The 72,089-nt window shown below is 33.3% G+C and overlaps 2 protein-coding genes across 2 annotated transcripts; both read right to left on the bottom strand.

The window, feature by feature from the left end:
* Positions 1 to 3,216: 3,216 nt before the first annotated feature.
* LOC133202657 (somatostatin receptor type 5-like) lies at positions 3,217 to 4,576 on the bottom strand. Its single transcript, XM_061338513.1, has 2 exons — positions 4,460 to 4,576; positions 3,217 to 4,338 (listed from the first exon to the last, which is right to left on the bottom strand). Exon 2 carries the CDS (start codon positions 4,285 to 4,287, stop codon positions 3,217 to 3,219), a length of 1,071 nt encoding a protein of 356 aa, XP_061194497.1. The 5' UTR covers positions 4,288 to 4,338; positions 4,460 to 4,576.
* A 30,333-nt stretch (positions 4,577 to 34,909) lies between these two features.
* Positions 34,910 to 64,848, bottom strand: LOC133202922 (uncharacterized). Its single transcript, XM_061338784.1, has 3 exons — positions 64,227 to 64,848; positions 56,477 to 59,292; positions 34,910 to 35,029 (listed from the first exon to the last, which is right to left on the bottom strand). The coding sequence occupies exons 1-3, from the start codon at positions 64,840 to 64,842 to the stop codon at positions 34,910 to 34,912; spliced, it is 3,552 nt and encodes a 1,183-aa protein (XP_061194768.1). The 5' UTR covers positions 64,843 to 64,848.
* Between the last annotated feature and the right edge of the window lie 7,241 nt (positions 64,849 to 72,089).

Here is a 72,089-nt window from a genome sequence, read left to right as displayed (position 1 = left end):
ATAGATTAAGGACAAATTAGGTTTTTCAATTTCAGTATAATACTGTGTTGTTAATTGACGCAGACCTTCCTCAATGTATTGTTTTTTGTCCATTATCACTACAGTGTTACTTTTGTCTGCTTTTTTGATAACGATGTCTTTATTGTTCAGTAGGTCATAAAGTGCCCTCCGTTCGGAAGGTGATATATTAGAAACATTTGATTTGATATGAATAGATGACAATTCTGATTGTGTTAGAGCAATATAGTTTTCCAGTGCTTGGCATGTATAGCTAGGTATAAAGCCTGCATTTTCTCGAAAAGGATGTAAACGTGCATTTTCATCTGTGCTAAAATGATATTTGCATTTCAGTTTTCTTGCAAATTCTAGAAAATCTCTCATGACTTTGTTTTTGACGTTTTTTGTTTTTGGAGTTGGAATATATTTTAATCCCTTTGATAATAGCAATGTTTCACTTTCTGTAAGTGAATGATTGGAGATGTTCAGTACATAGCTTTGAGCTTTTCTTACTTTGGCCGAAAGGAAGACTTACGAGAGGAAGACTTTCCTGTTCTTTTTTGTCTTTTTGCTATATTGGCGAGCTTATTAAAGCGTCGAGCCATGTTGCGTACAACAGAATAAATGACTTGGTGATTCATATGCGGCTTATAAACTAAAATACTACTTGGTTACACCCAAAAGGCATTTCATTGGTTAAAGAGATTTCTTACCAGTGTGTAAGGAAAGAAGGATAACTCCAGTTTGTGTAGCATAATTCAACGATTTAATTGCATAATAATATACCAATAATATGATTTTGGTACACTGCTGGTTCAAATAAAATTTCATAATCAAACAGTAGTTAGTAAGGTTTATAGTAACGACCTCTTCCCCTTGGAAAATTTCTTGTAACACCTCGACCACGTCTGTTCACATTGCGGATGTTTTTTGAAGAGGATTCTTTGATGAATTTCGTGAAATTTTCGATTTCAAGAAAACATTTACTTTTCTCTTCGTTAATGAATTGGTCGATTTCTTTTTTGGTTTCCGCCGCACTGCCCAGACTTTCAAATGCATATTTTCTGCAAGATTTCATTGAAGTTTCCTTGGCTTGCACTTCGGTATTAAGATATACCATTAACTGTGCAAGTAGATCACTAGTCATTGGTTTTGTTAGATTTCTCCACTGAGTTTGAAATTTTTCTTTGTCCATTGCATTGGTGAGTTTAGGAGTGCACTTTAAACTGATTGAGAGCCATGGCGGACTGCTACCCGACTGTAGATAGAGATTAAAGATTTCTTTTATCTTTGCTAATTCGTTTCTTTCTGTCATTAGAGTCTTGATTTCAACTTTGCAGGACTTAGCCACGTTTTGCTAGTGCATTAAGGCAACACCCATCAGCCACGCAATTCTCAATTTATAGGACCCGACACAGTGCTGCGACTTATCTTATTTCTATTTCATAATTTTCCCGCCCTAACACCAGAACCCCTGACCCAGGGGCCATGGCTTTCACAATTCTGGAAGAAGCCCACCTCCTCATCATAACTATGTACTTAGTTTATCACCTTAATGCCCAGGAGCAGAGGAGAAGATTTTCAAGGTATTAATGCATTTTCACTATATAGTTGATAGAGCCCCACCCTAACACCAGAACCCCTGACCCTGGGGCCATGAAATTCACAATTCTGGAAGAGGTACTCTTGCTTATCATAACTATGTACTTAGTTACTTTATTAAATATCCAGAAGCAGAGAAGAAGATTTTCAAAGAATTAATGCATTTTCACTATATAATCAATAGAGCCCCACCCTAACACCAGAACCCCTGACCCTGGGGCCATGAAATTCACAATTCTGGAAGAGGTACTCTTGCTTATCATAACTATGTACTTAGTTACTTTATTAAATATCCAGAAGCAGAGAAGAAGATTTTCAAAGGATTAATGCATTTTCACTATATAATCAATAGAGCCCCGCCCTAACCCCAGAACCCCTGACCCTGGGGCCATGAAATTTACAATTTTGATCAGGCACTTTTGCTCATCATAACTATGTACTTAGTTACTTTATTTAATACCCAGGAGCAAAGAAGAAGATTTTCAAAGAATTAATGCTTTTTCACTATATAATCTATAGAGACCCACCCTAACACCAGAACCCCTGACCCTGGGGCCATGAATTTCACAATTTTGGAAGAGGCAGTCTTGCTCATCATAACTATGTACTTAGTTCCTTTATTTAATACCCAGGAACAGAGAAGACGATTTTCAAAGAAATAATGCACTTTCACTATATGATCTATATAGCCCCACCCTGGGGCCAGAACCCCTGACCCTGGGGCCATGCATTTCACAATTTTGGTAGAGGGCTCAATGCTTATTACAATCATGCCAACAGTTTGACTGCTTGATGTCCAGGAGTAAAGAAGAAGATTTTTAAAGATTGCATTATTTTTGGTGGTTTTAGCCCCACCTCTCAGGCCCCAGGGGGGCAGGGACCATGAAATTCACAATTTTTGTTCCCCTTCACCCATAGATGCTATATACCAAATTTGGTTGAAATTGGTTGAACGGTTCTAGACAAGAAGTTAAAAATGTTCAAAAGTTAACGCACGACGGACGACGCACGACGACGGACAAAAACAGATAGCAATAGGTCACCTGAGTGACTCAGGTGACCTAAAAATGCTTATTTTTTCACCAATTTCAAAGGGTTTTATAACTAAAACATTGTATTTTATAAATAATATATGTTTAATTTCATATGCGTAAAACATAAGAAAAGATTTAAGAAACATTTATTCATATCCAAGAATATTTTAAAATGTGTCGATGCTTTAAAGCCCGATTTCATTAGAAAATATCGCATACACTCCTTATTTAAAGAGCTGGAATTAGGGGTAATTAACTATTTAACACTGGTATTAAAATTATCAGTCAATTACCATTGTACTGTTCTTTGCATTCAACAAAGATTTTATGGCCAAATTGCCATTAGTATTGAATTAAATGGGAGTAAAATGTAGGCGAGAAGCGAGAGTTAGCGTGCGTAGTTCTTATGGGAGATCCTATTTGTATAATACTTGCATGTAATTTTAAAGACACATTCATAATTGATTAAATTAAATTATGAATTCAATTCAAGAATATTAATCGTTAGCTTATTTCACATATGCATTACATGTACAATAACACCTTTTAATGTTCAAAGTACATTTGTATTTGTATTTTTGTTTTATTTTTTCTTGCATGAAACAATAAGTGAAGAAAAGAAATATATATATGGATTACAAGAATAATTAACTATCGCAAGAAATTGTTCAAAAGAACAAACTGCATTGTAAAATGAAATTGGGGTGTTATATATATATGATGTCGTTAAAATGATTATCCTTATTATAACTGTTAAATGATAAAACATAAAGACGAATAGAACTATTGTGACAACGAGGTTCATTCTCCTTCTGAAATGAGTGTTTACAGTTGAAGTTCTCAGTGCTCTTATTTTAAAGCAATGCAGTCTTATTACTATAAAAAGAGGAACCAAACCTGATACGGTCTCGACTACTAAATGAATTACAGCGTTCATTCGAATCATATACTGGAAATTATTTTCAATGTTAAGAGCTGACCTTTTTAAACAAATGACTGGAATCATCATTAAAAAGCTGTATATCCATGTCATTGCAGAAAAACTAATGACAATAGAAGAAGTTAAGTAATTTCTGCTCTGCAAAGGATGAACCGTCAATAAAAATCTAATGAGAGAAAGTAAAAGCAAGTGACCTATTGAACTCAAATACGTCATCAACTGTAAACCTGAATACAAGTCGGATGGAAGAAGAAACATGCTTTCCCACGCATAAAAATAAAGATAATCATAAATGTTTGTAAAGGTTACGAAATAGAAGAAAATAATACTGAGAAAGTCTGGAAGTGCCAGACATCCGATGACTGTGAATGTAGGCGTGTGAAGCTTCTTAGTGCACAGTATTTTGAACAATGTAAATGCATTACCTACTAAGCCAAACCCTCCAACTATCAAGATTAAATAGCACAACACGCTATGAAAAATAGGATAATCAAATATAGGCCAAACAAATGGTACGAAGTCAATAACAAATTGTTCATTGTTAGAGTTCTTGTAGTCACTGTATTCATAATAAGAGCTGAGATTTTCATCGTTGTTACCAAAAATGATTTCCCAATTCTTGTTTAAATAGATGCTTCCATTTGTAAGATTTATGAAACTTCGTTGGTAATTGGTTAGCAAATCGTCTTTTCCAGACAAATTAGAGATGATCATTTGTGTTTTCAGAATTCAAAGTCTTCTAGATTTGAAGGGATCTTATATGCTCTGTAAAAAAAATACACCTCAGAAATATATTAAATATCATAAGACGTGACTTTGAAAGTTAATTCAACTGAGAATTCATGTAATATTTATATTTCTTTAGAAGAATATACGCTACACTTACGTTTAAATGGATTTCAATATAACCAAACATAAAAAAGTACATTGCGCCATCTGAAATCACTTGCTTTCTTTGATCCCTACATAGCAATATAAAAGACAGCAGACAGCCTCGTAATCAAGCTTGTTCACGTTTGTAAAAGCATGGAAATGTTACTGTTATTTCTAACTAAAAATATCAAATAAATATGCTTTGTACATACAGGGGTTTTTGTTGCTTGTTTCCTTACTATAAGTGGGCTTATTATTTATTGTCAGTATAAAAAAGCTGTTCACAACAGCTCTATATGGCACAATTGTATATTAATATCACGTCCTGCGATGTAATAGGCATTGGTGTTATATAAAATTTGGAAGTAAAATAATGTTAAAGTAAAATAAAGAAGAGGCCCATGGCCACATCGCTCACCTGAGCACATTGGCTAGGAAGAAGCAGAAATCAGTTAAGTATTGAAGAGATTGGACAGGGGGCAAACTTAAATTTACACTACCTCAGGATGCTTCCATATCAATATTACTAATCATGGTTTCGCTGTTCTTAAACAGAAGGATTTTGAATATTTTCCCCTATGTATTCCTATGTAAAATTCTGATCGCTTATTGTGGCCCCACCCTACCCACTCTTAATTTGATCAAATTTGAATCTACACTACCTGGGGATGCTTCTATAATTATATGACTAATAATGGCTATGTGTTCTTGAGCAGAAGATGATTCCAATATAATCTGCAAAACTTTGACTCCCTGTTGTGCCCATAACCTCTCGGGAGTTATCATTTGATCAAACTTGATTCTACAATATCTAACGTTGCTTCTGTATAAATGTTACTAATAATGGCTAAATTGTTCTTAAGAAGAAGATTGTAAAGACATTCTCTATGTAACGTGTATAATCAAGCTCTTACAAGGGATATATATGTTTTCCTTTTACCCTGTCTGAGTAAATGATTGGAATGATTATTAAGAAAGCTCTGTCTGAGGGTATATCACACAGTACTCTTATCTAGAGACGGGGACTGGGTAATGTACTATTTGCACCGTGTTTCTCCCTTAGGTTCCCATTGATGAATAAAAACCGGGTATCTCAATCTTTTTCAGATTTACTACTCCCAGAACTTAACATTAATTTCCTAGGATACTTGCCCCTGGTGTTTATAACTTTTATTTTGATCTTACCGTTAAGGTTTTCCATTCTCAATCCTTCAATATCCGTCACATACATAATACTCTGATATTAAGTTAAAGCATTTTAAGTAGGAAAGGATTTACCAAGAGAAAGTTTCAAAAATGTAATTAACTGAGCAGTAATTAATTAACAAAGATTATATTGGAGTTTATGGGGACAAGCGATCTTTTTTAAAATAAAAATTCAAATAAGATCAATAAATACTGTAGTGGAAACATGCATTAAAACACATAAGAAATAGAATGATTGATTGATTGTATGTTGTTTAATGTCCCATTCGAGAATTTTTCACTCATATAGAGACCTCACCATATACCAGTGAAGGGCTTTTAGTTTTGACCTTTACTCGGCAATCGGGGCCATTGAGCAGTGAGGGATCTTTATCGTGCCAAAGCCTATCGTGACACGGGGCCTCGGTTTTTATGGTCTCATCCGAAAGACCCGCAACTTTTACTTCAAAGTGCCGAGCGCATGGCGAAGGAACAGCTGCTACCCATTTTTCATCGACTTAGGTCAGTCGCGGCCGAGATTCGAACTCACGACCTCCCGATCATGGAGCGAGCGCTCTACCGACTGAGCTACCGTGAATGGTAGAATTAGAATGAAAATTGAAAACTATTTTTTTTAACCAGGTATTTTTTTTTCAAATTGATTTTTTTATTAATTAAAAATAGGGAATAACTCTTACCAAAATTCAGGGTCATAAATTAGGACACATCCCACCCTTACATGCTTATTGTAATAAATCGGAATTATGTCTAAAATCACTGAGTATTCAACACCTACACATTTGTTGGGATGGAATACCTCTACTTCTTTATTGCTAATTCTAGCTACGTCCAACTTCTTCACTCTTCAGCTAGCCTCTGAATGCCTACCTTTCCCATATCTTTGCCTTATATACCCTTTGGCTTGTCCATTTCAAGAATTGTCAGGTCTATCTAGTATTTGAAGTCTTCAATGCGTTTTACTCAATGCCCCTTAACCATTACACTTATATTTTCCTATTCTAAACTTTTACCCACTGTTTTGGCCCCGCTCTACCCCAAGGGGTCATGATTAAGACAAACTTGAATCTTTACTATCTGAGGATACGTCTGTATTAAGGATTTACCCAACGTACCTCTCCTACTGATGATTTTTCAAGATATTTTTTATTTAAGATAATAGTGCCATCAGATGTTCGTAGACAAAAAAATCAGCATGCATTACCAGGGGTTTTAACTTGATATATCTTAAAAAGATATCAATTGATGAAAATTCTTGTATAATTCAAAGAAAAATATGCAAAAATTACTAAAATATATTTTAGACGTTTTGTTCATCCAAACTTGTTTTAGAAGAAGTGTACAACAGCATATATAGACATTAAAATGTAGTACACAGTACACAGTTTCTTTAAGTATCGGAAATCTTCAACTCCAGGGAAAAAGACAATAAAGATCAAACTACTTTGCGTATGTCCTTAATTTGACTAATAATGGCTTAGCTGTTTTCGAAGAGTTCTTTAAAGATATTTCCTATATATTCCTACGGTAAACTTTAACCCCTTTTGTGGCCCTGTCCTACCCCAAGGGGTCATAATGGGAACAAACTTGAATCTACACAACATGATGATACTTTTATAATAATATGACTAATCATACTATGCTTGCCTCGAGAAGAAGATTTTTAATGACTTTTCCAATATATTTCTATGTAAAACTTCGATCCCCTCTTGTAGCCCCGCCCTACCCCGGGGGCTATGATATGAACAAGCTTGAATCTAGAGTATGTTATAAAGCTTTCACATAAAACTCATCTTTTCTTTCCCTGTTGTTTTTGAAAAAAAAGAGATTTTTTAAAGATGCCTCCAAATATTCTCGAATTCTTAATTATCTCCCTTTGAAAGAGGGCGTGGCACTTCCTGTGATAAATTTAAATCCCCTTCACCTAATGATGCTTTATGGCGAAATTCAACATTATACAATATAACTGTTTTTGGGGTCAGTACGATGATTTAGCCACCTGATGGTACAATATTCATCCAGCCCGAAGGCTGAGTGCATATTGTACTTTGAGGGTGTCTGAATAATCATATTGACTAAAAACAACAATAATTATTTTATTATAAGATTGAATAATTAAATGATGCAAACTCCTTTAACAACCATGCCATCTTTCCTGTTTACATTTGCTGAAGTCGTAGCCAAATTAAGGCAGTGAAAGAAGCGGGGTTAAAATATACATAACCAATGAAATAAAGACTGCAAGAACACAGATATATTTATTTAATTGCTTGGTTTAGAAAATGGCAGAAGCCTGTGCAAAGACGAATAATGACCCCCCAGCCATAGAAAAAAAATGATTTTTTGTAGAAAAAGGGCCTAAAGTTGTGCGTCATATAAAAAATTGACACACGTTGAAAAATGACCCCCTTTTCATGTGCATGATACAAAATTTATAACAGGTGATTGATGCCAAGGTTTGAACCTCAATTGAACCTCAATGTTTAATATTCTTTTTTATGCCCTTTTTGAACAAAACTGGACGAACGCGCAATTAAAATGCAATAAAATAGCATTACATTTACATGCATATTTCTATCTTTTAAGCCTACATTTGTATTGGGTTCTCAGCATATATTGAAAATCGCAAAATGGCTACTATTCGTTATAACTCTTAACGTAATTTCCTTTGACTGTTTCATATTTGGATATTTGACTGATTATAGACATTCATAGCTAAATAACAGACAAGGGGATATTCTGGCTTTTCATTGGTAAACATGTCTCCCAAAGTAATCGCCATGCTTTGAGTAGGATCAACTTTCTTAAAAAAATGAAGGGAAAAAAAGGAATGATATGTTTTCGGAAAGTTATGCAATGTAGTATATAGGTATATTTTGAATGACATAAAAAGTCATTTTTCTACATTGCACCAAAACTAGATTTCAAATGCAAAATTAATACTGGTTATGCTTATGTTAACTCCGATTCTTTCACTTTGTTTGGCTAGGACTGGAACAAGTGTAAACAAGAAACTTGACATGTCTGCTTAATCAGTTTATATCAATTCAATCGTTGAATCATATAATAAAACAATTATTGTTGTTTTTTTTCTGTCAGGACGATCAATGATTTTCCACCATCGAAAAACAATAATTCCTCGCCCTTTGAGCTCGATAAAACTTTAATTCCTCTATATTCTGAATCATTGCATTGCCCTTAAAAACAGCAATAATTGTATAATGCAATGAGATCAACATATCATCGATTTATTCCAAATTTAGCTTAAGTGAGCATTTTGGCCAACAGGTCTCTTGATTTATTATTTTTATTTTTGCCCTTAAAAATTTCAACTTTATCCACTTTAATCCACAAGGGGTCAATATTCTACGGGAGTCATTTTTCTTCACGTGGGTATGCAGATTTTTAGGGTGATGACACTTTTTCTACGGACAAAAGGGTAATTTTTTGACGTCGAATAATGACCGGGGGTCATTTTTTCGCCGTTAAATAATGACAGGGGGTCATTATTCGACGGCGAAAAATGACCCCCGGTCATTATTCTATGGGGGTCATTACATTTCGTCCTTACACCGGCATGGAAAATGGAGACTCTTTTAGTTGATTATTGTATTCTTCAAGACAAAATCAAAGAGATTGAAGAAACAAATCCAAATTGAAGCACTGGCTGACTAACATGAAATAATTCTATTTGATTCATATATTCAAACGGTCCTTTGACGTTACAAGTTCTCTTTTTCTCGACTTTCCATTTGCAAATCAATCATTTTAAAGGTTTTAGAGCATTGGATAATCTGTAAATATATTTAGAATATATCGTAAGATATAATGGTAACATAATGTAAAAAAAAAATTCAATAGCTTAAAATTATAGTTTTATTATATGTGCCTGTTAATTTTGTCATTTATAAAAATATACGTTTTCTTAATCTATTTACCTTTTGTATTTGATCTTGAACGACAAATCATGAAATGATTAGCGTTTTCAGCATGTATACAAGTATGCATTATGTTGATCATTCTGTTGATCACATATAGCTTGAGAAGAAAAGGAGACATATTAGACATTACATAATGTAAAATCAAAACTTTTATCCGATATTGTTCTTGGTACATCGCGCACATAAATTGGCTTATCTCATTCTTTTAGATACAGTAAAATAATTTTTTAAGATTTAAAGGCCCTCAATATCGTTTACATGAAAATTAATGAATTGAATTTAGTAGATAGTTCAATGGGTTTTAATTGTTTTAATTTTTGATCGGCTGACATAATTGAAATTAACCAGTTCAATCAGATTTTTATTGTCAGAAATGTATCCTTATTTAGATGTGGATAGAGTTTTGTGAACAGAACGTTAACAGTCAAAAGGCATTATTTGTCCGAAGGAGGGTAGAAATTTCATCATGGATTCTCATTACAGTTAAGGTATATGTTTATTGAAATAGATTAGATAATCATTACAACAACCGGAAAAATTATTGTCATTGATCCTGAATGAAATAAATTTCGGAAAACATATACAAGTACAATTCCATGCTGTCAAAAGACAGCTGTAATATCCGCACGCATTTGCTTCTAAATATACTCTGTTTGTATTTGGTTATATATCGAAGAATCCACAATAGTTATTCAATAACATAAAATGCTCAGGTGAGCTAGTGGCCTTAGGCCTCTTATGTTATAATATCATAATATAAGTTCATATTTTCAGTCTCAAACTAAAGAATGAATGAAGCCAAAATTCTATTCAAAAAGGAGTTATGGAAAGAAGGTTTTTGTGGAAAAGCATTTTTAAAATTTCGGCCCCAAATTAGCCTCCTTGATGAATTAAACATTACACAGCTACAGGACACCCCTAATCACATTTCTTAAGATGGATTTTCTACTGCATAAAAGATAAGAGGAGTTACTAGAACATATTTTTTTTACAAAGAATTTTTTTTGGCCCGAGGAAAAAAAAAAGAAGATTCTGAAACCTTATACATCTATATGTACAGGACACCACCATGCGTTGGCGTTAGATTTTAAAAGACGTTCTGGGAACATGGTTTTGTAGTCTTTTTCCAATCCAAATTGCCTCCCAGGATGAAAATTAAAATTCCAGAACCTTATTGCACAAAAACAGGACACTACCAATTACTTTAAAAATCGATTTGCTACGATGTAAAATGTATTAGACGTTTAAGGAACATGTTTTTTGTACAAAAAGTCGTTTCTAAAGCCCCGATTACTCCCTGAACGAAAAAGAACTCGGAAACCTAATCACACATCTACAGAACACCACCAAAGGTATTCCAAAATAAGAATAATATACTGCTTAAAATGTAAGAAGAGTCTGGGGAAGAAGTTAATATGGCAATTGGGGGGAGGGAGGGAGGGAGGGACGGACGGACCATGATAACAATGATATACTCAAACTTTTTTTTTCAGAAAATTCGGCTATAATTAATCTTTCGTTATCTTCACCGTTTACGTGATCGGGAGGTCGTGAGTTCGAATCTCGGCCGCGACAGACCTAAGTCGATAAAAAAATAGGTAGCAACTGTTCCTTCGCCATGCGCTCGGCACTTTGAAGTGAAAGTTGCGGGTCCTTCGGATGAGACCTTAAAAACCGAGGCCCCGTGTCACGGCAGGCGTTGGCACGATAAAGATCCCTCACTGCTCAATGGCCCTGAGATCCGAGTAAAGGTCAAAATTTGAAGCCCTTCATCGGTATATGGTGACGTCTCTATATGAGTGAAAAATTCTCGAATGGGACGTAAAACAATATACAATCAATCAATCAATCTTCACCGTTTACATTTAATAAATTGAAATCATCAATGGTAGATTAAATCCACGTAGAGTTACCTGCATTTGTATTAACTGCAGATGCATGTAAATTTTTCTCGTCTTTGATTATCTCTGATTGGATGTGAAACAAAACTTTAGAACTTTATAGTACTATAGTTTCACATCTCCAGAATTTGATAACAACAATGACGAAATACCTTTTGAACTCTCATTATTATTGATTATTCTAAAACAGTGCACATGTATAAACAAAGTATAGCCAAAGAAGAAATGAAATATGTCAATACTAATGTCATACTAAAAGGCTTTGATTTCGATAGGTAAATTGCAATTTTCAATAACTATAGCAAAATCTTGAAACATTTCAAAGCGATACCTATTGAAATTATAATCAATATGGAATATACCGTAGCTTACTGCTTAAATTATAATTATAAACCTTCCCCTTTGTCAATATAGAATAAAAGTAGAACATTCATCATATTTTTCATGGTATGAATATCAAACGTGGTTTGTGTCCAAATTCTGGCTAACGTGACTTATAAAATCATTGAGATTAGAATGGTTGCTTGGTCCCAGAAATTCATCTAGAGACAAATTTTATTCAAAACACACTCTTAATTTGCTTAGAATGTTAGAATGTCAATACATCTGATTATTTATCCAAAATGCTGATGAAAATTTAATGCATTTTCATTTTTAAACTGACGAGACAAGTAACCATGACTCAAAAAGGTCACGTGCATCCTTAGCGTGGGCACAATGTTTTTTTTATTGTTCCTCCCTATGAGTGGACTTACTGTTTATTGTGAGTAAAAAAAAAAGCTGTTCAGAAAATATGTATGACTTCATTTTTTTATTTGGGATTTTGGGATATAAATTCTTTACAAAAAGGAAATTATATTTAAAGATTATTCAATCAAATGACAATCCAAGAATTCTTGAGCTCAAGTAGGGTATTTTCTCGGAAAAGTGTAACACAAACAAAGGGTTGCCTTAAAGTTTATTTAGATGAAGTACTGCAATATTATCGGAACTGATGTTTTATTGATGTAAAAGTACAACTCCAACAGCAGTGTGGGCAATGTGCTGCCGAATAAAGTACATGCCCCCCAAAATATGCAAACTCAATACTCACATTCAACATTAAAACTGATCAAAGATAAAAGTTCATAATCAAAGTTTAAAGTTTAATGTTTAGCTCAACAAGGTTCAATCCTTGTTGTTTAGAACAAACCTCAAAGCTTATCTTAATAGATATAATTGGCCTTGTGAGGTGCAGATATCAAAGTCTACATGTCTTTGAGAAACAGAAACAGACAAAGTTGATAGTTTTAAAATTGAAAATTTCAATGTGTCTTCTTTAAACACGAATCGTCGTTGCCTTATGAGTGAAATATAAAATAATGACCACCAAATTGAATTTTTTTGAAAAAATCAACTACCCATAACATATTTTTCACTTATATCATCATATTGTACATGCATTCTTGTTAAAATTCTTGAAGCTGCAATAGAATAGAAAATTGGATAAAAAGGTTCAGATTTTTTTATTAGTAAAACTTTATTTGAGAAAAAGAAAATATCACTACTTCCTAAAAGACTTCTAAAATATAAAATCAAAAGAAATATTATTATAGTGTTTTAGGTATCAGGTATCAGGGTCACAATTCATGGCCATAATTGTTCCCATATATTTTTATCAGATTACTGTATGACTAATATTTATTGCTCAATATATTCTCCATACTTTTAAGCTTGTTCAGCAGGTTTTACCCGGGGATTTAAATCCTGTGCAATTCAGAAATCAGATTGGGCGTAGCAATTGACCAGAGCAGTCGTGTGTTAGACAGCTCAAGTTTTCCCTCTATATCTTCATGTGTTTGTTTAATATTTAATGACCAGAGATTCACCTATTCTGGATAAGTGTATTTTTTTAATTATTATTAGTTAAATGGTTTATTGACGGTTTTTATTCCTGAAATGGCCACAGAACTTTGTTCTATATTTTCTTTCATAAGTTAGATTCAACGTAGTATTTGCTCATGTAATGTATATATATATATATATATATATATATATATATATATATATATATATATATATATATATATATATATATATATATATATATATATATACATATATATATATATATATATAAAATAAGTAGAAGTATAAGTGTATGAGTATATGTATAATGTAGACAAAGTGTTGTACGAGTATGTACGAAGTATGGCGTATAGTATTCGTCTTAAAGTAAAGTTATTGTCTACAAGTAGTACACTTAGTCAATGTTTGAACGTAAAAGTTCTGTAGAGTATGATAATGAAGTATACGTGCAGTGCAGTAAAATGCATCTTAGTGAATGTACAGGAAAATGTACAAGTATGAGCAAAGTATATTTAGTATATTATCTGATTATATGTGTATATAACTTTGATTAATATTATAGGTCCCATTAAGCCATTAAGCCGTTATGCCATTATGCCATTAAGCCATTATGCCATTGAGCCATTCAACCATTGAGCCATTAAGCCATGCAGAAAACGCGTCTGTTTTGTATATACTGTAAATAAAAATTATTTTAATAAAATTGTTTTGTAATTTTGTAAAACCGCCAGCCACACTGTGACAATCTGGGTATAAATGATTGGCTCTAAACCTTGATTAAGTTTCTTCTCTTGTAAATGTGGGAAAAATGGCTTTTTGATTGTTATTTTACATTATTTTTTTTCAATTCTTGTTTGAAGTTTTAATTTGAAAGAAATATGAAACAATAAAATTCTCCCAAAATAACTTTTTGTCCATTTAAGTCAATTCTTTAAATCTAAACCAAAAAATAATTTTGATATACAAGTTTTCTTACAAAAAATACTAGATTTTGAAGTGACCCTATTTTAAATTAGTGTGTTGCACTCCTAATATCTGGTTTGTATTTCATTTAACATTGTTAGGAAATTAAAACACACAATAATCCATTCTTAGTTTGTAAAGCAGTTCGTCGTTTTGATATTTTTTATAATTGGCGGCAAGCTTTTTCACATTTTCAAGACTTCAAAAAAGATTATTTGTAATGTGTAATATACACACAAATTACATTTGAAAATATGTGTTAAGTGATGAAAACTTTTCCCTGAATTGACTGTAAAATGCCTAAATTAGTTAATGGACATGGATTTTTTGAACATCAAATAGTATCAAATTTTTTTTTATACCCGCACTTTCTAAAGAAAGTTCGGGTATATTGTTGTTACTTAATTATGGCTGTCCGTCCGTCCGTCCGTCTGTCACACTCTTCTTTCTCAAAGTCCTCTTACATTTTAAACAATAGCCTTATCATCTTTTGGGAGATGGTTGGCGATGTCATGTAGATGTGCAGTAAGGTTTCGGAATTTTCATTTTCACCCTGGGGGTCAAATGGGGGTCGAAAAATGACGTTTTTTATGCAAAAAGCCCCTGATGCCCTGAACTCCACTTACATTTTACACAGTAACCTAATCATCTTTTGGGAGATGGTTGGCGGTGTAATGAAGATGTGCAGTAAGGTTTCGGAATTTTCATTTTCACCCTGGGGGTCAAATGGGGGTCGAAAAATGGCGTTTTTTATGCAAAAAGCCCCTGGTTCCCTGAACTCCTCTTACATTTTATACAGTAGCCTAATCATCTTTTGGTAGATGGTTGGTGGTGTAATGTAGATGAGCAGTAAGGTTTAGGAATTTTATTTTCACCCTGGGGGTTAAATGGGGGTCAAATTTAAAAAAAAAAAATTTAACATGTTTAAACACCCTGGTTCCCTGAACTTCCCTTATATTTTATGTATTAGCCTTAAATCATGATCATTTGGAAGATGATTGATTTTGTCCTGTGGATGTGTAAAATGGTTTTAAAATTTGCATTTCCATGTGGATGGCAAATAGGTGCAGGAAAAAATGGCCCCTCCCTAACCCATGGGGTCATGATTTGTACAAACTTGAATCTACACTTCTTGAGAATGTTTCCATATTAATCACGCTTTTGTTGTTCTTAAAAAGAAGAATTTTGAAGATTTTCTTTCCTTTTATTCCTATATAAAACTTGATCCCTTATTGTGGCCTGACCTATCCTGGGAGGTCATGATTTGAAAACTAAAAATATGTCCATAGGACATAAATGCCCCGCCGAATGTATATATTACTAATGCAAGATGAAAATTTGTATGAGTGTATGAAGTTTGATGAGAATATCTTGAATAGTTTCTTTAAAATTGAAACTAAAATCTAAAAAAAAATTGGATATAGATGATAAATTCTCACCAAATTATGTATAAGTGCATACTTACATAAAAATATCTTAGATTGTTTCTTTAAAACTAAGCAAAATACAAATTAAAGAGAAGGGAGGTCAAGGTCACAGGAAAGTGCAAGGTGAAAAATTTTTGATGCAGCTCTCACTAATACATATCAGCATATTAGGTTTGATAAAAATATCTTGAATGATTTATTTAAAACTGAGCTTAGCACTTATTTAAGAAAACAGAGGTCAAGGTCAAATGAAAGGTTGAAGTCAAAATGTTGATGCAGTTGAAAAGCTTACATCAGTATGTATTTACTATTAGCATATGAAGTTTGATAAAAATTTCATAAATGGTTTATTTAAAACGTAGATAAACACTAATTTAAAAAAGTGAGGTCAAGGTCAAAGGAAAAGTCAAGGTCAAAAAAGTTGTTGCAATTGATAGCTCTTAGCAGTATGTAACAGCCTATGAAGTTTCATAAATATATCTTGAATTGTTTATTCAAAACTGATCTAGACACTTATTTAAGAAGAGTGAGGTCAAGGTCAAAGGAAAGGTCAAGGTCAAAAAGGTTAATGCAGTTGAAAAGCTTACATCAGTATGTATCAGCAAATGAAGTTTGATTGAAGTCGGACATGACAAACACTATATGCCTCGGCCATATTCATGGCAGGGCATAAAAACTTGAATCTACACTATATGAGGATCTTTCCATATCAAAATGACTTACAAGCAAATTCAAAGAATAGTGGTCCCCTGCTTTCCATGTCCAAGTGGATGTGATGCCATTATTTATGACATATTGTTTCAAATATGCACACCCTATCATATGTCATTCAAAAGTAATCTCCAAAGTTAAAACTTTTGAAAATTAGGTAAAACATCAAGGTCAAGGGGTAAAAAATCATAGCATGCTCAGAAACATATTGTTACAGGTAATGTACATGTCAAATATGAAAGTCCTGTCTCTTCTCAATCAAAAGTTTTAAGGAAATATAACATTTTTGAAAAGTAGGTTAAACTTCAAGGTCAAGGTCACAGAGGCAAAAGTCATGATATATTTAGAAAGATCTTGTCACAGGTAATATACATGTATAATATGAATGCCCTGTCTTTTCTCTTTTAAAATGATCAATTTAAAATAATGTTAAATTTTTTTGAAAAGTATGTCAAACTTCAAGGTCAAGGTCATGGGTTCAAAAATCATAGCATGTCTAGAAAGTTCTTGTAGGTAATGTACATGTGAAATATGAAAGCCCCATCTCTTATTATTCAAAAGTTATGACCAAGGTTAAATCTATTGTGACAAACAGACACACTGACAAACGGACAGACTGACAGACAAAAGAGATTTAATGTCCCCTAGGTCCCTTTCGCGAAAACGGATGACAATAATGCCCTTGCTGTTCTTGAGAAGAAGATTTATGATGGAAAAAATATCCCCTGCATTTTTCTATGTAAATCTTTGGATCCCCATATGAAGCCTCACCCTACCCCAGTGGGTCATAATTTGAACAAATTTGAATCTACACTAAGTCTATGTAAAGAAAGTTTCAACTTTTTGGGTCCAGTCTGTGGTTCTTGATAAGACTTTTTTAAATGATACCACCAAATTTTCATTAATTCTTGATTATCCCCCTTTGAAAGAAGATGTGACCCATCATTTGAACAAACTTGAATCCCCTTTACCCGTAGATGCTTTGTGGCAGGGTTGGTTGAAATTGGCCCAGTGGTTCTAGTGAAGAAGACAAATATGTGAAAAGTTTACAGACGGACAGATGGATGACAGACAAAATGTGATCAGAAAACCAGAAAAATTCAAGTGAGCTAAAAACTTATGATCACAAGTACTTGGAAAGAGACTGTTACAGTATTTGAAAAGCAGTTTTTTCATGCATTGTTTTCAGAAGCTGAAAATGTATGACTTGTATCCATGTTGAAAAAACTGCACATTTCAGAAAACAGTATGATCAAAAATAGCTAATCAAGGTGCTTTGAGTAGCAAATAAGCTAAACTGGTATAGCTAATTCAACAACAGAGCTTAGTCAATTTGAAGATGCACAACTTTTTCAACTCTTAATGATTCTTAAAATATTTATATCATTCATTTCTGATTCAAGGGAGAACTAGAGATATGACCAGAAGTATTTCCGTTGACTAATAAACATCATATATATTGTGACTTATAAAGTCATTTAAATGTTTGTTTGTTGTTAAATGTCCCTCTCGGGAATTTTTCACTCATATGGAGACACCTGTCACCACTTAAAAATAATGAAGACGTACAAGTCGGATTTGAGTTTAACATTCATTTTAGGAGTTTTCAACAATTAAGACGTAAAGAGATAACTCCTTCCCCTCGCCCTTTCTCCTTCCAAGACCCCTGTTTGTTCATGTAACTAATACTTTGTTTTGACATAAAAAAAAATGTGAATATATACAAATAGTTTAATGGTCCATCTCTTTGAATGATTTTCATTCCTAATTCTAGGAGGGTACATGGGTTGACCCAAATTCATGAATGAAATGTCAAGCAATCTTATCATTGATGCACTTTTATTTAATTTGATCTTATTTGATTTAGTCATATTGTGAACATTTCCAGTTCATTTAGAGAGTGGGGATGACCTCCAGGGGTTCATAACCTTAAACCATTAGATGTACATAACATAATAACACAAGAAACAAAATTATGTATAGTCAATTGAAAAGTTTTCTACTATTTTGGAGTCACATGATCATTTGTCATTTCAGGGACAGGGAGCGCAAACGGCTTGGGAGATTGTCCCTCCCCCCTCTGGAATTTGCAGTTATTAAAATAGGACTATATTCTGATTTACAGAAGCAAATATAAAATGACTTTGGACGCACTCCCCCCTTTAAAAACATGGACCCCACCATCATTTTTTTAATTTTGTTTGTTTGGTTTTTTCCCCCGGAAAAAATTCCTGGATATGTGCCTGTAACTGAATGTAATGTTGACAACGGGAGATAACTCTTCAGAATGTGAAATTCGTCTATTGTGGCATCCGATGATCCTTTTTAAACTTTAACCTAACCATTTGGTAAGCCCAATATGAAGGAGTGTGCATTTAGAGGCAAACACCTTGGTGCGGGTATTACTGTCTCATGAGAGCATCTAGTTTTGATTTATTTTTTATAAAGAGAGATGAAGATCATTGATAATTATAAAACAGTTTTGTTACACTCCTGGCTGCAGTAAAATTCAAAATTTAAACCATAGAACACAAAAATTCATAAAATGTTGGCAACTTCAAGTGGTAACGAAATTGTGCAATATCTATAGTCTAATACTTCATAATTAAAACATGAAAGTATATAAACTTGGCTTTATATCTTGAAATATTCCCTATTTATGTCAGATAACTAGCTAAAATATATAGAGAGAAGATAAAATATATTTTATAGTATATTTACCTTCACAGGACAAACAGTGTAAGCAACTAAGGTCAACCAGAAACATTCTACTCATCATTTTTGTTCTTTATATTTATTCATATTTGATCCGCAATAATTTTAATTTGTTGCACTCCTGACCAAGAGCATGGGAGTCTTTAAAGTAGAATTGTGAAGTACATCAGAACCTGTTCTGTTGTTTTAGTGAAATTGATGTGGAATTACTTGAATTTTATAACAATTTTTTCCAGTGTGTTTATTTTTACATTCATAAAAGAATCAAAGAAAAGATAAAAGCACATCTGAATTGATAAATATGTAAAGGAGAAGGATTTTAATAATAAAACTGTCATTAATTTAGTACTAATTTTTTAAATAGATCATTATTAATTGAATAATATTTCTTAGCATTAATAGAAGTCTTTTCATCACATAACTTGAAATAATATGTTGCACTCCTGACCATAGAAATATAGATCTGAAACACAGACCCTGTAATTGATACATCTATTTGGTAAAAATGTTCTTTGTGTCTTTATTTCCAAAATAAAACCAAGAGAATCATATACTGATAAAAAAAAATTTTTTTCATGCTGGGGAGCAAAACATCAAATGTTGCACTCCTGACATTATTGGGTATGAACAGAACTTGACTCTCATTAATGCTGCTTGTGATTTATATAACATTGCTAAGTTTTGATGTATATCAGTTATCGTTTTACACGTTGAAATTTCTTTTTTGACTTAATTGTCTTTCAGATTTTTAAAATCGATGTTTTTTTGGCAACACTACATTTTTTCTGTTGCACTCCTGACATGGTATAACATTTTTACAACATCAACCATGACCACAACTTGGTCAAACAAAAGTTGCTGCAGTCTACATTTAAAACTCAATACTTTGAATTATTTCCAACATAAACCATAATTATTTATTTCACAGATCTTCCAAAGATATTGAATTTTCAAAATGTCACGGAAAGGTGTTGTACTCCTGACATTTTTTGGCATCATTTTTGGGGATAATTTTTTTTGCAAGTAAGTAAGTAGATATCTTATTAGAATTACTTGAGTATTACAATAACTTTACATTCATTAGACAAATAAACATACATCACCCGGCCCATCAGACCTATAAGTCACTTTTAGCAATATATATCAATAACATGTACATGCGTGTGATTTTTCTCTGTCTTATATTATATGCATTATATATGAAACTCGCGTTTGACGTGGGAAATGAGTTAATAAATGTTTAAATAGAACCTTATATCATTATTATGTAAATTTGAAACTCCAGTTTTTCTTAGAAAATCATGTCTACAGTTTTTATACAGATTACATTTTTAATAAAAAATGAAATTTGTCCTCTACTTCGTTCAGGTCACAGAGATTACATATTCTGTCTGGAATTGGTTCTCCACGATAGCGACCAGTCTCGAAACGCAGTGGGAGCACACCACACCGGAATTGCACCATTAATATATATATTGTAGACCTTACTGGTTTCGGCAAGTCCATTGCAAAGTTTTGTTCAAGGCCGTATTCTTCCTTAATAGTGCAGTACGTCCGTAATTTTGCAGATTTTTGAATATCAGATTGCCATTTGGATTGTTGATTTAAAAGTTGTTTCTGAATAAAAATTTCAATATAGCAAAACTGCATGTTATGGAAAATGTGGTTTAAATCTGTATTTTCAAAGAGAATTTTCATCTCATGATACCAGTATTTTCATTAGAAGACGCCATAAATATTTTCTTTGTGATTCGATCGTCATCCATGAGGATCAGTTTATTCCATAGACGCACCATGTTAGTTTTGTGTCGCAGACTGGCGGCTGACCATCCATACTCACCACGTACAGCTAAGAGAGTTGTTAACCGGTGAACCCCAAGAAAGTATCGTTGAGCCCGATCCTGTACTATATCAATTTTGTGAGATGTTTCATATCCCCACACACCGCTTACAATAATCGATTACGGGAGCGACACAGTTATGAAAAAAAAAAAACGTTTCAAATGTGTTGAATCTAACGTGTTTAAGATGATGGATCTTTGATATCATTGCCCCTAAAGCGCGGCCACCTGATTTTGCAAGGTTTTCTATGTTTGTTCTGAAGCCCCTATTATCATCAAATATTACATCCAAATATTTATATGAAGAAGAATACTCCAGAATAGTATTTCCGAGGTAAAATTTGTAGTTACTCTGAATAAGATTCCTTTTTCGAAATTGCACAACTTTAGATTTTTCAGGGTTTACCGTTAAGTGCCACTTATTGAACCATGTGGAGACAACATTTAGAATATCCTGCATATCCTTCTCATCGCCAGCAATGAGTGCTATATCGTCCGCGTAAAGGAGAATATTTAAAACAGTAGTGTCCATTTTAACGCCTCTACTAAGGGAGTTAACTTCTTTAGCTAGGTCATTAATGAATAGAGCGAAGAGTATGGGAGAAAGGCTGTCTCCTTGACGAACTCTGGAGGTGCAACGAAACCAATCCGTGTTGTACCCTGTTAATTTTACACAGGATTCCGTACTTATGTATAACGATTTTAGAGTTTTATAGAAATTTCCAACAATGACTAAGAAATTATTCCTTCCCCCGGCCTCCACTAAAATTTGTACCCCCGAGTGCCACACACTGAAATTGAAGTCTGCCCCCTTTATCTGATGTGGAATTCTCGAAAACATTAGAGTATCTGCAGCAAAATTATATCTAGAAGTCCCTCACATAAGTCAAATGAAGTTGAATGATATATTAGGCACCAATTTTCACCAAGAAATGGTCAAATCTGCATTCCTGCACGCTCTTACCAGATATTGCAGAAGTATTCATGTATTTCTAAGACGAATCCAGAGCTGGGAAACGAGTAACAGTAAGCTGGGATATCACTGTGTGCCGCCGAAGTTAATATAGGATTAATTTCATCTCAATCATTGTAGGAAAGCTAATCAGGTCAACTTACCTCGAAAATTCCGCTTCAAAATCCGCGCCCCCGAATGTCACTATTCCGCGCCTCCATATGTGGGGTTATACACGGTGATAGCGAGACTCACTATCAAGGAAACGGGATTTTTAAATGAAAGTTCTTTGCCTCAAATTCGAATCAATCTAAAAGAAATCTGTTCGGAATGGACTTTAAAACATTCTAATTAGGGTGGATATGAATGAAAATTTTACAATAGTTGACGTTGATCAATTTCACTTTTTATTACTGGCAAAAGAAATAAGGTTGCCTCTAAGCAGACCATATGACAATGTCAGATTAACTTAAGTTGGATATAACATTTATTTTATTTATCATATTGCAGGCGTTATACATACGTATAAATTGTTAGTCCATTGGTTTACCTGTATGACAAATAGATTGCCGCAGTTGTAACCGGTTGACGGCTCTCTGACACTTGATTCCATCTCTGGTGTTTCCAAGAGGTTCTTATCTGTCCCACTAGAAATTTTGTTTTGGATTTTGACATTGATCAGGTTTTCTTTTTCTTCACACATTGTATTTTCAGTTGTATATTTGTGATAATATGCAAATGTTCAATTAAAGAAGATATAATACACGTTCCAATACACTGATTCTTTTGTTATTTAAAGGCAATGAAGTAAATTTCAGGAGGCATAAATGCAATTACTATAAGCTAATGCCAGTCTGAAATATACACTTTTTATAAAGTGTATTCAAATGTAAAGTGAAGGTAGCAATATTAAATCACAAAATATGCAATGATTCATCTACAACTCAAATAGTTACTAGAAAACCACCAGGATTAAGTATTAGACAGCTCTATCATGTGAAAAATTATGCCACTCGCGGAAAACACTCGCATAATGTCTTATGCGAGTGTTTGAAACTTGTAGTCGAATATTTGTTCAATTAAAAAAGTGGGAATCTTAATGTCCTTTCAATGTCCCTCAAATTTTCAAACAATTTTACCGGTTAAAAAGATCCCCCCTTTACAAATATTCTATTTTATCAATTTGCCATCCAGATTTTTTTCCAAGAAAATTTTAACAATTTTATCGTAGAAGGAAAAAGAAACTTATGGTAACACTGTTTGCGAAATATTTTGACTGTGTGGCCACAAATTATGAAAACTGGTCAGAGGTGTATCTTGGTTATTGTGCACTTAAATCAGTGTTCAAAATTACTCAACCGTGAGATGTATGACGTCACGCAGGGAAAGTGGTAAAAAGCCAAAAACACGTGCATTTTGATGATGACAGGTTTGATAAAACATTTTGTATTACCACTTGATGCAATGGATGTATACACATTGAGTCAATATGAATTTCTTGCAATCATGGTATGGCTGACGGAAGTTCCATTGGGTCTAGTAATTGAATTACCTAACTTAAGAAAAAGGCAACAAATGTTGCTGTGCATTTTGTACTAAATTTTTGCACCATAGAACATTTCATCCGTTGTCAGGAAAGAAATGGAATGGTTTCCAACCAATCATGATGGTGACATTGACGCGTAACACGCCACCTCAAGATGGGACTTTTCATCCTACAACCTGCGTAATCGCCACGGCAGTACCACTAAACCGATATTAATACAGTAGGCAATCATGATCATTACATTCACCCTAAAATTGAAAGAAACAGATTGCCCTTTTATGGTCCGTGAGCTCGTCAAGTTTACGTCGGTGTTACTCTCACCTCGCGCACGTGTTCGTCGTATGCCTTATTTTTCAGCATGTTCACCCCTGGGAAAACGTAGCCAGAGTTTGTCAAGATTTTCTCGCAAACATTCACAATTACCAAATAAACTGGCCTCCGTAAATTTTATCTTTTTCTCCTATAGAAAACCTGTGGGACTAACTGAACGGTAGGGTTTGAAGGCATCGGAATGCCCCAGTTACTCTCGACCATTGCAATCCAAGGAGAATGTGGTTGGATGTCATGCTACTATCGACATCAGATTAACGTCTTGCGATTCTGGAATCGTCTGGTTACACTAGAAAACGACCGTAGGATGAAAACGACCGTCTGACGAAGAAGATTTTCCTTTGGGATCGGAATCAAAATAACAGAACAAATTGGGCCTCAAAAACTAAACTATTATTTGATTCTCTGAATATGCCGTATACGTACACAAACTTATCAAAATGCAGCATAGAACTTGCCGAAAGACTCCTCTGTCAGAAAATTAAAAGACAATGGATTGAAGATTTACAAAAAATTTCCAAACTAAGAACTTACCGTCTTTTTAAAAATCAATATGAACAGGAGCAGTACGTCAGTATGGATTTACAGAAACCTGTCCGATCAGTTATGGCAATGTTTCGTTGCGGTGTATTACCACTTCGAATTGAAACTGGACGTTATAAATCTGAGCCACACCAAGACAGAATTTGCCAGTTTTGCGAAAATAACGAAATTGAAAATGAAAAACATTTTTTACTACACTGTAAATTATATGAAATTAAAAGGATAGACTTCTTTCGTAAAATAGGTTTTAAAAATTTGTCAAATTTGTCTTTAGATGATACATTCTTTTCAGATATTTTATGTAAATTTCCCAGACATTCTGCAAACTTTATATTCGATGCTTTTAAAACTCGTCAGAATTTCACAAAAAGAACATTCTAATATAATTTATCTTCATTTATGTGCCTGTATATATGTATATTGTTAACATATAAACAGTAACATATAGGTCCTTTGGGCTGGGTGTAAGAAACTAAGTATATTGTTGTAAAATACACTGTATAACTGTATAATACACATGTCACTATAATAAATAATTTACTTACTTACTTACTTACTCTCGACCAACTAAGGGTTGCCATGTCGGAAGGGTTGAATAATATCTCTATGAGAGTGATAAAATGATAAATACACCGATGAATTCCATGGAGTGGAGAATCAAGGCTGTGGCAGATGCGCGAGGGAGATAATGACAATTTTTATTTTCATTTTCGGGGGTACCGTCATATGAATTTCAATAACTCATGAATTATCAGTCAAAATCAAATGAGCTTTTGGTAACATGTTGGGTAAAGATGAGCTTAAATGTTAGATAACACTACTGGAAAGAAGGTTCGCAAAAATAGCATTAATTCACTTCAAAAGTTTACCCTGCGTTCCTTTTTCCTTTCAGTATATTTTACTTCCTTATTTTGTATATATAATCTGCTGGGGTCTGAGCTCGTTTTTTTTTTTTTTTTTTTTTTTTTTTTTTGTTCAAGGCAGTCGAAAAAAGAACACTTGTATAAGAATGGATAATGTCATCTATTTAATAAATGACGAAAAAGATATATATAAAACAGGTGTTTTTTTTTTTGTTTTTTTTTTTTTTTACACCTTTAATTAAAATTCTTTCAGGCCAACTTAAAAAAAATGTTTGTTTGCCCTCTCCCATCTCAGGATGAAAAAAATGGGTCGATAAAAAGGTGAAAAAAAATTCCCATAAAATTTCGACATTAATGCTGAATTTTCACAATCTGTTATCCGGAATAAATAAAAAAAAAATAATTGTTTCCTGGAGGTTTAAAAAAGTTTTGAGTCGGGCCATTTTCTAGCCAATTGGTCGGGAGAGTGCAACTAAACAATTTTTTAAACATGGCCTCAGATAATTTTTTTCGGGCATTAATTGTCTTATTAATATCTTATTCATAGGAAAATTCAGTACAATACTTATTCGGTTAAATCTTTGAATTTTCTTCTACAAATATTTAGTCAATAGCTTTCTTAGATTTTATTTGCCTTTCAACACCAGATCAAACATTTCTTTCAAATAAATACTAACACTGATTATCTATGCATTCATTTTAAGCTACTCGTACAATTGCAGATTCAATTTATGTGTTACATGATCACAAAGTATTGGCATAAGTGTGCAAAATATTATATTTTAAGTACTTCGGAATACATGAAGTTGGAATTCTACAACGTGATAAACATGAATATCTAATTTTCAATAATTAACAACGAAGTGTCGGAATGTTTCAAATTGTGAAAAAAAGGTTCAAGTCGTAAGCTTCTTTTCATTACAGAATGGAAATATGAAAATATGAAAGGCATAGAAAAGTCTCCTTTTTAATAACTTTTTTTTCTCTATTTTATTAGGGATGGAACTACATTGTATTTTCTTTTTCAAAACATGATAAATAAATCCTCTTTGCATATATATATATATTAGACTCTCCTTTGCAATTGATTTAACATAAGTCAAGCTGTGGTTAATTATCACTTAACATTCCAGTATCATTGGTAATGTGGTGCACCAAATTATCATTCAGTATAATTGTGTTTAGCGGGACATACGGAAAAAGAAATGGAAACGATGAAACGACTTTTTGGTGTATTTGACACGAATGTTGCTTGGCTAAAAGGTTCAAGTATGACTGGAATGGTTATGAAGAAGCGCTGAGTAGTCAAAAAATAGACAACAAACTGAAAAGTCAGAAGTCAACGTAGAGACCGCGGTTTACATGTACCTAAGTAAACAAGGAGTTGGGATCATATAATCGCTGTTTTTCAAATAATTGTTTCTACGATCGCCAGACAACTATAGTTTGAATGAAATTGAAACCTCTGTTCCTAACTGAAAACAAGTGAAGTGTCGAATTCCTGACGAATTTCAACGAATTTGTATTCAATTCCCGAGCAATGTCATAAACGACACGATACGTTCGTTCTGACGTCTTCATTGTTGCACCGACATCTATGTAAGATCAACTTAACAGAGAGAGAAATGTTTTAATAAAGATATTATAAAGATTTATATATGATACATAAATATCATACGTAGTATATAAAAAAATATTAATCAAATTTTTTGGGGGTATCTAACATAGGGTTCTAATTAGTTTTGTACATATATCTTACAAAAAAAATATTTAATTCTTAGTATTTACTGCTATCAAATATCATTAAAATAACAAAGGATACAACCAACAGTACACATATATTTCTAAATAGCTGATTTCACAAAAAGTAATGTTTTATATATAATTTCTTTATTACAAATCACAGTGCCACGTACATGTAAGTTGATAAAGTATGCAAAAGTAAGTATCTTAAGGGAGTTTGTATCAGTATCATCGATATAATCAGACAGATTCGAGGTTACATCATTGAAACAACTTGACTATTACTTATAAACGGTTAACTTGGTGACAAATAAAATAACTGTATTTAAGGAATGACTGTCTAATTTTTTGGATTCATGATTTGATCAATCGAGTGGCTTGCGTGATAATTTGCATAAACGCCGAAGGCGTTTATGCATAAAATTATCACGCAAGCCAATCGATTGATCATCGTCATGAATCCAAAAAATCTGACAGTTATTTCTTATATTTACATGCTCCTGATTCTGCAAATTCCCGTGCTAATAGCCCCGCTTCTGTCTCTATTTGTCCCGCCCCGCATGCACGTGATTTTTTTTAACCGCGCCTATCCATGAACCAGTAGATTTATGTAGAAATAAAGTATTTTTACAATTTGTAATTTTATCTCGGACAAAGACATTGGAAATGTAAATATTTATCTAACAGGTACAGTATCCCTTTGACGGTCAATGCACCAACTGCACACTAGCTTACCCTCTGTCAGAAATAATAAGGTTAATACACATTATTTATGCAATTAGCTCCAGCTCCTACTTGTTCTCCTTACACAGTGTCACTAGTTGTTCGAAAAGGGATCAATCGTCTTTTTGTACATATTTCAGTTTTGACTGAATCACTTAGGCTGCCTTTATGGTATCTGTTCTATTTTTTTTTTTTGTCAGTTTGTTTTCTTTTTTTTCAGATTTGCTGGGTTTTTTTTTTTTTTTGTTTTGTTTTTTTTTTGTTTTTTTTGTTTTTTTTTGTTTTTTCATCATGTGTTCACAGTCTTGTTATCTTCTTCGACCAAATCATGTGCTTGTATTCACAACATTTTTTCCCGCGGCTCACTTACTTATTTTTTATGAAGGTCACAAATTTCTTAGAAACTCATGATATACAATACTATCGAACAATATCGAGCTGCCATTGGAACTATAACTGCAAGTGCATAATTATGTACAATGAAGTCAGAGTAATTCCCCTTGTTTAATGCTTAATTTCTACCTACATTTTCATTACAATATTGTCAAAAGAAATTTAAACAGCTACAAGTTTGCACTGTTTTTAAATGAAATATCCTACATCTACACTTCTGATTACAAATTCTCGTCTTTTTACATCTTTTACCTGGTGATATAGAATTAAATGCAGGAAAGATTGTTTTCGATAAGTTTTTGAGAGATGATAAGGTTCATATTGTTGACACCCATACTTTACTGTGGGGGTTGCTGAAAACGAATATCTTTTTTTCCATTGTACATTCATATATTCAGCATTCTGGTAGATTTAAATGATAAATTGTAATTTTTGTGTATTGCAATTGTATATTACTAATTTTCTTGCAGTTTTTAAGTGAGTTAATCAAATTTATTTCTAAAACTGTGTAACACATGTAACTCAAACTTTATAGACTTCTCATGTAGGGAGAGGGCGAAATAAGTTTTAAGAACTTGTGCCCAATCCCATTGTATATATATTACAATAAAATATGTTCAATTCAACTCAAACAGAATTAGAGAACAATTGTTATTAAGGTAGTATGTATTTTATGTTAATCTCCTCAAAGATAGAAAACTTTATACTTGAATACAATTCAGCAATCCAAAAAGAAGGTAAACGATTAAAGGAGCAATCAAGATATATACTAGTATAAAATTATAAATCTTCAACCTCGATGAATCAGTTAAGAATGCAAACATTTCGTCTTTGAAAAAAGATGCCAGCTGTCATGCAGAGTTTCATACTTCCTCTATGAATGTAGATATTCGACACACATATGTATGTAAAATATATGTATTGTATTATTGTTTTAAATCAAAGTTAATTAAGTGGTATGGATTCGCCTGCTGTGAAACCCTTAAATACATTTCCGATTTCATGTTAATTTGTATTGTTGGAATTTCTATGAGTATATTAGAACTTCCGCCCAGATATTGAGAAAGGTTTGTGAATGTGAACTTTTCTTTTAAATGTTCACATTGAAGAAAGACGTATTTATATTGTATTGTGGAAAAAAACCCAGACATATTAATGGTATTGAAATGTCTTCTTTGGAATTAATATTCTTCCTGATATGTTGGATTATTGTGATAAACAGCCCTCAAGTAGAAGGTAATTACCAAGGAAAGTCATTATGTTAATAAATTATAATGTTAAAAAGTGGAAAACCTACACCGATACTTCTGTCAAGTGTTATTTGTAAAGTTGTTGAATATACAACATGATTTGTAAGAATATTCTGATATTCAGACTTCTCTTGTTGCAAGCACATTTTTAACCTACATTGTATACTTCCAGGAATAAATTTTTATGAACATACGAGGGGTGATCAAAAAGTTCGCGAACTAATGGAATTACTTCCTTAAAAGAAATAAAATGAGGTTTCAGTGTTCATTATTTTTAAAGTAGTCCTCTCCGATTTTAATGCATATCCGCCATTGTTCTGCCCATGCGCAAATCACGTGATCCAGGCGGTCACGTGACATGCTTCGTAGCGGTCTGTTCACAGAAGCTAAGAGATTTTTCCGAGTCTTAAATTTCTTACCATGAAAGTAATTTTTTATAACAAGAACAGACCATCTGTCAGAAATGGCCAAATCTCGGCAATAGGATGAGTGGATAAGGATATCCCTTCAAGAATTAGCATGGTGACCATCACAATCCGAGTTCTCTGTCTCGGGAGCGTCGTTTATCCAATGTGGAAAAAGTATGGGCGCCTTCTTTTTTTCATATCTCATATGTTTAAAGTTTGAAGTAAACGATATTTTAGAGATTTAATAATTATATTATTGCTCAGATATTCAACTATTTTTCTTACAGTAACTTGGCGATCTTTCAAAACAAATTGCTCAGCTAAGGACACATCTTTTTACCGCCTTGCTTTCTCTGGGCAACATGACAAACATCATTTTTAACCATCTCCCTGTCTTCACAAAAACATCCAATCCAATTAATGCTTGAACTTCTGGTAAGTCATTTGTCTTCATAAACCTTGTACAAATTATCATGTTCTACTGCAAAGGAATTTCCGAGATATACGTTAATTAAACTTTATAGCCGTTCGTTGCTCGAGCACGACTGAGTAAATCATTTTTTGTCACAAGTGACCTACACACTGACGTCATTTTCACATTGTGACGTCACAAACACAGAGCAAAATATTATTTAACATCTGCTATTTATAGAACATATGTATAACTATTTGTGTGCCAAATTTCATTCTGATCTGAATAGTGGTTTTGTAAATATAGAGATAGTTCGCGAACTTTTTGATCACCTCTAGTATATCTGCATATATTTTTTGGGCTTTCAAACTGCAAGGAAACCCAAGGAACTATTAAACGCAATGCGTTGTTAAAAACTGTTGCCTTCCGATTAACTTGTATCTAATGAGATCAGCAAGTGATCAAATATTTGACAGATATTCAATATTTTCTGTGCATTGTAAATTAAGATACTTTTGAAAATCTTTCGAAGCTATGCAATTTTTTAACAGGTCAGTGTAAACATCTACCAAACACCAGTGATGTGTGTATGTGTCACTGTCGCAATAATTGCTACTACGGATGCCAGACTTGTGATTTAGGATGGGGCGGATCCAAATATTTACACTGCCAAAAAGGTACATTATCTAGATACGCATGTGTATTTCATGTAATTCTCAATCTTCTGAGTGAGTAACATGTCTTTCCAAACATTTGTCCGGATTCAAGTAATGTGTTCTCTATACTTACCCTTAATATATAAAACATATTCTCTCTGATAGTAAAAAGACATTTTCAATCAAACTTCATCTTCAAGGATTGCAACGATCATAAAACTCTGGGACCATAAAAATCAGATGAGCTCACTTTTGAGGTCGGTCCCACTCTTCCACTATAAATTCCTTTTGTAAAAGCGAGACTGAGATCAAAAGTGATCTTGTATGATTTTTATGGCCCTGGAGCCAGTTCTTGTGTGTACACCTCTGGATTACAAATTATGGGTGTGTTATCCTGTAATTGTAATTACTAGTCATTGTAATAAGAGTTAATGATAAAATGTGCCCGGATTTTGAAAATCCCATGCACCAACAGTAAGTCATATTCAAAACTTATTATCGTCTTCGGCTTGTAATCATGCTATAAATTTTTTGATCATTCTTTATAAAATCATAGAATTAAGGTATTCTCTTTTATAGAAAACATAGTATATCAGAAACGCACATGGCAAGTGAATACTTACTCGGGGAAATTCGATTCAAGTAAGGCCGTGGATGGAGACCTACAGACCTACTCTAAGGTACAGGAGGCAGAAGACACAGTTTGGTGGAGGGTCCGGTTAGACAGGGACCACAGCATCAATAGAATTAACGTTACTATGGATTGGGGTAAAATAAATTGAATTTGATGAACATATTTAGATAACTAGCATTTTCTTTTTTCGTCTCATTTAAAATGAGAAATACAAAAGCTGAAAAAATAGTGAATGTACACTCTAAAAAAAGTTTTACTTGTTGTTTTTAAAATAAGATATTAAATTAAGAAAAATTAAAAATTAATAGTAATCCATTTAGTCAGAATAGCAAGTAATTAACAATCACTCTTAGTAATTGTAAACATAAATAGTAATTAGGATGAATTCATTTACTTATAAAATGATTTACTAAGTATCCACAGAATTACTTAAACAATATGAATTATATTACTTAGTAAATGAACTACTCATTTCTGGAAAAATATTATTACTTGATTAAGAAATAACATGCTTTAAATTTAATAAATTTTATTAATTATTACTAAGTAAATGAAATACTTGTTATTTATTAAAATCTAGTATATTATTTACTAGAAAGAATACTAAAAATCTAGTATATTACTTACTAGAAAGAATACTAAGTAAATGAAATACTTGTTATTTATTAAAATCTAGTATATTATTTACTAGAAAGAATACTAAGTAAATGAAATACTTGTTATTTATTAAAATCTACATTATTTACTAGAAACACTTCAAGAATTATTTATATTAATTTGTATTTTTACAAAAACTGAGTAATCAATACTGAAAATTTGGTTTCTTTTGTAATCAACAAATTAATAAATCATCAATCTGTTTCTCTGATCTACTTGGAAAAATTACCATGCATGAACAACAGTTTACATGCGTCTTCAAAAGCTTCTTTACTACCTTTACAGTCAATGCCTGTCTCATTAAGTAGTAATTAGAAAGTGTACAAGAATGAATATATATATATATATATATATATATATATATATATATATATATATATATATATATATATATATATATATATATATATATATATATATATATATATATATATATTTATATATGAAAAAAAAACTCAAATTGTCTGGGCTTTTTATTTCCGAGAAAATAACAGACAAATCTGAAATAAGTACACAATATTTAAACAATTAATGTTCAAATCTTAAAAAAATTATGCATCAATTTAAAAAAAAAAAATACATGTAGATTTCACAATAAAGAGTTCTTACAAGATTTTTAATACCCTTAAGAACTGGGCTCATCATAAAATTTGCATAGGATGGATACATAACCAGGTAAAGAAAATATAAATATACACTATGGAATACAAAAATTGGGACAAAAAAGAAAAACGGTATAAATTGTTTAAAAAAAAATCTAATAAAAGCATTTGCACAACTTATTAAAATACACGTACAATCAAAAATAAATTTTAATTACTGGATACGTTTTCAATCAAAGGAAAATAAAAAATCAAAACAAGAGTAAATGAAAAAAAAAAATCAAACTAAATAATAAAAAAAATATATATAACATACTAAAAATGACTAGAAAATGTGGTGGCACTTCAAAATAAAAACTGTAGAATGGTTTTCAAAACAAATAAAACAAATTGTAAATAGCACAATAGTCACATATGCCTGGTTGTAGATTTACTCAGTCAATGCATAGAAGTTCTATATATATTACTTGAAATGTGATAACTACAGCAAGTCAGAGAAGAACAATGATCCAGTACAAAAAAATTGAACACTGAGTGTAGTTTCCACTAGTCCTTAAAGTAGCTGTGGGGTTAACAAATTATCAAACCAGGGTTAGAAACTCCCTAAAATTACAACTCGCCAGTCTTCGACAAATCCCGGGAGTCCGAAGCCCGGGACCTGGTAAAATTGGAAGCGGGCATGTGGAAATTGCATATTTACAAGCCCGAAAGGCATGTAAATTCTGAGGCCTAAGCCTCGGATTCCGTATTATCAAATTAAATAATACCAATAACATTAAATGTACTTAAAAGTCTGATTTTTCATCTAAAGTGGAGCATCAAATAAAATTTTAACGATAGTTTATTCTACCGCGATTTCCAAGGAACTCTTTTGCAAAGGAGACACAAAAAGTATACGCATTGAAAACAATATGTGACTTCCAAGGAACTCTTTTGCAAAGGAGACACAAAAAGTGTACAGCATGAAAACAATATTAATGGCGAGACAATAGATCGATAGAAATGGATTTCGGATCATTTCCTTGCCATGAAAAGGCAAATAAGAATAAAATTACTTGATAAAATTCTGGGCATGTAAATATTTGTTCGGACTAGTGTCCTGCCCGAAGGGCATGTACTGAAAAAAAGATTTGGCGAAGACTGCAACTCGCAAATAATTGCGAGTACCAACAAAGTGAACTAGCAATTTTAAAAGACTACTCGCAATTTTCATATAAAGTTAAATTTATACAAATTAAATACATGTACTTTAAGGAAAAAGTAACTACTGTACAATATACAAAATACAACTACAGTGTGACTTTTATTTAAATTACTGATTTAAATCAAAAGTATTGTGTTCTGTCATATTAGGCGTAATAAAAAAAATATGTTTGTTTACGGTTACCCGACCGACCTTATTTTCAATCGCCGACCCAATTTTTTTTCGTCGTAAAAATCCTGAAGTCACTGACCTGTCAGTTTAACTTTTACATGCATCTTAATTGGTCAAGCGTTTGAAATCGAAAGTACAGAAAACAAAAACAGTGGCGAGTGCCGTGTTCGTTGCAATTTGATTACCATTGTGTGGTAGTTGTAAGGCAGTTGGCAAGAAAGATATTGTCTATCGCCCATATGAAGCACCACACAATTGTAAAACTGTTTTGTATTTCAACCAATTTATGTAAATTTGTGTATAAAAAATTCAATAAAATAAAAAAATAATTCCTACCTACCGACCCTATTTTATTTCAGCATGTAACAGTAAACAAACATATTTTTTTGTTTGGCCTTATATAATTTTGCTACAGTTTCAATGCCAAAAAAAATCAACTCGCAAGTTTTTGCGAGTTACCTAATTTTTAACTTGCAATTTGGGAATTCTAACTCGTGTTTTGCGAGTTGTATATAGTGAATTTTGAACCCTGCCAATGAACCTAACTTGAATCAGAAAGATAACTTTCCAGCATTTAAATATTATTTATCCAAGAAAAAGTACATGCACTATATTTAATGTTTTGAAACATGTATTTAATCCAGCTTCCCTACTTTTAAGCAGCTCTTCTTTTCTGGGAGGATCAAATAGTCTTATATAACATTACCACCTAGCCCTCCTAACAGAAAAAATAATATGAGAATTTCAAACCTTTAAAGAATACAAATTCATATCTACCTATTTTGGCAAAGGGACAAGAATCACACTAGTATGGATTTAACCTGAACTTAGAATAAACTGTCCAGGGAATGACTTTCACTCCTCTCCTTGTAGGCAGTGAATTCTTTCCTTGCCTTCTGTAGTGTTGGCAAATCTCCTGAGTGGACCTTGTCTTCCAGAACAAGGTGCTGCAACAGTATAATAGTGGGCCTGTTATCTGTGCCGGGTATGGCAACGATCCTAAGTAGTATAACCCGAGCATAGCCAAAATAGCCTCCTCTGCATCTTTACATTTGAAGATAACATCTTCTCTCTCCATCAAAGTGGTGGACGTGTTTGATCCAATAGTATTGTGCAGGATCCAGGGCCCCGAAGTACCTTTGTGACTTTGTGCTACTTCATTCCACATCTCAGAGCTCTAAAATTTTATCGCATCATAAAAATTTACACGTTTGTTGTGCCAGAACTGAAATCATGGAGTTCTTACACATTTCACAAATTTTTCATGTCAAGTTAGCAAATATACATAAATAGATACTGAAGATAATCCAAGAGAAGATAATCTAAGAGGAGACACTATGGAAGTTGAACTTGACGATAGTGAAAGATACGATACAGGCAAAGCAGTGTCTTTTATTATGAATCTCAAAGAAATGCACAGGATACGGGAGGTATATACTTGTTTGCATCTTATGTTTTATTGAAAGAGCTGTGCAAATACAAAATACAAATCTTGTATAATATCATGATGGACGAAATGATGACATGATTCTCCAAATACTCTTTGCAGAGCTGTTTGATGATAGTCGATCAGATACGAGTTATTCAAACCTGTCCAATATCTTCTGGATTTTGTATTAAACATGTTAAAGTAGAAATTGTTATTAAAGTACAAACTGCAACACATGTTTATTATTATTATGAATTTCAGACTACTGCAGAAGCTGTTGCAAATGGGATTAATGGTATAGTACAGAAATACATCGACATGTTGAGGAATAAAGTACATCAATATTTGCAGGGAGCTGGTATTCCTGAACACGTTAATGAGTTGAATAAAGTATTTGATGTCTAACTGCCATTTCATGGTGTCGTTACATCGCATGAAAGAAAGAAATTTATAAAGGAGAACTTCCTATATGTTGTACGTATAGTATATAACTTTATATATGTAATTTTGTAATTGTTATGAATGCACAATTGTTGTTGGTTTTTTTTTTCTAAATGTTAAAACGTCATTGAAGCAATGATATGGAAGCATAATCATTATCCGTGTTAAGAATGGAACAAAGTTCAATTTTACATGTACTGTAATATATACAATTTTCTTTCATAGGAACCAGAACTTGTTCAGGTTGGACAAAGACTGAGAGTCATTAGACGAAGGGGAGATGCCAACCTTGATGTTGTGAGAGACGCTTTCTATTATGTGCCTATTACACAAAGTATTGAACAGTTTCTCCAGAATGAAGAGAAACTTGAACTTATTATGCAGGATTCTTTACCTTTTCGGGGCTTTTTTTCTGATATTAGAACTGGCTCTGCATATAGACATAATGGTCTATTTCAACAGAACAGATTAAGTTTGTCAATTATTCTTTATTTTGATGATGTAGAAATTTGCAATCCCATGAATAAGCAGGCTGGAGTGCACAAAATTGGCATTTTCTACTACAGTCTTGCAAATCTTCCTGTAATTTATCGATCTCGATTACCAGCAATACGCTTATTGGCTGTTATTAAAAGAAATGTTATGAATAAGCATGGGATTAATGTTGTCCTAGATCGGCTTAAAACCGATTTAGAAGTACTTTCTAATGGCATAACATTATCCATTAATGGTAATAATTATGATATTGTAGGAGGTTGTCTTTGTTTCATTGGTGACACTTTAGCTGCACATGAATTTGGAGGATTTAAATCAGGGGTGGGATTTGCATATCAAAAATGTAGGACTTGTGAATGCACTTTTGATGAAATGCAAACAAATTTTGAGGAACATCTTTTTATCCAAAGAACATTAGAACGATATGATGATCAGTGCAATGAGCTTGCAATAGCACAAACAACGGCTATTAGAGATGCTATTTCTCGTTCTTATGGAATTAATTTCGAAGCATTGCAAGAGATTTTCCCTATTTTAACTTGACTGAGCACATACCACATGATATTGTGCATGTAATGTTTGAAGGTGTTGCAGTGTATGAGATAAAGTTAATATTAAAAGTTCTTCTAGATGTAAAACTTTTTTCATTAATAGAGCTCAATAATGTTATAGATAATTTTTGCTATGGATATGCAGATAGAAGTAGTAGACCAGTGACAATTCCTGCCAAAGTGTTTAGTGGGAATGAAACAACATTAAAGCAGTCTGCATCTAGCATGATAGTACTTATGAGGCTACTTCCTTTTTTCCTCATTGAAAAATTAAATTGTGATTTCAGCAATAGATACATAGCATTTTTGGTAGAACTATGTGAAATTACACTGATTTTAATGTCTCCAATTATATCATATGAGTCTGTACAAATGCTGAAAGTGATTATATCTAGTCATCTAAGAAAATTTACAAATTTATTCCCTGACAAAAATGTAATTCCAAAACAACACTATCTTATTCACCTACCCTCAACAATAGAGAAATTTGGATGTCTCAGTAATGTCTGGTCCATGAGGTTTGAATCAAAACACAATTTTATTAAGGAACGCATGACTGGCTGTCATAACTTCAAAAACATTGAAAAGTCCATTTCAGATAGATGTGTTATGTATGAATGTACATTAAATTTGTGTGATGAACATCCACTTTTTAACAATGACTGTATGTATGGCAAAACAAAGCCTGTGCAAAATATTAACTGGTGCAAAGAGAGGCTTTCAAGTTTTTTTGGAATAGATGAAAACCAAGTTATATCTATTCATGAGGTGGGATGGATCATTTATAAGGGTAAAAAATTTGTATCAGATCAATGTGAAATTGCATTTGGTGTGGCAAATGGTATGCCTGAATTTGGAACAGTTAAGTCTATTTGGATTACCAAGGAACGTGTTGATGAATCTGACATTCAGAATATTTACTTCAATATTCATATGTTTGAAACTTTGAATTTCAGTGAAGAAATATTGTCATATCAGGTAAAGCAACCCGATCTACCACAAGGTAATGAACTGGTCTACATAGAAAACATGCTAATACATTGTCCTCTCCATTTATATGAGGGTAAACAGCAAAACCTATTCATCCCAATTCCTTATGATTTAGTTGATGTGATACATAAAGAGTCAAACATGTAAACAAACTGACATAAATAGGTCTATATTTAATATGTATTTTTTCATGTGGAAAATCATCACTACAGCACTACTTTAAAGAAAAACAGAATAGTTTTATTATGCCAAACTCTTTCTTACTGAAGACATAAGTGTCATATTATATGAATATTTCTATCTCGTTATGTGATGTCAACAGTTGATTATGCGATATGCGATGTGAAAATCTTTAGTTTTAAACTTTGACATCCTATCATAACATCATAACTATTTCCACTCAGTCTATCTATTATTTGATGAGTTGATTTAAGTACATCTGTACTTTCCATAAAAAATTGTGTTAAATTCTTAAATACAATTTAGTGTACCACAGTTTAATGTATTATATGAATCAGATGTTGGTGTTTTTTTCAAAATATTGTATTTTGTCATTGTCAAAAATGCATTTGTTATTTGTTTGCTAATATTTTTTGCAAATATTTTTAAACAAGAAAACGGTTGCAATTATATGAATGTGAAATGATGAAATAAATGATATAGGAATTAAAATAAAATTCTGATATCTTTATTTTTTTTTCATTATAGTATATAGTGATTAGACTACCAGATTTAAGTAATTTGTTCTGCAGCTGCTCTGAATCCTGCTTGATGCAGTAAATAATTTATTGTTTTAAGTAAAACAATTAAATATAGCAATTTAAAAATATTTTAGTAATAGCTAGTAATTAGTGGTAAACTGTAAGTAAAAACCAAGTAATATGTTATTACTTACATACACAAATTTAAGTAAATATGAATTACTAAGTAAAACTTTTTTTAGAGTGATATAATTGTTTCCATTTCTGCTTTAATTTTCTTCAAAAATCCACGATATTAGGCAGCACGATAGAGATCCAGGCACCACCTTACGTGCCATTAACTATCTACGAAGTCAGCTCAGCTTGTAAGTGTAATAAGGAGCTTTCAAAGATAAAATTATTTTTTTCATTCTTTATCTACATTTAAATTTGTGAAAAGGCCTTAATAGCGGTAATTACTTTTAGCCCGCATTGACGACCTCGGGTGGAACTAATGCTACACCATCGGTCTCTGCGTTACCGTCAGTGTCTGGGTTAAAGTTAGGGAAGCAGGTTCTTTCCAAAGTAACTGTAAGCCTTAATTACCTGATTAAAATTGCACAGATGATGCATCTAGGGATACACACAACCAGATTTGCTAAGATGCTGGATCTGGTCTATGTTTTCCCGATTGGTGACAGATTAAAGTTTATGGAGCAAATCTATTTTCATATGTAAACCATATGGTGACCAATTTCGTATATTTACATTTATTTATGTCTTTCCTTATATAACAGTACTGACGAAATTGACATTTAATTTTCATTGACATGAAGTTTGTCAGGCTTTCTTTCATGGCAAGAAACTGCACGAGATCTTTGGAAGGTGTAGACTGACGTCACATGACGAATGCTGCATTTCCATACATGTAACAGAGTCTAAATAATACATTTTTTCATTGTAATACAAATAAAAATATGAGAAATAAAATAACATTTTTAGTTTCTTTGGGATATAACTTGAAGTTGTTACATGATCAAATCTACTATATACATGTAAGCCCTTTGAACGTTATAGGATTTGAACTGTGACCAACCTCAAGTCTTATCCGAAGGAAACTCTCAAAATTATATCGTATTTCTTAAATGAAAAATAAACTAGGGATGCACGCTACCAGATTTGTTTGTTTGTTTATTTTATTTGAACCAGAGACATTACATCTCATAGGTATACAAAATATGTACATAAATATTTATACATAAGCTTTGCACAGGATAAGTGTAGTATATGCTATACAATATACATTACATGTGGCAATTACATAAACAGTAGCATTTAATGTATTATCATTTCTTATTGTACACTATTTAAAACATCATTTCTTAATTGATAAGAAAAATACAGAAATTTACCTAGGTTACATAGTTCTTTAGTATTTGTGGAACTCAGTAACTGTACTAATTTAAAAACTGATGGTTTTTTAAAATAATAACTCTTGATATATGTAATTCTTAGTTCTTCATATCGAGGACATTTTAATACAAAGTGAAATTCGTCCTCTATCTCATTTGATATACATATTTCACATTTTCTATCTTTTCTTTCTATGTTACAATACCTTCCCCTCTCTATCTTTAAATCATGCGCTGATAGTCTTAAACGACTAATAGGTATTCTATACTTTGAATGTAATGGTTTTCTTAAATAAGTCTGTAGTACAACATTATCCACTACATGTTGATATAAAAAATATTTAGGAGAATTACAAATTCTTGCCATAATATCTTGTTTATAACCGTCATACATTCTTTGAAATACGATGTTCAAAGAATTATTATCAATACAATTGCTATTATACATGTCAGTTAAACCAAGCCTTTGAAATTCCTTCTTAATGTTTACAATCCATTCATCATTATTTTCCACCATATCTTGATAACATGATTGTAAAATACAATTATCACTGTTTTTTAATTTCACCCAATATTTCAAAATTTTCTTTTTCCTTTCTAGTATAAGTGGAAATCTACCTAATTCACAATAAACTGCATCATTACTGGTGCTTTGTCTGACTTTTAAAACTCTTTTACAATAAGTTAAGTGAACATTTTCTATATCTTGACCCTTGTGAAATCCCCATACTTCAGCTCCATAACTCATTACACTGTTAATATAGGTATCGAATACTGCTAATTGTGTTTCTACGTTAAAATGCAAATCCCTGGTTTTACAATTTACACCATACATAGCTTTTTTACCCTGACATGAAAAATGTTTCTGTGTTTCAGCAAATTTGCCATTATAATTGAACAACATTCCTAGATAATTAAATTGATTAACAACTTCAACAATGCAACCGTTGTATATCCAACGTTCATTTTCAAGGATTTTACGACTATTGCCAAAAATTAATATTTTTGTTTTTCCAACATTTACAGTTAAACTCCACTCTGTGGTGTATGTATACAATGCATCCAACATTCTTTGTAAACCATCAGCAGAGTCAGATATTAAAACAGTATCATCTGCATACATCAGTAAAAATATATTTATCATCTGCAGTTCAATTGATGGACAATTATTTGTAATAAAGTGACGTTCAAAGTCATTCAAATACATAGAAAATAACAATGGTGATAAAATTTCTCCTTGTAACACACCAGACGTAATTTTAAAATACTCTGTAAGTAAGCCATTATATTTTACACATGATATTATCATATAAAGACTTAATAATACAAAGTAATTTCCCTTGAATACCCTGAGAACTAATTTTAAGCCACAAGTTAAGTCTATTGATATAATCGAAGGCTTTTTGATAATCCACAAAACAACAATAAAGTTTCCTTTTGTTCCTTAAAAATTTGTTAACTAGCGTCTGTAGTACAAATATTGCATCAATGGTACTTGCACCTGGCTTGAATCCAAATTGTGCATCTGTAATTATGTTATATTCTTTGTCCCAATGCATTAGTCTATTATTCAATATGATTGTAAATAATTTGGCCATGCAACTAACAAGTGTAATTCCTCTATAATTATTAGGATTATTTGTATCCCCTTTCTTAAATACTGGCACTATACACCCAGTAGACCAGCTCTTTGGATAATGGCCTGATGTAAATATTTTGTTAAATAACATGCATAAAATAGGCATGAGTATTTGTTTACAATGTATAAAGAATTCGTTAATCATGCAATCTTCTGCATTACTTTTATCATGCTTTAATTTATCAATAGCATATTCGATTTCCTGTTCCGTGATTTCCTGATCTAATTCACAGTATACTGATGGTTGTGTCTCTATGTGATTAAATTCATTATTCCTGCTGCTTTCTGTATTACCTTCAAGCAAGTTTTTGAAATGTTCTAAGAAATCATTAGCAGATAAATCTGAACTTATTTGCCCTTTCTTACGTTCAAACAATTTGTAAAATTTCTTAGAATTTGCTTCTGACCTACATTTTTTTTAATTGTTTAAACAGGTTAAAATCTTTCCTTAACCTTACGTGGATCAAACTTTCATTGATGTTGTATCTAGGCAGATAAGTGACCAGGTTAAAATCTTAAGAGCCGGTGTCGCACAATATTTGGTCCGCCTCGTTTAAAGGTCCGGGGGGACCTAAAACGATAACATATAAGGTCCGGCCTGCCTCTATAATAAAAGGTCCGCCTTCGGTTTAATATGCAGATTTTTCTCCTTTATTGATTCGAAATTAATTTGCTTTATTAATCTTTTTAAATTATTCAAGGTATAGTTGTTATAAAAGTGTCCCTCCCAGCAAAATGGAGTTCCAGCGACGTACATGTACATGTATGTACATTGTATATATACTAAAAGGATCAAGTCTTGCGATATCTCGCTAGTTGCTGGATTTCGTTAGCCAATTTTAATTAATTATATTTCTAATACTATTATATATCTCAGTACAAAACCTCAAATTATCTATCAAAAAATTATTCAAAATTTGATGTTAGCACTGATTAACTGTTAGCTCCTTATCGTAGTACATACCTCCCAGGTAGTGCACAAAACAAAAAATATAAAGATGCAAAGATCTGTTGATCGAGTTACCTTATGGGAAAATCATGTACGACATGTGTCTTTTATAGTTTAAGCGATATCAATATTACCATTGCAAAATAAAAAAAATACATACATACATACAAACATATATATATATATATATATATATATATATATATATATATATATATATATATATATATATATATATATATATATATATATATATATATATATATATAAAAAATACGCATACCTTCACTTGCACATTGTTCAGTATATGGTGTTCGTAAGTCCAACAATGATCATTTCATTACAGTCTCTTTCCTAACAACGTATGACTTCCACTTCCCAAAAAGAATTTTCATATCTTTCGAAAGATATTTCATTATATCATTAATAATAATTATGCATAATTCTTACGATTCATATTGTACCTAACTATAAAATAATTGGAGGGTCACTTTGACAGGGACTTGTGTTACGGTGTACTAGCCTATCGTTGTTGTTAAAACAACATGTCTGTGCTTTGGGGGGTAGGCCTATTGTCTCACCTGACGAAACTTGAAGTCGCATATCCCCCGTGTTTTTATAACCATCGTTTCTTATCCAGTTAAAGACTGACGATCATTTCATTCTACTTGATATTACCCCGGGGTTAACACTGGTTAAGGAAGATGTGCATTAATTGGCGAAACAAAGTCACTCGAGTTGAACATTTTAAGCAATAACACCCCCCCCCCCCCCAAAAAAGGAAAAGATTAGAAATGGTGTTGTTGTATTTTTGGTGGGTGGGGTATAACAAAATTATGCTAATACATGTCAAATAGTTTAAAAAGTACTGATGTTGTAGACTTTCCTCCCGTACATGTAGCATAGGATTTTATTTCCGGAATTTTTTTTAAAAATATTGTTTATTTCATTCCCTACATTTTGTAGTTTTCATTTCTGACGTTTTAAAATTTTCATCTCTGACATTTATCATCATAAAGTACTTTTCCGGCAATGAAAACAAAATTGAAATTTCCCTTATAAAAAAAAAATCAAGAATAAATCAAGAATAATTCATTGATTTCCAAATAATAAGTTCTGCTTATATTTAAAAGAATCTTATGATGATTTTATCCTCGGACACATGTAAGTGTAAGTTGTGAATTTTTGTTCATCTTTTCAAATCAAGATAATCAGACTGAATTTGAGATCAGAAAGGTTAATAAGATAGAATTTATGACATACAGAAACTTTGTTTGAGGGAATAAAGTAATCAAAGTTGAGGGGATTCTGCTTTTCGGTGCTTTCAAACACATATAATTCAGTGGGCATTAAAATTTGGTGATCAAAAATTGATTGTTTTATTATTGAAATTATTGCATTTTATTACTAAATCTTGTATTTTTACTAGACTTAGTGTTGATTGTATTGTAAAATGAAAACAAAAAATGTCGGAAATGCAATGCAAAATTTCGGAAATGACATGCAGCGAGCTTGGAAGAAACAACCCCGGCTTTATTATCCACCATAGGAAATACTCAGTACGCTTCAGTACCGAATTTGCTCCTTTTCCACCTTCTTACTAGGGAGAATCTTATCCACCCATACTATTTACAGAGGGGTTTTACAGAGCAACTTGACATGTATTTCCCCCTAAAATAAAAAGGAAAGTGTCTGTTGAGATCGTGACTGATATAAAAATTCATAAAACACCACCAAGTCGTGTTCTTTTGTTAATATTTTTTATATTTATTTTGATTTGGGTTTAAATTAGATTTTCTACGACTTTTAGCGGCTATTTCTTTTTTATTTATATGTGTGTGATTGGGGGGTGGGGGTGGGGGATGGGGTATAGTTCTCTTGTTGCACGTCATCAACATTACTAATTAAATAATAATATATATCCTTGGTCCCTTCAGACATGTTTATGGTTGCATATAGATATACAATACAGTCGACACATCTCCTGCAAACGTACATAGAGTGGATAATTAATTGTCATTAAAGTTTTGTCTTTTTGTCAGCATATTAAATGAAAAAAGTACACTACTACATGTAGTATATATGCAATTCTTATGCACAATTAGGCCATTCCAAGAGTTTTCTAAGTTAATTTAGCGTCCATCCTAAAATTAAAAACCTAATTATCTTTTTACCCTGGAAAAACACACGAACCAACAAAGAAAAAAAAACAATAGGAACTTACAGCATTTCCATAATTTTTGCTTTGTAAGTGAGGTACATGTATGTGGGAAAAAAGAAAAACAGAGGGCGGACCTTTTATTATACTGCGTTTTAAGGTCCGCCCTGCCATTTTAAAGAGTTTTTTTTTCTCGCTACGATAACTTTTAATAAACTCTGTTCAAAATATTCGCCTTGTAATGGTAAGATATCTGAAATATAGAGGGCGGACCTTTTATTATACTGCGTTTTAAGGTCAGCCCTGCCTCTTTCTCTAGTTTGTATGCTACGAAAATAAACCCTGTTCAAAATTTTCGCCTCGTTATAGTATGATATCTGAAATATAGAGGGTGGACCTTTTATTTTACTGCGTTTTAAGGTCAGCCCTGCCTCTTTCTCTAGTTTGTATGCTACGAAGATAAACCCTGTTCAAAATTTTTCGCCTTGTAACAGTACGATATCTGAAAAACAGAGGGCAGACCTTTTATTATACTGCGTTTTAAGGTCCGCCCTGTCATTTTGACTAGTTTTTATGTTGCGGAAATAAACCCTGTCCAAAATGTTTGCTTTCTAACAGTAAGACATCTGAAATATAGAGGGCGGACTTTTAGATATACTGCGTTTTAAGGTCCGCCCTGCCTCTTTCTCAAGTTTTTATGCTACGAAAATAAACCCTGTTCAAAATTTTCGCCATGTAATAGTAAGATATCTGAAATGTAGAGGGCGGACCTTTTATTATATTGCGTTTTAAGGTCCGCCCTGCCTCTTTTTCAAGTTTTTATGTTGCGGAAATAAACCCTGTCCAAAATGTTTGCTTTCTAACAGTAAGACATCTGAAATATAGAGGGCGGACTTTTAAATATACTGCGTTTTAAGGTCCGCCCTGCCTCTTTCTCAAGTTTTTATGCTACGAAAATAAACCCTGTTCAAAATTTTCGCCTTGTTATAGTACGATATCTGAAATATAGAGGGTGGACCTTTTATTTTACTGCGTTTTAAGGTCAGCCCTGCCTCTTTCTCTAGTTTGTATGCTACGAAGATAAACCCTGTTCAAAATTTTTCGCCTTGTAACAGTACGATATCTGAAAAACAGAGGGCGGACCTTTTATTATACTGCGTTTTAAGGTCCGCCCTGCCATTTTGACTAGTTTTTATGTTACGGAAATAAACCCTGTCCAAAATGTTTGCTTTTTAACAGTAAGACATCTGAATTATAGAGGGCGGACCTTTAGATATACTGCGTTTTAAGGTCCGCCCTGCCTCTTTCTCTAGTTTTTGTGCTATGAAAATAAACCCTGTTCAAAATTTTCGCCTTGTTATAGTACGATATCTGAAATATAGAGGGCGGACCTTTTTTTTTACTGCGTTTTCAGGTCCGCCCTGCCTCTTTCTCTAGTTTGTATGCTATGAAAATAAACCCTGTTCAAAATTTTCGCCTCGTTATAGTACGATATCTGAAATATAGAGGGCGGACCTTTTATTTTACTGCGTTTTAAGGTCCGCCCTGCCTCTTTCTCTAGTTTGTATGCTACGAAAATAAACCCTGTTCAAAATTTTCGCCTCGTTATAGTACGATATCTGAAATATAGAGGGTGGACCTTTTATTTTAATGCGTTTTAAGGTCAGCCCTGCCTCTTTCTCTAGTTTGTATGCTACGAAAATAAACCCTGTTCAAAATTTTTCGCCTTGTAACAGTAAGACATCTGAATTATAGAGGGCGGACCTTTAAATATACTGCGTTTAAAGGTCCGCCCTGCCTCTTTCTCTAATTTTTATGCTACGAAGCGGACCTTTTATTATAGATATCTTGTAGATATATACTCTGAACCCGAATAAAAGTTTTGACAGTTGAATCTGTACAATTTGCATACATGTATTTGAATATAGACATTTGTTTTAAAAATAAAATCATTGAAATTTGCCATACATTCGTAATATAAGATGGGTCTTAGACACATCATTTATACTTATATACATATTAGGTAACTAGAACGAACTTAGTATTTTAGCATAGGATTTGTTCGGGTAAATTTAAACATGTATCATGTGTATCAAGACAGAATTTAAACATTTGGTGACTGAAAAAAAGATCACTCTGTATTAACTTTCTGGAAATGGTTTTTTAAATTTTTTTTTTTATTTTTGGTAGAATTCTTTTGGACCCCCCCCCCCCTCCCCAAGAACAGATAGGCTTTGCATCAAATATTATTTGCTTCTGGTACAAAACAACAAAATTAAATTTCTCCAATTTTTATTTCGTAAATAAAGACAATGTTTTCTAAAAAATAACAATGATATTCAAAAGTCAATCCCATAGCAATGTTTTTCAAGAAAAAAGGGGGGTCCAAATGAAAATTTACATTGTTAAACTACATCAAAAAATATCCTTAGACCCCCCTCCCCCCAACGCAGTACGGGCACGAAAGCATAATTCCATAAGAGATTAAAAAATGCTATGCGATGATATCATTGGAAAAAATATTTCGAGAAATATATTGCATTACACCCTTCATATGACGATTAATTAAAGAATATTTCAAATTTTGGATTTAATGTACTTGATTATCTTACACAATATTGAGGATTTCAATCAGAGCACGATAGTTTTTTTTTTATTATTATTCCTTGGATTTTTACAAGTCCCTGGCGATGCTGTTGTATTTAGATTTCACATTAGAAGGAGGTGGGAAGAGTTTTGTGGCATACATTCTGTTTTCGCGGTACTTAATAAGACCTTTATTATAAAAATTAACTTTTTTTTTTACACAAATCACGCTTTTCATTGGTTCAAAAAGACTTCCCATAATGATTACATGAATACAGTCCTGCTGCGTCAATTGGTATTGTTGAAGAAAATATTTGCTGGTAATAATCTTCCTGCATTTGATGCAGTGCTCTTTTCTGAAATAGATAAATCTGACCATTTATGAAAATAGTTTTAAAGGAAGCAACACCTTGAAACTTACGTACAGATTAAATTAAAATTTATCAGATTGTATTTTTCGTTTTTGTAATCGTTGTGATAGTGAATTTCTGTATTGTTTATACAGCAAAGTGATTTGCACAGGAAAAAACAAGCCCTGAACCGCAATTTGCAAATGAAATATTTCCTATACTACCTTTATTTTGGAATTTAGACAAAATTTTGTCATTTTGTCACAGAAAGTCATGTTTGAATAAGGAGTCTTGATGTAATATATGAGATAAGTTTCTCTTATTTTCCATTCAACATGTACTCTGTTGTAGAAGACATTATTTACCCTCATATGATGACACACGTATTCAATCCGTGTCTGCAAGACATGTCGTTTTATTTCAATAGATTTTTTGGTATGTAATTCGTGCGTATCCAAAAGTATCCCCCAAAAGACAAATAAATGCTTCAACGAAACGACATATTTTGGTACCGAATTAAATGCGCGAATCATTAAAAATTTTGTGACGTTTACTGGCCTTCTTTCCAGTCTCCGCTTCGACTCCGCCATTTTGTCTGTTGCAAAGAAAAATACGCCTTTGCAAAGGAATTTAGGCTGGACCCCTTGTATCAGGGTTTAGCATGTGGATGTATAGGGAAAAAAATCTAAAACCTTTTGTTCAGGAACAACAAAGCCATGTTTAGTCACATTGATATAGAAGTATCTTGAGGTAGTGTAAATTCAAGTTTGTTTAAATCATGACCCCGAGGGGTAGGGTGGGGCTAGCGCTATATCTATAAAAATCATGACACCTGGGGTAGGGTGGGGTCACAATAGGGATTAATGTTTTACATTGGAAGATATGTTAGAATAAATTTGCTGATGAAAAACAGCAGGGCCTTATTGACTCAGGTGAGCGTTGTGGCCCATGGGCCTCTTATTTTATGTCAAGGTCTTGGAAAATCGTAGGACGATTCTTTTATAAAAAGCAGTGACGAATCTGAATGTATAATGGTATAGTACAATGTATATTTATCTAGAATATATTCACCACATACAATCAAAAGATATGTTCAGATTTATTATCCATGTATATCACAAAGATGTTATGTTAGAATGATCATTAGTTGTACTGTATCCGTAAGAGAATCAACTGATGTTCCCTCCCCCTTCCCCCGTTCATACAGACGTGAGATACATAAATGACTTGTATATAGAACTGGACATTCAACTTTGCCCAAAATGCTTCATGTCAGTAATAAAAGAAAATATTTTACAATAATGATTTCAAATTTTAATCGGTCATGCAATACAGCCTGCTGGATTATCCCACAGTGTGTCTATTATAGTCAGAGTAAAATGTGTAATTTCTTTCTCTTTCTTTTGGCAAAAAAATTACAAAAATGAAACATTATTTCATATGTAGTTCATTATGACGAGGAAGAGTGATATTTTTATAAGACAGAATTAAATCCAAACCATGATTATACTTTAAATCTGATGTATATGTTTTCAACATTGAGTTACCTGTTTTAAGCTTAAAAGTTTAACATTGCATGTATTTTGTTTTTGCAGTAAATATAGAAAGGATACAACGTTAACATTAGGCTATATATTACCCTATCCACAAATAAAGGGCAAAATATTATAAACTGAAAACAAGTTAATTGTTAAAACTGAAGGGAAGCATATACATACTTTTATTTTTTATTGGTCTTAGTATTAAACTCTACACTTGGAATAAGAAATTTCTTTAAATATTGTAATAAAAATAGACTATATATAATTATATATATCACAATTTTGATGTGTACGCATGAATATCATAACAGTATTATAATTTGTTCTTCAGCATAATTTATTAAAATAGAGAATTCATATCTACTGGTTTAAAGCAAACACATGACCATTACATTGTCATTGCTAACTGCCGCGGGCTCTACCTGCGGGTACCTGTCAAGTATACGAATACTTCACACCCCCATTTTTTTATTGCCTATACACACCGGCAGATTTCACACCTTTAATCGTCCTGATTTACACAAAGCAAATGCTGGGGAAAAACAAACACAAGCCCAATAAATGCGACATTTTTTTTTAAATCATTGCCCTAAACGGTATTGCTAAAAGCACACTAAACATGGAGTAATTCCTGCCCTAAGAGATATATTGTACAAAAAAATAAACACAACAGCTAGGGTAAATCCTTAATCTTTCTTCATATGATGTAAACAAACTCTCTTTAATTTTATTTGTTTAAGTCAAGATTAAAACATTTTGCACCACCCGGACCTTTAAACTTCGGCGGACCTTTTCTTATACGGGCCGGACCTTTTCTTATAAAAGGCGGACCTTATATGTTATCGTATTAGGTCCCCCCCGGACCTTTAAACGAGGCGGACCAAATATTATGCAACAGTTGACAGGGGGTGCTTACTCCATGGCACCTGATCCCATCTCTGATGTTTTTAATGGTCCGTGTTAGCTCTGCTCCAAATTGCTATTGTTCAATGGACTTTTGAGATTGATAACTGTTCGTTATATATCTTCATATTTCATTAGTTAAAAATACTGTTCGTAAATTAAGAAATATAAAACTATTTTATATAGGTGGCCGTGACATTTAATACACTCCACACGACTATTATAGGATTATATCGCAAATTTGTGGCAACGGGAAGAGTGGTGGGCCGAGTACAAATGCCAAAGCACTGAACGACTACTAGAAAATATGATAAACATGTTGCTCTGCATTATTTCAGAATCATGGACAAAGCCGCTGCTGCATCATTGACCACCACCGGTAACAAACTTATTACCAGCACAGATACGGCACGCAAAGAGATTCGAGAAATTGGTGTTTGGACAAAGAGGCCATTTGAGGGTCTTGTTTTGACTACAAGACCTCTGCAAATTCGGCTTCCTTGGGTGAAGTGGCATATTAAATATAATTGCGCCGATTATACACAAATGTTCTGCATACAGTTGAGAATATCGAGCGGTGCGTTAGCAATTTTGTCTAGAGTATACATGTATATCTAATCATTACCTGCAAAAGCAAATGAAAAACATTAGTGGTAAAAGATTTCATCGGAATGCAATATCCCCTATATAAGAACAAATTCTGACATCATATGCATACTTGGATTGAACTGAAGTTGTCTGCCTTTTTAACAATAATACAAAAATTTTGAAAGCCATTTTTTTTCGACTTTATCACTATAATTTGCTTAAAAATAAAGTTATCTAATATCCTTTCAGGATTGACTATTTGTGTGTTAACCATGAAAAGCCACATTTTGAAATATATACTATCCCTGAATTACGAATTTCTACATAATGTCATCCTTACCATATATAATTCTTGTAGAAACAGGCACAACCCCCACTAGAGGTCTAGTTCATGCAAGACTGAAACATCCGAAAATCAGGCCGATAAATGATAAAAATAGAAAACCCTGAAAATTGTATTTCTATTGCAACATATCATAGTTAAATACTGATTATTCACTAATAGAGAACTTTCAAAGTTTCTGTTAGGTTTTTTTTTTCTCTTTTATCCAATTGGTTCTTGAGAAGATATGACCATATTTTAATTATTTTTTAATTATCTCCTCATGAAAGAGGGAATGACTTTTTCCTTCAAGAAAACTCCTTTCCTCCAAGATTTTTTTCATGGCAAATTTGATTATAATTGGATTATAATTAAACAATATAATATTGTATTATCATATATATGGTTAAACAAATTATAAACCCGGAGAAGAAGTAAAGATGTAAAGAGTTTACAGACAACAAATGAAACACGACAGCTTTTCATTCATTCATCCTTTTTTTCAAATATAACATTAGGCATTAAAAAACACAATAACACATAAATAGAGTACATATATAAGCTAAATAAATAATAATGGAGAACATATAATAAATCAGTACCAAACAAAATTAAATAGTATGGTGGTGTTCTCGAGATCTCTTTCTCTTAAAACATACAACACTTGAATTTCTGATATTTTCACTTCACTCAAGATATTCAACATATTATTGCCTGTAACATTAAAAGATTATATATAATATTCCGTCTTTGTCATGTGTACATACAGTAAATTTGAATTGGAATTTCTTTCTTGATTGCATCTGGCTAATTTCTGATGCATAAAATAATCTGGCATTAATCCATGCAATACTTTATACACAAAGTAATCCGATAGAGGCATCCAGTTTAGTTGTGTCAACATGATGACAGAAGATGGTGTTTGAAAAAATTATGGTGTTCAAAATTACCCTAGCAGAACGTTTTAGTAATATTAAGACTTTTTTTTTTAACATGTTCGTTATTTCTTGGATTGCTCCATATAGTGCAATAATATAATATATATAACATATTATGTAAAATGGGGGGGGGGGGGAGGGGGGGACCATAGCATTAAAAATCTTCAATAAACATCAGTTGCCATAAAATATCTTTTTTCTTCTTAAAATGGCAATTCTCTTAGAAATCTTGTTCACAAGTGTTTCAATACGACTTTTTCAGGACAACGGTTCATCAATAATAATACTAAGTAATATTGACTTTTGAACGCATTCTGTGACATGGTTGATTGCAACTAAATTTGATTTTCGACAATTTGATAATTTTCGTGCGGATCCAACAAGCATACATTGAGTTTTCGACAGATTTATGATTAAATTATTTTGCTCAATCCAATTTATACTGCGTTGTAGGTCTTCACACATCTTTGACTTTTCTACTGACTTATCTATTACATCTTGTGAAGTATCGTTTGCATACTTATTTACATGAGAGTGTTTCTGTGCTAAGCCTTGTGGATAGTCATTAATGTACAGGATAAAAAACAGTGGGCCTAAAATAGAGCTTTATGGAACCCAAATAGTTACATTTTTTTCATCTGACATCTGTTCAGTACTAAGATTCCCTTTCCAAATAACTCTCTGTACACGATTTGTTAGATATGATTTAAACCAAGCACGAATGAAAATATTTAAAAAAAATCCTGTCTCATGAGTGAAATAAATTCCATATCCAACTACAAAACACTGAATTTTCTGCTTGGTACATTTTCTTTGATTTTCCCTTTGCCTCTGTCTTTTCGTAGCATAGTATAATAGGCTGTGACGTCAAAGTTGAGCGGTTGAAACGTCATAGCTAAGCAATATTGTGAGATTGACATTATAACATGGACTTTAGCAACATATTTGGGAAGAAATTCGCAGTTTTAGTCTCTATGAAGACGGTTTAGTTACCATTTCTATCTTATGACAGGCCAGGAATTTTTTTTACTTACCTTGATATCCTTTCACATTGTGAGAGAATATCACTTTTATTCATTAAATAATTCACAGCATTTCACTGTTGAAAAAATGTAATAAAAGCCATTTCGACCTTATGACAATAAGGAGGGAACAAAATCGGGTCATATTTCATGAAAATGAAGGGGATAAGAATCTATTAAAAATCTAAGAACACCAAGGTTAAGGTGGCTCAAGTGAACAATGGGCCAGGTTTCTTGTTTTAATTGCACACTTTCATTCCCTTTTCGGATTTTAAATATTATTATTATTTGGCATTGTTTTGAAGAAGAAGTTTTTTCTAACATTAATTTTCCTGTGTTGTGTATATACCAGAGAGTAATTTTTGATAAATGTGGGCTTTCATATAAATTTCTGTTTTTAGAACAGTGAGTCTCTTTAATTCTATTTTTGACATACTGGCTTATGTTTGGTAATACTTTCATGGCTAACATTTTCTTGTTGAACTGACGAATATGCAATTAAAATATTTTACCTGTTCTTTTCTTTTTGAATTTTTAGTGAACCACTAAAACCTGTGGCTGGCCAGTCCTGCAGGTGTATAATTCCCCTAAATAGATGCAAACTTTTGCAAGTGACAATTTAGCTGCATCTACCCCAAATTTGTTTTCATTATGATGATGACATGGTCCAGTTTACAAGTATTAGCAAGCCTTTTTTTTTAAGATATAGACGTTTTTATTTTTTGGTGAATTTCAAGTGGCTGCACAGAAAACAGAAACACATAAATATATCAGACGATATTCGTCTGAAGTGAATCACAAGAGGCCAAAGGGCCTTAACGGTCACCTGAGTACAACACAACAATTTAGAGGATCCATAAACTGATAAATGAAGCTTTGCTTCCCAAAAGCAAGAAAAATTGTATGATATGCATCAACAAAATAATTGGTATAGAATCTATCTGTTCCCCATTTATCACTATTACCATGCAGACTATAAACAAAATGTCTATTTTTAATCCCAAATTACTTCTTCTCACATTGGTCTCTCTTGGCCTTTGAAGAACATTAAAAAAGATAAGTTATTTTTGCCTCACTTTTATTCATCTATTACTCCAAGTCTACCTGATCATTAAAACTAAGAAAGTACTTTTTGTATTATACAATAAATATTCTTGCATAATTCTCTTATACTAGTAACCTTTCAAATACATTATTTACAGTGATTAATTATCAAAGGTGAATGGCAAAGGGGAATAACTTGGCTCAGCAGAATACAAGTTAATAGAACCCTGACCAGGACCAGAACACTTAACTAAATAATCCAGGTGTTCAAAATTCTGGTAAAAATACCCTTGTATATTAAAACTTTTACTCTATTTGCCTCGAATATGCCCAGAAGCACAGAAGATTTTCAAAGAAATGCAAATTCACTATATTATTAAATAAATAAAGCCCCCCCCCCATACCAGAACATCTTACCCAGGGGCCATAAACTCACAATTCTGGAAGAAGCACTTTACTCATCATAACTATACACTTGTTTCTTTGCTTTATTACCAGCAGTAAAAAAATATTTTGAAGGAAATTATGCATTTTCACTATAAAATCAATACAGCCCCCCCCCCTTCACCAGAACCCCTGACCCAAGGGCCATGAATTTCACAATTTTGGAAGAGGCATTCTTCCTTATCATAACCATGCACTTTCTTTGTTAGAATATTACCCAGGAGCAGAGAAGAAGATTTTGAAAGAATTTATGCATTTTCCCTATATAATCAATAAAGCCCCGCCCTAACACCAGAACCCTTCACCCAGGGGCCACGAAATTCACAATTTCTGAGGAGGCAGCCATGCTCATCATAACTAAATGTACTTAGTTTTTTTAATATCAAGGAGAGAGATTTTTAAAGAAATAATGCATTTTCACTATATATATCAATTGAGCCCCACCCTGACACCAACACCCCTGACCCAGGGGCCATGAAAGTCACAATTTTGGAAGAGACAACCATGCTCATCATAACTATGCACTAATTAGTTTATTTAATACCCAGGAGCAGAGAAGAAGATTTTCAAAGAATTGATGCAAATAATCAATAGAGCCCTGCCTTAACACCTGAACCCCTGATCCAAAGGCCATGAAATTCACAATTTCTGAAAAGGCAGCCATGCTCATCATATCTATGTTCTTAGTTAGTTTATTTAATATCCAGGAGCAGAGAAGAAGATTTTCAAAGAATTGATGCATTTTCACTATATAATCAATAGAGCCCCGCCCTAACACCAGAACCCCTGACCCTGGGGCCATGAAATTCACAATTTTGGAAGAGGCACTCTTGCTCATCATAACTATGTACACAGTTACCTTATTTAATACCCAGGAGCAGAGAAGAAGATTTTCAAAGAATTAATACATTTTCATTATATAATACAAAAGAGCCCCGCCCTAACACCGGAACCCCTGATCCTGGGGCCATGAAATTCACAATTTTGGAAGAGGCACTCTTCCTCATTATAAGTATGTACTTAGTTACTTTATTTAATACCCAGGAGCAGACAAGAAGATTTTCAAAGAATTAATGCATTTTCACTATATAATCAATAGAGCCCCGCCCTAACATCAGAACCCCTGACCCTGGGGCCATGAAATTCACAATTTTGGAAGAGGCACCCTTGCCCATCATAACTATATACTTGGTTAGTTTATTTGATACCCAGGAACAGAGAAGAAGATTTTCAAAGAATTAATGCATTTTCACTATATGATCTATATAGACCCGCCCTCGCACCAGAACCCCTGACCCTCGGGCCATGAATTTCACAATTTTGGTAGAGGGCTCATTGCTTATTACATTCATGCCAATAGTTTGACTGCTTGATGTCCAGGAGTAAAGAAGAAGATTTTTTAAGATTGCATTAATTTTGGTGGTTTTAGCCCAACCCCTCAGGCCCCAGGGGGGCAGGGACCATGAAATTCATAATTTTTGTTCCCATTCACCCATAGATGCTATATACCAAATTGGGTTGAAATTGGTAGAGCGGTTCTGGAGAAGAAGTTAAAAATGTTCAAAAGTTAACGCACGACGGACGACGACGGACGAAAACGGATAGCAATAGGTCACCTGAGTGACTCAGGTGACCTAAAAAACTATTGATATATATGGTAATTACACATAACATTCAATTATCAATACCATCTCAATGTTTGTATATCTAACAAACATTCATAAAAAACTTGTTGTCCTATACGAAAAGAAATTGTTTATTTGTAGTTATTCTTTCATATGGAGTATCTTCTGACATGTTTTTTAACCTCACACAGAATTTCTTCAAATTCAGTTTTTCTTTCGTTGCTCATATACAAAAACAACTTTTTATATTTCAGAACTTGTCTTCTCGACCTTTCCAATAAACTTACACCGCATTTGTCCAAAGAAACCCATTTCTCTTTTTGCATTTCAGCGTCTGTTACTGTTTCATATTCTCCATATTTTACTTTGACATTAACATTTGCCCCACTTTCTAGTAAAATTTTTATTTTACAAACTCTCTCCTCAACACCCCAAAACCCTAAATGCTCGTCAATCAGTGCAAATAACAAAGGTCTTTCATTTTTATAAGTGCTTTTACTATCCAGTTGGATCCACTGATCTACATTTAAACCAGTTCTCAGCAGATGACGAAGTACATCACAGTCTTCATTTACTATTGTCATCCACAAGTCCTTGATGCTATCGTTATACCACACCATATTAAGTGTTTGGCAATCGTCTTTACAATCAAGTATCACATGTGACTGTCGCAAATCTGCAATAATTTTGAATAAATGGAGTTTACTACCATTTATGGAATCGAAATTACCTTTGCGAATTAACTGCCTCGCCACATCTATCTTATTTTTAATCAATGCAATATACAGTGGTGATAGACCATGTATATTACAAAGAGAACAATCTGCCTTGTATTCTGTAAGCTTTTGGATTATCGATAAGTGACCCTTTTCTGATGCTATTATCAACGGTGTCCTCCCTAGTTGATTCGGAATAAACACATTGCTTTCGCGAAGATTACAACTGGCACCCTTACTCAGCAAGAAATCTACCACTTCTGTATGTGCATATTCGCATGCTGTTGTTAGTGCGGTTTTTCCTTTTCCGTCATTTAAATTGATATCAGCCCCAAAACTAACTAGAACCTGCACTATATCTACAAATCCATACTCACATGCAACAGTTAGTGGAGTTTTATGTCTATCATTTTGATTTACATTTGCAGAAGACTCTAACAGTACTCTGACTACATCAACATGTCCACTTCTACATGCAACTGTCAACGGCCCAAACGATGATGAGACTGAATTGATAAATGCCCCTTCTTTAATCAGTTCTTTTACTGCATTTAAATGTCCATTCCTACATGCAACTACTAACGGATAGCTGTATTTACTTTCGAACGCACAATGAGAATTGACCTTCGCCCCAGCTCCTATTAGTTCTGTAATAATTTCAATACTTCCAACTTCACATGCAGCGATTAATGGTGTCACAAAGCTCCGAAAATTGTTATATTTACATTCACCAATGGACAATGGAGAGCTGTTTATGGATTGTGATACATTAAAACAGTGTTTGAGAATAATTCTAACAGTTTCTAAGTCTCCACTGTAACAGGCCAGAACAAGCAATCGGGTCTGCTCCTTTGCAAATGACCATGTGTTTTCTTTAAATGTTTGGTGAACACAATTGTGTTGATTGTGAAATAGAACTTCATAGATTTTATCATTTTTCTTAATTTCGTCTACGATGAATTGAAGAATTTCGTGATGTCCGTAGTAAATGACCCAGCTAATCACTCTGACGCAATATGTTATTTGTGACTGTGAGATATCTATTTCATCAACCAATAATTTTAGCTTTTTCTCCTCACTGTAATTACCCCTCTCTTTGCAATATTCAATAATTCGTTTTCCAACATTCAGTATATCAATTATGTTTTCCAGTTTTTTCAAAAATAAACACTTTAAATGTCTGTATCCTCTTCTTTGCATCTCGTAAATGAAAGCTCTACAAAATCCAAAGCATTTTAATCGCTTATCTGTAAAAACTTCGTATAATCTTAATTTTTCTAAATCGCTATAGGCTTTCTCAATCAAAACTTGCCTATGATCCTCATGTATCTTTAAAAACAAATCAAACGATTCCCTGTACTCATACCTGGTGTCATCACCATCATTCGGAGTCACCCGTTGCGTCCTGCTGAGAAAAGCACGACATTCATCATTCTTAACATTCTGGTTTGGATTTTGCTCTCCATAATGGTAGGCAGTTAATTTATACATTGAATGATGAAGGAATGAAAAATGTTCTCCACATTTCTTCGTGTATATTCCATTCATACCTGTCAATGCATCAATGAATTTGAAAATGCCAGTACTTTTTTCAATTTTGCAATTTTCCAAGACTGTTTTCATTGTTCTGAAGAAATTGCCATCTTTTAAAATGTCTTTTGAAAGGGTATTTTTGTTCATCATACATAAGACCAGGGAAGCATAATTAATTTTGTTGTATTGTTGCATCATTGTTAATTCTTTCAAGATACATGGAACTGGAGTCACGAAAAACCCACCACCAAGCAATTCTAACTTTGGATCCTTTGAATACATTTTGCAAAGGAGAGGAAACATTTCCGATGTATTATTCCACGAAGAATGCTGTAGTAAATTATGATTTAAGCCGTATTTTTGAAATATTTGCATCTTGTCATTTGTATTCAAATTATTTTCAAAGCTGTGCATATTTATCACATTTTCAGGTCTTGTTAAAAATGAATTAAATTGTTTTGCTTCATTAAACACAACCTCTCTGCATGTAAATAAAATTATGGTTTCATGAACAGGTTTTGTTATTCTTTCTTCGTATCTGAGCACAATGTTCAAAGATGTCTGATCAAGAACAAATTTGCCAAATATATCATCAATAACAAATAATTGCTTTCTCTGAGTGTTACAATATTTTTCTATGAGACTGATATCTTTAATTGGTAAAACATCATAATTGTCCTCTTGCAGTTTGATAGCAATGTGTCGAACAGTAGCAGATTTCCCAGCCCCTGGGGCGCCAATAAATATCATGAAAGATTGTTGTTTTACTTTTTCCAACATTGAAGGGAAGTTGTGTGTTTCAAAATAAAAGGTGTCTTCCAATTTCCAATTCCGAATTAAGGCACTATGAAGATCTGTAAGTACAAAAAATACTGCACTATATACTGAGTAACTACTTCCAGAGGGAAAAAAGAACTTTCAGCATTTTCATAGCCTGGTGCCTGAAGTTAACACGGTTTTGTGTGCCTACTAAGGTTGAATTTGGATTAATACATCTAACATTTATAGATAAACGTTCGAATAATTATCAGAGTGCAAAGCATCTGAACTTCTTCCATCGAAACGCTTAGTTGAAATTCAACACATCCACAACCAATACTATCTGATACAAAAGCGATGTGGAACAACGAAAATTGCACATTAAAATGTCTGCTGTTGATTATTGAACTAGAAAATTTCAAACGGCAAAATGTTAAGAAAGACTGCTGTAAAGAACCATGAAACGAGTATTTTTCAGGAGAGAGAGAGATTTCATTGGACCTTCACAAAGCAAACAGTCGCCCGCGTGGCGCAGTGGTTAGAGCGTCTGCTCTAGAGTCGCGAGGTAAGGAGTTTATCCTTACGTCGCGAGTTCGAATCTCACTGTGGGACGTGGAGACCGGTCCTTCGGATGAGACCGTATAAACCGAAATCCCGTGTCGCAGTAGGTGTTGGCACGAAAAAGACCCCTCACTGCTCAATGGCCGTAAGTGCCGAGCATAGGACAAAATTTGCAGCTCTCCACCGGCAAGTGGTGGCGTCTCCCTATGTGTGAAAAATTCTCGAGAGGGACCTAAAACAAAATTCAAACAAACAAACAAAAAACACAAAGCAAACACCGGGACACAAATTAAATTTAATAGGAACAGAAACCAGGTGGCTGATATATCAATTTATGAAAAACATATCTAATATTTTTTAGTATTAAAGTAGATCTTTATTCATGGCATTGTTACATATTGGTAATTATAAAAGAACATCACAATTATAAATAGGAGTCGGTCGATATGCTTTTCTGTGAAGTCGATATATCTAATCGACCTCATGAAAGGGCTATACTTGCAAAATATATATTATTTTTCTCTATTATTCCAAGCTCTCTGATTGGCTAAAACTTGATCACACGCTCAAATATATACCAGCATATTGACTTGTGTTACTATTTAAAGATTCTGAAATGCATATCGACCTGATGTTTCTAAAAAAAGAAATTATCTTCTATAAAACAATAATAGTGTTTACGTTATATAGCTAACATGACTTAATTGATGTTTCTGGGGATAAAAGATTTTTTAGTTCCTAAATATTGTAATATATTGTCAGTGATGTTTTGTAATAATTGTTAAGAGGTAGCAATGTTCTGAATATTGATCTACTTTATGTTAAAACAGATTTGATACATTTTTCTTCAATTGATTAGAAATATACAAGTCATGTAATAAAACAAAATGTAGTCTTATTAATAGGTACATATACACTCACTAAAACACTCTATCAGTATAAAGGTAACACAATCACATTAAACATGTAACTATAATTTGACCTCTATTTGAAAAGTTTGCTTTCATTATTTTCAAATTTTGTCCTGTCAAACTCTCTAAAATATAATATAACAAAATTAATGTAGCCCTTTCATTCGGCCAATCCATAAATATATCGACTTAGCAGAAAAGCATATCGTGAAAGGGTAATATTTCTATAATGAAGTGAGCTGTCAGTACTTTTCATTGGTCGAGGTTTTGGAGGGAACTCCCTACCTTTGAGGTGGTGTTACTTTTCTTCAGAACTGGTCACATCACATCAGACAGGATGTCTTGGGTGTATTTGTTTATATTTTCTGAGTAAATTAATTTGGGTTTACTTCCAAGATCTCAGATCAGGTTTTAACATTATGACTAAGTGTGATTGTGATTTTGAATGTGTGCGAAAGTGAGTGAAAAGGTGTTTAAAAGTAGATTGCAAGTCTGATTGCTTTTTTATTGGTGTAAGTGAGTAAAATAAATAGTTTACCGACATTCACTCGTTCACTTTGAGTAGCTTGTATACATGTATATGTAGCACTGAGTGAAATGATTGATTTATTGTATGTTGTTTAATTATTGTTGCTAATTGATTATTGTTAAATTATTCTTTCTATTTTGTATCCCGCTTATTCCATAAGTTGACTAGTCCAATCATAAACAAACTCCCTACACTAGGTAAATGGGACATCCCTTCTTGATTCAGTCTGCTTTCCCCCTTTTCTTTCACTATTACAAAATAATGTAAGCTACAAGGTTAGCTTTTTAAAAACCATAGAAAAATAGCCAGTGGCATATTATTCCATGTTTTGTGATGAACAAAGGTTTCCTTTTGATACAGCGACAAGAGTGTAGGCTAGTACCCGTAGAGGAATGGGATTCATTCCCGTAAGGTTCTAAGTAAAGAATAAAAAAATGAAGACATCTTGATCTGTATTGGTTTTCATTTCATAAAAACATGTTATTGTAGAAGAAATGAGAAAGGTCCTGTAATCTATTGAAAAGTAAAACGGTAAACGATTTTTTAAATTGGATTGGAACGTAAAGATGTATTTTAAACTCATTCATTATACATGGTAAGACCATCATCGCATGGGATTTTGTCCGGAAGAGAGGGGGAGGGGGTATCAGTATCTTGTTTTGCTCTAGCTATGAGAGGCCGTCTCATCAATCTATCACTGACCAGCTAAGAGTGTGCATGAAGAAGCGCACCCTCTGATGAGAGTAATATGAATTTCTTCAGAACGACTCGTCTTACTATTTTTCCCAGAATTCCAATCTATCCAAACTCACTTGCAGTTTCATCCCGACGTAAAAAGTCAGCCCGTGTACTAACTAATAAATGACCAAACAGTGGCATGTCTTAGATATTCGTTAATCTGTAATATTTGGTTATGGCTTTTGAGAAAGTCAATTGAACATCTTGTGTAATGAAGTATAGCAACTACGTCGCTCCTTGATGACGGAAACGTTTAGCACTTCTCTTGCTTATACGTTCCATAAATATTGATTTAGTCAGGCAAGCTTTTTGAAAAGCTATTACTTGTACAGTATAAACATTTTCTATTATCTCGACCTTTTGACAACATTAAAGATGATTTATATTAATGTTTATGTTTTGTTCCATTTTTTTGTAAGTCATGACAGAACTTATTCTGAGCATTTTAGTTACATGTATATTGTATTGATTTGAATTTCGTGTAAGTTCTGTCCAATGCAAGAGATTGTATTTATGTAAATGTTCAATATGCAGACAAGATTATTTGATTCGAATCGTTTAATATCAGAAAATGACTGCACGCGCGGATCTAGAATTTGCGGAGTTATTCAATGCACATGGTAAAGAAAGCGGCGTTTACCCACTTACCCTGCGAGATAGGATTTTCACTTTTGGAAATGGAAATTAGGTTTATTTTATTTCAATTTTTTTTTTTTTTTTTTTTTTTTTTTTTTTTTTTTTTTTGCCTATCAACAAAATTCTGGGTTGCATTATTTTAACCCCCCCCCCCCCCCCCGGAAAAAGATCCTGGATCCACGCCTGTAATGGTATGATTTTATTTTATGATTTTCTTTCACTTTAAATAACTAAATTTAAAAAAAAAATATTTTTATGATAAATAAAACTGTGACTTGTAAAGAATTGAAAATTGTTTTCATATCAACTTTTATGCAATAAGAATATAAAAGATGAAGTACAAAGATTGGTTACAATGATGACATGTATTATACCTTGTTTAATAGTTGTTATTGTTATATAGGGTCTAATTTATTCATGGTCTTAGATCTAATAAATAAATGAACCCAGGATGTTGCTGTTATTCCACAAGAACCTACTACATTTACTACCTCTCATTTGGAACTTTTAACCACTACCTCAGCCCAAGGACTATATTTGAACTATCATAATAAATCATATTATTTTACCTCATTATTATAATTCTATACAACGCGTTATCTGATTGGTTCTAGATTATCACGTGACAGGGCCATATAACGTCATATTTCCCTGTCGTTGTCATGCTTTTCATCATATTCAACCTCTTCGGATTAAAATTGAAAGTTAATTTGAGAGCGGTGCTGAATTTGATAGTTATGTTTATTTTTAAAGTTTTTGCTTATTTCGGTGTAATAAACAATTCATTGCATGAATGTTTGGGAAACATGAAGATTTATTCAGCCAAGAAAAATCTTCATATTTCCCTCACGATCATGCAATAAATGTATAATAATTAATGGTTGCAGAATCTTCAAGAATTATCTATGAATTCATGGGTCGTTAATTTGTGAATATTTACATCCACTGAATATTATCTCCTTTTTCATAAGAAAACCATTGTCGTTTATCAGTAACTTTACATCGCGTTGCATATCACCTCTACATGCATTCTTGAGCAGTGGTTGAGAAACATACAATGACGTACATATCAATAATACAATATTTCATTTTCTAAATCCTTTTTTAAATGATTTTTTTTTTGTACAGATATAAATATAAACAATTAAGTGTCTTTCTTTCTTTGTTAGTACGGAAATTAACGTTGCAGCCATTGCAGAAAAATTTACAAGTAATGTTGCAGATGTTGCAGAAAAAATGCATAACCCGTATAAGCGGGTTATGCCTGTTTTCTTCAACAGCTGCAACATTAATTCCTGAACTAACAACCAAAGAAAGCAGTTTATTGTTTAAAGAATCACAATATAACATATCATTCATAAGCACTTGTAATTGGAGCAACTTTCTTTCCATCACTATTAAAATTGTTTAAAAACTGTGTTAATTTGAATAATATGAAATATTTTGAAATACCTCTGATATTACACGGTATTGCTGTTTGTATTGTAGCTGTAAATTAAATAAAATCCTGAATTAATACACAATGCAGTATTATTATCCCTTTTTAAGATATTGGCTTTTTCTCTGTTTGTTTTTCACACTAAGATAGTTACCATACTTTGAAATATTTATTCTGTTATGCTTATGACACTTTGCATTCTCAATTCACACTTACTTGTTAGAATGTTTATCTCATTTCTATTCGATAATACCTCGGCTTCATGTCTCGCTCGGTAGCTTCTGTGCTGCTGATCAAGTAAAGCATCCATCGTTTCGTAACGCAAGGAATCTACAAGTCTCTCATATCTATTCCCGTTTTTTAGCAAAGTGTCTAGGTCCATAACTGCTGCTCTAATGGTAGACCAAATACGATTAAAATCAGAATCAGACAAGGAAGAATTTGAAAGATGAGAACAGCCATTACGGATGATTCGAATTCGTTCAACATTCGCAGACACAGAGTTGTCATGTGGATCAGGACTTGCACCCCAACCATTCGAATGCCCAGGAATATTGCAAATGTTTCGTAATAGCGTATACAGTAATGAAATGTCCATGTCATCATAGTTTCCGGTGTAATGTCCATGCTTTGGTAGGATAAGATTTTTTTGAACTGCACTAAGAGATGATAAACTGGTTCTGTACTGCTGAATGACTCGTTGGAATGTGGCTGGTGGAACATAGTGACGTAATAAATCACGGAGTTCATCTGTACAGGGACCCAATAGTAATCGATTTGCTCGACTGGCATTTGTTGTTTGAATTGTTGTTGCATATGTAATACTATGCATTTTGAAGTTTCGTTCTGAAAGGAATAAATAAAAGAATTTCCATTTCAAGGCTCAACAATGTTTTTATTACAATAATTATACTTAAAGAAGAAGCAAGAAGGAAAGTGGTAAAAACAGTGTAATCGATTTAAATGACTAGTAGTTACACGTATGCCTCCCCATCAATGCGGAAATATTGTTTTGGTCAGTTTTCTTCTTACTATTTTTAAGGTCTTCTGTCTTCGGTGAAGACCTTCTTGTTATTCTTAAGTTTCTTTTCCACTATTTTTGGCCCTTCCGTCTCCAACAGAAGATCTTTCTATTGTTTCTCTCTAACTTATCTTATTAGGGTCTTTCGCCTTTAGCGGAAGATCCTTCTATTATTCATATCTCTCTTTTTCAATTTTTTATTATTGTATAGATTGACAAGACTTTTATATGATCGAAGAAAAAGAAATCATTTTCTCAAAGATTGATTGATTGATTGTATGTAATTTTACGTTCCATTCGAGAATTTTTCACTCATATAGAGACGTCACCATATACCGGTGAATTGAAGGGCCTCAAATTTTGACCTTTACTCGGCCTTTAGGGCCATTGAGCAGTGAGGGATCTTTATCGTGTCAACCCCTACCGCGACACGGGGCCTCGGTTTTTAAGGTCTCATCCGAAGAACCCGCAACTTCACTTCAAAGTGCCGAGCACCTGGCGAAGGAACAGTTGCTACCCATTTTTTTATCGATTTAGGTCAGTCGCGGCTGAGATTCGAACTCACGACCTCCCGATCATGAAGCGAGCGCTCTACCGACTGAGCTACCGCGAAGGGTTTTTCTCAAAGAAGATAAGCAGAAAATGAGCAATCAAGGTGAGCGGTATGCTTATAGTGTGACAAATTTGAAGGTGAAAAATTAAATCTATATTATTGCAAACTTTTTTTTATAATTCTTCTAACATTAAAATATATGTAAAATATCCACAATTTGCAAAAAATCTCACTAAGATTGAAATTGTTTTTTCTATAAAATACACACAGCAAATAGGACAAAAAGAGCCATATTCTCATATAACACAATTTTCCATATGATGGGTCTACGCTCCATTTGTTTTTTTTTTTTTAAGATATAAAAAAAAATTATCCACAAAGTGTGCGTATTAATTTTGTTTATTTTTAAGTTTGTTCCGGCTGCTTCTTAAGTTTCAGTATTTTTAAAAACATATTGAACAAAATTTGTACTGAAAGACAAGATTTAAAAAAAAAAAAAAAATAGTGCGAAAAAGGGACCGATTTCTCAAATTAGGGGCTAAGAAGGGCCAAAAGTATAAAATCAACAATTCTTTAAAGATCAATTTTGTTATAAATTACTGAAGCAAAAATGTTAATCTTACGGATCATCAACCATAGATAATATCATTTTGACATATGTTTCCTAAAGGGATTAAAAGAGACACCAGAATGTCAAATATTTAACACATTATGTCTAAAAAGGAGAAATATATTAATTAGCAATATTCTGATAAGCAATATCTAACACAAAATTGCTTAGAATAATAATAAACCATAAGCACAAAACGGTCCCTATAAGGACTTGAAGGGCTGATCCATATTTTTTTTTTACATATCTCGCAAAAGGAAAAGAAACTTCTAACAGTTATTGAACCAAACATTTTTAGAATCACGATACTTTCCATTTGATGAAGTAAAGGAGTTGACCACTCATAATAGAGAGCCGAATGTCTTAAATCCTTAGCTCTTTAACGATAAGTATTTCGTTATACATCAGGGAAGTAGAATGGATTGTTGGAAACATATCTTCCTACAGCTGGTGATCATGATACCTTGATCTCATGGTACATAATTAGGGGGTATTTGGGGACCAGAATGCGAAATCGTTGATCCTTTATTTTTCGTTAACTTGAAGCATTTTGACAAGCATTACTGATTATGATCAAACGTCTAGAAAAAATGTTTTCAAAACACCGGAATGAATTCACTGGTAGGAATTTTTCATATCATCATTTATGAAAGATTGATTGATTGATTGTATGCTGTTTTACGTCACATTCAAGAATTTTTCACTCATATAAAGACGTCACCATATATCGCTGAAGCGCTTCAAATTTTGACCTTTACTCGGCAATTACGGCCATTGAGCGGTGAGGGATCTTTATCGTGCCAACGCCTGCCGTGATACGGGGCTTCGGATTTTAAAGTCTCATCCGAAGGACCCGCAACTTCACTTCAAAGTGCCGAGCGCATGACGGAGGAACAGTTAATACCCATTTTTTATCGACTTAGGTCAGTCGCGGCCGTGATTCGAACTCACGACCTCCCGATCACGGAGCGAGCGCTCTACCGACTGAGCTACCGTGAACGGTGGTTATGAAAGAATACCTGCATCTAATTTTAATAAAATTCGGAAGACCCACTCGTTTCTCTCAGCGAGATTGGATCTTGTTTTTATCATTAAGCGCAGACAATTCCTTAGAGATGGTTAGATCGATCAACATGCAATTTTCAAGGATGATTTATTATGAAGTAAACCTGAAACCTTTTCTCTAAATTTTAGAAATTTACTTCAGGCCGGAAGTTATCAGCATTGGATTTATTAATTGTCATTTTATCCGATCTAGAACTCAAATGAGCTAAAGCTAGAGAGCTGAAATTTTCAGCAATGATAAAAGACTTGTTGCTGTGGTGCAACTGGGTTTTCAAATTTTCTTGAAGTGCCTTGTTTGGAAAATAGGTAGTGATTGGAATTAAGAAGAATCATGAATAAATATTTGATGCAATTTGTATCACATCTTTTAAACTTTCAGTATTTTGATGAAAATATATTGAACAAAACTTGAACAGAATGAGAAGATCTTTCACATGATATCAACAAAAAAGGGGCAACATATGGTCGAAAACCTTGAGGAACTAGAATCTTGCTAATTCACTCAATGATATACTTTAACTGTATGATTATGAGACACCTACTTGTTATAACGATACTAACTTGTTATGACGAGATAACTTACTGTTCATAACGAGATAACTCGTTATAAGGAGATTATTAACTCGTTATGAAAATTCGTTTAAAAGCGTTAGTTACATGTAACTCGCAACTTGCAATATTATATCTATGATCACTAATTAAATAAAAGGTCATGGTCAATTAAAAGGCCGAGATCATGTTCATTGTATAGGAGCATATCACTGATCCATTTTGACAATGTCACTTCTTTTTCAGTTTAATCATCTTACTGCACAGTCTTAATTATTTTAAAGAATAACAAGATGTGTTCGTGAAACACTGATGCCCCCGTATGGCAGCTTATGGCGAAGGTTAAAAGATAAAAAATGTTGGTACCTAAAGAAAGGTTTTGTCTCGAGGAATATACCTGTGAAATTTGAAAGACCTAGCTGCAACTGTTCAAAAGTTATGGCGAAGGTAAAAGTTTTTCAAAAGTAAGTAAAACGTCAAGGTCATGGTCAAAGTGGATGGTGTCCAAAGGAAGGTCTTGTCACAAGGATTACATGTGTGAAGTTTGAAAGCCCTAGCACCAACCATTCGAAAGTTATGACCAAGGTTAAAGTTTTTCGAAAGTAAGTCAAACTCCTATGTCAAGTTCAAAGTGGTTGGTATCCAAAGGAAGGTCTTGTCACAAGGATTACATATGTGAAGTATGAAAGCCCTAGCACCAACAATTCAAAAGTTATGCCAAGGTTAAAGTTTTTCAAAAGTAGGTCAAACTCCTAGGTCAAGGTCAAAGGGTCAAAGTGGTTGGTATCCAAAAAAAGGTCTTATCACAAGGATTATATAGTGAAGTATGAAAGCCCTAGCACCAACTATTCAAAAGTTATGGCCAAGGTTAAAGTTTTTCGAAAGTAGGTCAAACTCCTAGGTCAAGGTCAAAGGGTCAAAGTGGTTCGTATCCAAAAAAAGGTCTTGTCACAAGAATTCCATATGTGAAGTATGAAGGCCCTATCTGCAACCATTCAAAAGTTATGGCCAAGGTTAAAGTTTTTCAAAATAGGTCAAACTCCTAGGTAAAGGTCAATGGGTCAAAAAGGATGATATCCAGAGAAAGGTCTTGTCACAAGAAATACACATGTGAAGTTTGAAACCCCAAGCACCAACTGTTCAAAAGTTATGGCCAAGGTTAATTTTTTTTAAAAGTAGGTCAAACTCCAAGGTCAAGGTCAAAAGGTCAAAGTTGTTGATATCCAAAGGAAGGCCTTGTCACAAAGAATACACATGTGAAATTTGAAAACCAAGCACCGACTGTTCAGAAGTTATGGCCAAGGTTAAAAAATTTTGCAAAAGTGGGTCAAACTCCAAGGTCAAGATCAAGAGGTCAAATATGTTGGTACCCAAAGAAAGGTCTTGTCACAAGAAATACACATGTGAAATATGAAAGTCATAGATCCAACCAATCAATAGTTATAGGCAAGGTTAAAGTTGACAACAAACAGACAGACAAAAAGACAAACGGACAAACAGACAGACAGGACAAAAACAATATACCCCCGGGATCTTTCGATCCGGGGGCATAAAAATTGCTCAAAGAATTGTTATAATAAAGCAAAGTATGTTTGGATATATGCTTTGATTTTGGTTATATAAGTTATATTATCAACAAAACAGTCTTTTGATATGATGACCAGATAGTTTGGCTTGAAAGCATACATGCATGTAGAAGATGATTGATGTTTACGTTTTGTTTTATGTCTTGTTCGAGAACTTTTCACTCATACATGTATAGAGACGTCTCCATATCGGCGAAGGGATTCAGTTTTTAGGTCTCATCCGAAAGACACAAAAATCTCACTTCAAAGTACCGATCGCTTTTCGAAGGAACAGTTGCTACCTATTTTTTATCGACTAAGGTCAGTCGCGGCCTTCCGATCACGGTGCATGTAGAGGCCATTTTTTTCAAAATAAAGTTATTGGAGTTTTCTGATGGCGGACAAACCATTCATGTTTAAGGACATTCTTCTGGAATAGTGAGTGTTTATATAGATGAAAATGATTTAACTCATTCTTAAGTGTATATTTCGGATTGGAATCTGAAATTGAAAATTAATTATGTATTTTTCATATGTAAACACTTCATGTTCACAAGACAGTCAACAGAATTTTCATTATTCTTTTGAAAATCTTGCACAGACTAAAAGTTGACTCGGTAGGTGATGAACAACTCCAACTATTTAATGACAGTTCGGGGATTTCGGATTAATGTTATGATGCTTTCTTTAGAAATCATTGGTTTTTTTCAAGTGCCTTACTAATTGAAATCAGAAATAGTGACGTAGTGATTAGGGACATCACATGTCTTATACTTATTCCGATTGTCTTAGCGATTCATGCTTTGGGAAGCAAGAAAATAGTTTCTTTTCCAGTTCACAATGAAGCATTGGTAACAATTTTGAACAGAAAATCTTCAAAACTTCAGCGTGTTACATGTATGTGTATTTCCCTTTGGTACTTCACTCCACGTTAAGCAATATTCAGTTCACGGATTGTCATATATCACGTGTTCATAATGAAATTGCTGTTATTTATCACGCTCATTGTTTGGCCTATTTAGGATTGGTTAGTAGATGGTTGATAGTAAGAAAAGCAAATCCCTCAGAACAATTTTCTTGGCTCATTTATAACTGTCCAACTTGACAGGGGGTTGTTTTGGTTCTGTGCTGGATAGCAATCAGGATGCGAGTTTGAAATATGTATTTTTAGTCTTGACAGTTCCAAATTAAAGAAACAGTAAAAAAAAATACATGCTTGACTATTAAAAAAAGTGAAAATAACGACCTGTAATACCTATATCTCAGAATATTTACAAATGATACAAATTTGTGATCAGGGCATAAAACACAGACCCCTGGATATTCCAGAGGTGGGATCAGGTGCCTAGGAGGAGTAAGCATCCCGTTGTTGACCGTTTACACCCTGCCGTGAGCCCTATGTATAGATCAGGTGGAAGGAACATTCAATAAAGTCATTTTATTTAAAAAAAAAAAATTTTATATCTACATGTATGTATTGCAAGCGAGTAACACACAAATATAACATGGTGGAGAATAAAAAGAACGGAGATTGCAAGGAGACTTGAATTCATGTGGGAAGCGACCCAAATTTTGCTACTATTTCTATATGATATGCATGGCATATAACTGTCCGTTGCAAAATTGTTTGCGTCATTAAACCTACAAGGGCGCCTATTTTCCATCCAGCACCATTGCTACCTATCATGACTCTCCCAAAGTTTAGTATTTTTTCCCATTAAGATAGTGAAACATTGTTATCAGAAAAAGTACCCACTGGTTCTGATGACCAAATTTATCGATGGACTCCCAACCCAGCTGTTACAGGTCTTTATCCGCGGTGGGCGAACAGCAACAATTGATTAAGCCCTACAAAGTGCTAGAGTAGGAATATCTGTAGGTAATGGTAGCAGTTTGAAAGATCACAGCATTAAAACCACTTCATGGATGTAATATAGCCTCTGTGCTGTACATAGCTAACAAGAACAAATCAATAATCTTGCCGAGACCGTCCAAAACCCTAATGCAGCAAAGCAGTTCGGTTGACAACAGGAACACCCGTTTTATTTGCCCGGACCACCAACGAAACACGTGAAAGTGGAATGGAGCTATTTTCAACCTACGGAAGCCGGTAGGTGTCCGGTAGAAAAATATTTTATCTGGCGGTCGCCACATAAATAACTGGCGGCCGCCTGAAAGATATCAGAAATTATATAATTTCTGATATAAAGATATCAGAAATTATATGGCGGCCGCCAGTTCTTTTTTATTTGGCGGCCATCAGAAAATTATTTGGCGGCCGCCAGATAAGTTTCTGGCGGCTGCCAAATAATTATCTGGCGGCCACCAGAAATTATATGGCGGCCGTCAGATAACTGGCGGCCGCCATGCGAGCACAGCTGACACTGTGCATCCGGCTGGTTGATACAGAAGCCCGGTAGGTGCCAGGTAGAAAAAATATTTTATCTGGCGGCCGCCTGATAACTTTGTGGTGGCCACTACTTATTTATGTGGCGGCCGCCAGATAAAATATTTTTTTTACCTGGCACCTACCGGCTTCCGTATCAACCAGCTGGATGCACAATGTCAACTGTGCTTGTATGTTGGACACATTGCTTCTGATTGTGCCTCTCATCATCCTAGGATACCTCATTCGATAAAATAGAAAGGCACCAGGCCACCGTACACGGTCAGCTCGAAAGGGGCAAAGTTCTTAAGCGTCGAACTGCAAGCCGGA

This window comes from Saccostrea echinata, unplaced genomic scaffold (assembly GCF_033153115.1).
Source record: "Saccostrea echinata isolate AGI-Se365-2 ecotype Australia unplaced genomic scaffold, CSIRO_AGI_Sech_v1 ptg000047l, whole genome shotgun sequence".
NCBI lineage: Eukaryota > Metazoa > Mollusca > Bivalvia > Ostreida > Ostreidae > Saccostrea > Saccostrea echinata.
The sequence above is the reverse complement of the archived record's forward strand: the minus strand, read 5'-3'. Positions and strand labels throughout refer to the sequence as shown.

What these genes read in the sequence shown, in the direction of transcription:
- LOC133202922 (XM_061338784.1), bottom strand. Translation starts at nt 64,842, where the DNA reads ATGCATAGTATTACATATGCAACAACAATTCAAACAACAAATGCCAGT. An exon ending in TGAGATAAACATTCTAACAA is followed by an intron (nt 59,293 to 64,226) that starts GTAAGTGTGAAT and finishes TTGTACTTACAG; the next exon opens with ATCTTCATAGTGCCTTAATT. An exon ending in TTTCTTTGGACAAATGCGGT is followed by an intron (nt 35,030 to 56,476) that starts GTAAGTTTATTG and finishes ATACTGTTGCAG; the next exon opens with CACCTTGTTCTGGAAGACAA.
- LOC133202657 (XM_061338513.1), bottom strand. Translation starts at nt 4,287, where the DNA reads ATGATCATCTCTAATTTGTCTGGAAAAGACGATTTGCTAACCAATTAC.